At 34.0% G+C, this 72,089-nt stretch overlaps 2 protein-coding genes across 4 annotated transcripts in view; both read left to right on the top strand.

Moving 5' to 3' along the window:
* The first annotated feature begins 2,452 nt into the window (after window positions 1–2,452).
* LOC149924944 (uncharacterized) lies at window positions 2,453–44,154 on the top strand. Its single transcript, XM_090161677.1, has 2 exons — window positions 2,453–7,966; window positions 43,786–44,154. Exons 1-2 carry the CDS (start codon window positions 2,453–2,455, stop codon window positions 44,152–44,154), a joined length of 5,883 nt encoding a protein of 1,960 aa, XP_090017803.1.
* Window positions 44,155–64,324: 20,170 nt separating this feature from the next.
* LOC149924945 (cardioacceleratory peptide receptor-like) overlaps window positions 64,325–72,089 on the top strand; it is a 244,890-nt gene continuing 237,125 nt past the window's right edge. For all 3 annotated transcript variants that reach the window (XM_090160278.1, XM_090160279.1, XM_090160280.1), the window contains exon 1: window positions 64,325–64,650. In XM_090160278.1, coding sequence (XP_090016404.1) covers window positions 64,474–64,650 — 177 coding nt within the window. In that variant the 5' untranslated portion in view covers window positions 64,325–64,473. The remainder of the gene's footprint in view (window positions 64,651–72,089) is intronic.

Genomic DNA, 72,089 nt, shown 5'->3' on the forward strand with positions numbered 1-72,089 from the left:
AGTAAGCCTTCCGATTTAAGCCCCGCCTGCCGTGTCAAAATATCGGGAACAGTGAGTCCCCTTAGATTCTTGGTCAATGGGAGGAGGCAGCAACCGTGTAAACTAACGTTTTTTATATTATAATATATTATTATATAAATTCATTTATAAATTAAAAATTAAGAAATAAATTCATTTATAAATTAAAAATTAAGAAATAAATTCATTTATAAATTAAAAATTAACAAATAAATTCATTTATAAATTAAAAATTAAGAAATAAATTCATTTATAAATTAAAAATTAAGAAATAAATTCATTTATAAATTAAAAATTAAGAAATAAATTCATTTATAAATTAAAAATTAAGAAATAAATTCATTTATAAATTAAAAATTAAGAAATAAATTCATTTATAAATTAAAAATTAAGAAATAAATTCATTTATAAATTAAAAATTAAGAAACAAATTCATTTATAAATTAAAAATTAAGAAATAAATTCATTTATAAATTAAAAATTAAGAAATAAATTCATTTATAAATTAAAAATTAAGAAATAAATTCATTTATAAATTAAAAATTAAGAAATAAATTCATTTATAAATTAAAAATTAAGAAATAAATTCATTTATAAATTAAAAATTAAGAAATAAATTCATTTATAAATTAAAAATTAAGAAATAAATTCATTTATAAATTAAAAATTAAGAAATAAATTCATTTATAAATTAAAAATTAAGAAAAAAAACTTATTTATAAGTTAAAAATTAAGAAAAAAAACTTATTTATAAGTTAAAAATTAAGAAAAAAAAACTTATTTATAAGTTAAAAATTAAGAAAAATTTATAATTAAGAAATAAATATTGATATTAAATTAAAAATTAAGAAATATTGATATTAAAATAACACTAATAAAATAAATATTGATATTAAAATAACACTAATAAAATAAATATTGATATTAAAATAACACTAATAAAATAAATATTGATATTAAAATAACACTAATAAAATAAATATTGATATTAAAATAACACTAATAAAATAAATATTGATATTAAAATAACACTAATAAAATAAATATTAATATTAAAATAACACTAATAAAATAAATATTGATATTAAAATAACACTAATAAAATAAATATTGATATTAAAATAACACTACTAAAATAAATGAAATTAAATGCTTTTATTTAACGTGCACAACAACAGTTACGTATCGAACCAACAAGGCTGTACACACAGTGGGTTAAAAATTATAAATAAAACAATGGATTATTTGTGGAGTTAAAAATATTTAGAAATGTATACAAATTTTTAAAATTTCCGTGTATTTACAAGACAATATATCTATATATCGAACCAATGAATTGAAGAAAAATAACAAATTTAACAACATAATATATTAAGAGTTTAAAATATTTAGTAATATTTAATAATAAAATTATTATTCAACAATTTTAAAATTTTAGGAATATTTACAAGATAATATATCAATAGTGTCGGAAAAAAGGTGACACGTTTTATGCATACGCGAAATTGGAGATATTACGGGGTTGTTAGAGAAGGTCATTTTCTGCCTTGTACTATGACTAGGTACGTGAAACATAAGTGATCTAGTTAAGTCAATACATTGAGAGTTTAATATGGTTTTTTTAGGAACAAGAGCTCATGTTTGCGTGAAAAGAATAATAAGCTATCCATGCTCAAATAGTTTAATAAATATTTATAAATATATGGCTTTTTAGGAAGAAACTAACAAGGAGACTACCCGAGGTGTATGTTAAATCTTCGCTAAGATTGCGTAATTTTTGTATTTAGTTTGTTTATTTCATTGTGAATTCATTTTTAAGTTTATAAGGTATTTCTATTTTTTCTAAGTGCATTTTCCCACAATTTTGTTAACGACCCCTTTTTTTATTCTTCGCTTCTCGAAGAATAGTTGAAAAGCCCCAATATTGTCCCCAGTTTCTTTCCGTGGTGAAATCGTGGAAAGTTTTTCTCCGTGCGTCAGCGGACCAACATTTTCCACTCCCAGGGTACAAAAACCCGAGGACCGCTCCGAAGCTGGGGTCAGTCGTCACCTTTGTTCATTCCGAGAGAAACCCTTTTCGAGACCTTCCGCGATTTTTTAAACCAAGTTTTAACTAATTCTATTTTTTTGTAAACCCCTCTTTATATTTTCAATTAAATTCAGTTTATTTTCAATTCTTAACAAGTCGTTATTATTTAATGTCGATTAAGTTATTCGCGTTACGCTGTAAGTTTTCATTCAGTGATTCCGTGATTCCGCGAACACCGGGCTTATTTTTCAGTCGGTAGGCCCACCTTCCGTGACCCCCAAACGCTCTCCCAAGCTATTCGTGCACATTTTTGGTGCCGAAACCCGGGAACTTTCCGCGAAACGTGATTTAAGTTTAATCGGTGTTAACTCTGAACTGTGATCGTGATAATTGAAGATCGTCATCATGACCAGCACCACCATCTTGACGGGATTAAGAAAGAAGAGAGGAATCATCCGTACAGCGATAACCAAGAAAGTCAACGAAATTACAGCGGAGCTAGAGGAAACCGCCGTAAATTACGAGATAATTAAGGTGAATATTATTTCATTAAAAGTCAAAGAAAAAGAAGTCCTAGCGCTTGACGCCCAAATTGATCCGATGGTCCTCGAATTGGACGAAAATAATTACGAGAAAGAGATAGAAGAAATCGAAAAATACAAGGAGGACATTCTTGAAATCAAGACGCTAGTTGACCTACGACTCGAAGCGATGGAGGCAGCGAAAACACGAGCTAGCCCGCCGCCGAGGGGAAACAACCACGAGCAAGCGGAATCCTCCTCGGGGTCCTCCGCGAGAACGGAAATCGTCAGCGTAGGCATCACGGGCGGGAGCGGAACCGGTTCGGACGACCAGGGCGGTTTACCGAGCGGCAGCAACGGGACGGGAAACCCCCTTCTCGACCTTGGACTAGGAGTGGATCCTCCCTACCGGACACCCCCTTCAGCGATACCGAGAGAGAGGAGTGAGCCGAGACTTAACGTCAGGTTACCCAAACTTGAAGTAAAGAAATACAACGGCGAACCTGCAGAATGGCTCAACTTTTGGGGAATATTTGAATCGAATTTTCATCGAACAACTTTAAGCGATAGCGAGAAATTTAGCTATTTGAAGTCATTTCTGGAAGGCAAGGCTGCCAGAGCGATCGCCGGTCTCACATCTTTAAGCTACGACGCCGCTATCAGCATCTTAAAGAAGCGATTTGGAGAACCGGAAGTCATCATAGCGGAACATTTGGACAACCTACTCTACATGGATAAGGTCAGCAACGCGAGTGATTTGAATGCCCTTACCAAGCTATACGATACCTGCGAGATCGAGATCAGAAGTCTAGAGTCACTCGGAGTTGGCAGCGACACCTATCGTACCCTTCTCTGCCCAATTCTAATCAAGCGAATTCCGGAAGAAATAGCCCTTGCTTTTACGAGAACATTAAAGCCGAATCAGCGATGGAGCCCCCGCGACCTTCTATCATTTCTGGAAATCGAGATATCAAGTCGCGAACGCGCTTTTGCCGTATCAAAAACGAGACCGGAACGAAAGCAACCGCAACAATCTTTATCGCAGAAATCGAGCTATGGGAGACCCGATTACCGCTCATCAAACGATGAACCCCGTCGCCGCACAAGCGCCGCAGCCTTCACTACGGCCACAGACAAATACTGTGTCTTCTGCGAGATCACGTCACACAGTACCCTCGATTGTAAGAAGTTCACCGTTGCCGAGAGGAGGGAGGTAATAGCAAAGAGACGCCGCTGCTTCACCTGCCTACGGGAGTTTCACAAATCACGAGATTGCAGAGCGAAAAATCAACAATGCAAGTATTGCAAGAGAAAACATCATTCAACTCTATGCGACGCCGAATCCAGACCGAGAGAATCTACGAGAGTACCAAACAGAGAGCAGCCGGAAAGCGAAGCGGAGAAAGTTCTAGTAGCATCAGCAGTTGTCGACGGGAGAGACAAAACCACCGTCCTACTCCAGACAGCGCAAGCCTATCTTGGAAGCGATCGAGACATGAAATACCGATGTCTACTGGATCCAGCCGCTCACTGTTCATTCATCAAAGAAGACGTTTCCAAAAAACTGAACCTCGAAGTCATCGCGGAAGAAGCCATCGAAGTATACGGCTTCGAAGGAGAGGAGCCAGTCAGAAAAGTCCGCAAAAAGGTCCTCGTGGAAATATTCAGCGTCAAAGATCCGAACAGCAAAGCCGTCATCGAAGCTTACGAGACGCCGGAAATATGTGGGGCCGTCTTCGCAGTACCCGGATCAGCGGTCGCACGAGAAATGCGGAGAAGAGGACTCGAGATGGCGGACAAACCGATGACTACCACCCGCGATCCCACTCATTCATCGTTGGATCTCTTAATCGGCATGAAGCAGTACTGGAAAATCGCACTCGGAAAAACCGTACGCCTAGGAGAAGCCTTCGTCGCAATGTCCTCGAAACTAGGATGGATAGTCAGCGGCGAAACATCAGTCACTTCCGGTCAATTCAGAGCCAACGCAGTACCAGTCATGCTATCAGCGAGCAGGGAAGATCCCCTTTCAGAGCAACTACAACTCTTTTGGGACTTGGACGCTATCGGCATCGACAGCCGAGAAATGGAGATTCCAGTCAAAAACCACGTACTTGAAGGGTTCGAGGAAACCGTCAAATTCAGCGATGGACGTTACGAGGTAGGCTGGCCTTGGAAATCCAACAAAGCGCTTCTGGGAGATAACTTTTCTGTAGCAGCGAAGAGAACAGACGACCTCATGATGAAGATGCAGCGAGATCCAATCCTTTTCGGTGACTATAACCAGGTCATGAAAGATCAGCATGACCAAAACATCATCGAAGTCGTCCCTCCCGAGAATTTGAAGACCGCAACGGGACCAGTCTATTATCTACCACACAGGGCAGTAATCAGAGAATCAAGCGCCACAACTCGCCTTCGAATCGTCTACGACGCATCATCACGAGCCGTTGGAAAACCGTCTCTAAACGATTGTTTAGAATCGGGCCCAAACCTCAATCCGGAGCTGCTAGACGTCCTAATCCGCTTCCGAGAAAACGCCATCGCCTTTACGGGAGACGTGGAAAAAGCATTCTTGCAAATTTCCATCGCCGAGACAGACCGAGACGCCGTACGTTTCCTATGGATCAACGTCGACAATCCGGATCCGACGGGTCAACTCATCACCTATCGCATGACGAGAGTTGGCTTTGGAGTCACCTCTTCACCCTTTCTTCTGGCCGCGACAGTCAGACATCACGCGAAGTCCTTCGAAGATGAAAAACCGGACGCCTGTCGCTTAATCCGAGACGCCCTCTACGTGGACGACCTGCTATCAGGAGCGAGGAACGCAGCAATCGCCAACAGTCTCACTAGCGACGTAACCAATATCCTGGATAAAACCAATATGCAGATGCGAAAATGGAAAACCAATTCCCCCGAGCTGAGACGATTATGGAGACAACGAGGAAATATTTCCGAGCCTGAAGCTGAAGAGACGCTAATTGGATCATCACCGCAAAAGGTACTGGGTCTATCATGGAACACCGCCACCGACGAGATAACGTTTGACGTAGCGCCGCTTCTGAAGTTCCTACAAAAGCGAGAAGAAACCAAGCGATGGGTTCTTAAAGCGGTAGCCAGGATCTACGACCCTTTGGGCTTTCTTGCCCCCTTCATCGTGAGAGCGAAGATCCTGTTTCAGCAACTATGGAAACTGAAGTCAGCAAAAAACAACGCCTTGGGTTGGGACGAGAAGTTACCCGAAGATTTGGCCAATCAATTCAACACCTGGTGCGAAGAATTACCAGATCTACGTCACGCGAGAATACCAAGATTCTACTTCGGAGAAGTCAAGACTGGCAGCCCTTCGTTTGTCCAGTTACACTGTTTCGTCGACAGCAGCGAGAAAGCGTACGCAGCAGTGGTCTACCTACGCTATGAAGATGACGGAGGAAACGTAGCTACAAGCCTAGTCGCCTCGAAAAGCAGAGTCGCACCAACAACAAAGACGAAAGAGAGGCAAAAAGCCACGCCTTCGGAAGAGAATCAGTCTACTGAGAAATCCCTGACACTTCCGAAGCTCGAACTGATGGGCGCCCTCCTTGGAGCCCGCCTAGTGAACCATCTCCTGAAAACCTTCAGCGAAAAACCGTCGTCAGTCTACATGTGGTCAGACTCAACTATCACCCTGCAATGGATCAAAAAGCCGCCGACAAGCGGAGGATGGAGAACCTTCGTAGCGAACCGTGTCAACGAGATTCACACACTAACGACTCCTGAGATGTGGCGCCACTGCAAAGGAGTCGATAATCCAGCAGACCTGCCCACCAGAGGGAAGAAGATGACCGAGCTAGTCAACAGCGAATTCTGGTTTCACGGTCCAGCCTGGCTACGTGGCGATTTGACTCAACACATCGAAATTCCGATTCCTGACCAATTCCTGGCAGAAGCAGCTGCCGAAGAGAAGAAAAGTACAACAGGAAACGCAGTCCTGAGCATCATCGAGTCCCCGCCAACCAGCCTCATCGACTTGGAGAGATTCAGCTCCTTCAAGAAGGTCACCCGTATCATAGCGTACGTTTTACGTCTCATCGACATCAGCGTCAAGAAACGCCCCGAGAATAGAAGCAAGCCGCTGACCGTGGAGGAACTCGTGAAAGCGGAGAATCATCTCATCAAAACCGCTCAGAGGGAAAGCTTCGCCGAGGAGATCTCAAGTCTGTCGAAAGGAGACGAAATTCGCCAATCCAAGCTTCACACGCTAAACCCCTTCCTCGATCCGGAAGGCCTTCTGCGAGTTGGCGGACGCTTGGGACAGACGGAATTTACCTATCAAGAGAGGCATCCCGTAATTCTGCCACCCACGCATCGACTTTCCGAGCTAATTGTGAAAGACCATCACGAGAGACTCATGCACGCAGGCGTAAATAATACTCTAACGGAAGTAAGAAGCTACTATTGGATTCTTCGCGGCCGTCAACTTGTGAAAAAAGTGGTTAACAGCTGCACCGTATGCAGAATTTTCAGTGCAAAACCTTCCTGCGCACCCATGGCATCTTTGCCAAGTAGTCGAGTCAACGCGACGCGCCCTTTCCAAAATATTGGAGTTGATTTCGCAGGTCCAATCGACACACGTGATGCGAAGAAAAGCTATATCGCGCTTTTTACCTGCGCGGTCAGTCGTGCCGTTCACCTTGAGTTAGTGACAGATATGTCAGCTGATAAATTTCTTCTCGCGTTTCGACGTTTCATTTCGCGCCGCGGAATACCTCAGCAGATTATGTCAGACAACGCCAAGTCTTTCTATCGCGCGGACGCCGATTTAAAGAAATTGTGGACCTCAATCAAAAGCCCCGAAATTCGACAGCACTTCAACAACCTGAAAATCAAGTGGACATTCATTCCCGACCGAGCACCATGGGTAGGAGGATACTGGGAGCGCATGGTCAAAACTGTGAAGAGTTCCCTACGCAAAGTCTTTGGACAAGCTTTTCTAACGTACGAGGAACTGGAGACTACTCTCATCGAGGCAGAAGCCGTCGTCAATTCACGACCGATTTCATTCATCTACAACGAGCCGAATGAGCCATCCCCTCTAACGCCAGCGCATTTCCTGATCGGGGATAGATTGACAACCCTGCCTTCACAAACGACTACATCTGCAGCCGACAAGCCGCTGATGAGAAAGGAGTTGGTGCAACGTCTGAAGTACCGAAAAACTCTGATGGACAAATTCTGGAACCGTTGGAAGAAAGATTATCTTCTGGAATTGCGTTCAGCGCACCATCGTACCAACGCTACCACGACGAAACCCTTACAAGTGGATGACGTCGTCCTAATAGAAGAGCCCCGAGCTAAGCGACAAGATTGGAGGATGGCCGTGGTTCACGAAGTTCATCCTGGACGCGATGGTCATGTGAGATCGTGCCTTATACGTTTGTCAAACGGGACTATTTTAAGAAGACCAGTAAAATTACTCTATCTTCTCGAGAGTCAATTTTCTTGAACGAAGTCCAAGGGCGGGAGTATGTTAAATCTTCGCTAAGATTGCGTAATTTTTGTATTTAGTTTGTTTATTTCATTGTGAATTCATTTTTAAGTTTATAAGGTATTTCTATTTTTTCTAAGTGCATTTTCCCACAATTTTGTTAACGACCCCTTTTTTTATTCTTCGCTTCTCGAAGAATAGTTGAAAAGCCCCAATATTGTCCCCAGTTTCTTTCCGTGGTGAAATCGTGGAAAGTTTTTCTCCGTGCGTCAGCGGACCAACATTTTCCACTCCCAGGGTACAAAAACCCGAGGACCGCTCCGAAGCTGGGGTCAGTCGTCACCTTTGTTCATTCCGAGAGAAACCCTTTTCGAGACCTTCCGCGATTTTTTAAACCAAGTTTTAACTAATTCTATTTTTTTGTAAACCCCTCTTTATATTTTCAATTAAATTCAGTTTATTTTCAATTCTTAACAAGTCGTTATTATTTAATGTCGATTAAGTTATTCGCGTTACGCTGTAAGTTTTCATTCAGTGATTCCGTGATTCCGCGAACACCGGGCTTATTTTTCAGTCGGTAGGCCCACCTTCCGTGACCCCCAAACGCTCTCCCAAGCTATTCGTGCACAGTGTAACACACCGATTTTGATCAAACTCGGGGTTTTTTGTAGACCTTCATGTAACTTGAAAAACCCTGAAGGGAAATGTCTCCATAGGCAACCGTTTTGTCATGGCAACCAAAAATGTTTTTGACAACACAAAATGGAAATTTTCCCATTGAAAATAACATGGGAATCTGATCAATTTTAAGGGTCCCCCTATAAAATTTTTTTTTTTTGAAAATGCTAAAAATAGAAAATATAAAGATAAAAATAATGAAAAAGTTCGAAATTGATTAAAATTTTTACATGGGGTACCCTTAAAATTGGTCAGATTCCCATGTTATATTCAGTAGGAAAATTTCCATTTTGTGTTGTTAAAAACATTTATGGTTGCCATGGCAAAACGGTTGCCTATGGAGACATTTCCCTTCAGGGTTTTTCAAGTTACATGAAGGTCTACCAAACATCCGAGTTTGATCAAAATCGGTGTGTTACACCTCGGGTAGTCTCCTTTGTAAGTGTGGGCAAGCTCCACGAACTTGCGTTGGACGTTTTCGACATCCTAGGCCTTTAAGTAGGTAATCCGCACATCCACCCCAGGAGAGCGTACCATAAGTTAGTTTTGCGCGAACTAAGGTCATGTAGAGTGTTTTAAAGCATCTGATCGACCTAAGGTCTCGGGATAACCGTAGTATTCCGTATAATAAACGTCTGGAGCGTCCAACGTCATTTGAAGTCTGATCTCGGAGGTACAGTCCTTTGTCTAATAAAACACCCAGGTCCTTGAGAGTAGAAGTCCGTGGTATGACTTTGTTATTTAGTTTATACGAGAAAATTGTCGTATTGACTTTTCTTGTAAACGTTATTACCAAGCTTTTGGATTCGTTAACTAGAAGGTTATTCGACACGCACCAGTTAGCGATTCGATAGAGGTCATCCTGTAGCTGTTGGCAGTCGCTGATGGTCGTGATCACACGGTAAATTTTTGTATCGTCCGCAAACTGCTTAAGGTTGGATTTTTGAATAAATATTGATATTAAAATAACACTAATAAAATAAATATTGATATTAAAATAACACTAATAAAATAAATATTGATATTAAAATAACACTAATAAAATAAATATTGATATTAAAATAACACTAATAAAATAAATATTGGTATTAAAATAACACTAATAAAATAAATATTGATATTAAAATAACACTAATAAAATAAATATTGATAGTAAAATAACACTAATAAAATAAATATTGATATTATTATTAAAATAAATCAAATTAATATAAATTAATATTTAATTAATATTAATAATAAATAAATATTAATATTAAATTAGTTTTAAATTAATATTAATAATAAATAAATATTAATATTAAATTAGTTTTAAATAAATATTAATAATAAATAAATATTAATATTAAATTAGTTTTAAATTAATATTAAAGTAGTTTTAAATTAATATTAAATTAGTTTTAAATTAATATTAAATTAGTTTTAAATTAATATTAAATTAGTTTTAAATTAATATTAAATTAGTTTTAAATTAATATTAAATTAGTTTTAAATTAATATTAAATTAGTTTTAAATTAATATTAAATTAGTTTTAAATTAATATTAAATTAGTTTTAAATTAATATTAAATTAGTTTTAAATTAATATTAAATTAGTTTTAAATTAATATTAAATTAGTTTTAAATTAATATTAAAATTAGTTTTAAATTAATATTAAAATTAGTTTTAAATTAATATTAAATTAGTTTTAAATTAATATTAAATTAGTTTTAAATTAATATTAAATTAGTTTTAAATTAATATTAAATTAGTTTTAAATTAATATTAAATTAGTTTTAAATTAATATTAAATTAGTTTTAAATTAATATTAAATTAGTTTTAAATTAATATTAAATTAGTTTTAAATTAATATTAAATTAGTTTTAAATTAATATTAAATTAGTTTTAAATTAATATTAAATTAGTTTTAAATTAATATTAAATTAGTTTTAAATTAATATTAAATTAGTTTTAAATTAATATTAAATTAGTTTTAAATTAATATTAAAATTAGTTTTAAATTAATATTAAAATTAGTTTTAAATTAATATTAAATTAGTTTTAAATTAATATTAAATTAGTTTTAAATTAATATTAAATTAGTTTTAAATTAATATTAAATTAGTTTTAAATTAATATTAAAATATTGTGTTTTGTTGTCAATTGATCGGTTTTAAAAATAATAATAATTAGCTAGGCTAATACCCAAGGCCCCACCTTAGGCCTAAGTCATCATGCGACTTTTAAAGCCAATGTAGAGGGTGACTTGAGCCATGGACAGTAAATTAAGAGGACAGGTTTTCGATAGCCTTCCACAGCGCATTTTATTTCTCCCCGCGTATCAATCAGCTCGAGAGACTCCGAGGGAGTCTTGCAAGGTCGTTTGTACCACGTGATCTTAAAATTTCAAAATGGCAATCTAACGCGGTTGATATTGTTACGCAATTTTTTGCGCTTTATAGTAGATTTCAGAGGATCAGTAAAAAGCCAGGTTTTCAGCCCCCGTAAACCAATCACACTAAGGGAGTCGTCCAAGGTTATTTGAAAAAAAAAGTATCGCTAAGAGTGGACGATACTGTTCGAAAAAAGAAAAAAGATAAACACGAAGTACATTTTTACGCCAAAAGGTATTTTTTTCACGTTTTTATAGATTAAATATGATATACTAAATATCAGTTGATAGTTTTTATTGAATTAAAAAACCAAAATTAAAAATTACTAAAATATAAAGCGCAAAAAATTGCGTAACAATATCAACCGCGTTAGATTGCCATTTTGAAATTTTAAGATCACGTGGTACAAACGACCTTGCAAGACTCCCTCGGAGTCTCTCGAGCTGATTGATACGCGGGGAGAAATAAAATGCACTGTGGAAGGCTATCGAAAACCTGTCCTCTTAATTTACTGTCCATGGTTAAAAGTCACTTTTGATTGTTAATTTTCCCCGCGTATTGCAGCAATCCTAGTTCTTTCCTTGATCTAAATATGTAAATATTTTTTGAATCAGAACATAATTTAATTTTTTCCAAAAAAGGCGCTTTAGCCTTTTCTAAGAAAAATTAATGTATTATTTAAATCTGCACATGATTTAATTTTCGCAAGAAAATTTTGGCTAGTCTAGTCTAAGAAATCTTTAAATATTATTTGATTCTGCAAATTACTTATTTTTTTGCACAAAAATGTGGCCTAGTCTGGGCTAAGTAAGCTTGAGGTCCTATATACCCTAAATCAATGTTACCTGAGACGGTATTTAACATTTATAAATATCCAAGTAGATTCATTCACTATTAATGTTTTGTAGTATTTTTACTGATATTAGATATTTTATATCGATAAAAAGTTAAAAACATTAAAAACCCTTAAAAAGTAATTTATGTTTCATTTACGCAAAAGTTACTGGAAATTTTTCCGCATTTTATTTTTCAGGAAAATTAACAACACTATTAATAAACATCCGAGTAACTTCATTATCTGATCACTAGACGGCCTTAGTCCTCTTCCGGTTTTTAAGGCGCAATTTTCAAATAAGAGCAACTTAATATCTCGTAACTTACGGACTTTGCACTCAAGCTCGCGAGGAAAATCATCGTGTTAATTTACGTAGAAAAATTTGCAGTTTTCTATCCAATCGTTAGTCCTTTATTGTAAAATCATTTTAAACAGGGTTGCCATAAACTTTTTAATGTAGAAGCGGATGTTATTACTTTAAATTCTATTTTTAATAGGGATGCACCGATATGCGTACAGCCGATATATTGGCGGTAATATCGGACGATGTATCGGCCGATATGAACAAAGTTATCTATCATAACAGTAGTGTATATGATAAAATCATTGTAAAAGACGGTTCAGTACACTGTCAAACCATTTTATTCTAATTTTTCATGAAAAAAAGTTTGTAAGAGCATATCCGAAAATGTTTCTTTTCATTTTACGTGATACATATTTTCTATCACAAATCAAATATCGTTGTTTTTAATTTGTTTACACTCGTAACCCCCTGTCTAAAAAAAAAAGGTACGATCTAGCTTCTGAAGTCTGGTGTACGTGGCGCGGCTAATCGAATAAAATATTATCATTAGTTAATCGATAATTTTCTTATTTTTAAATGATTTCTGAAAATATTTTTCTAATACCGGTATCGGCCAATATCGGCTTAAGCATCCCTAACTTTTAATTAAGAAAAATTTTTTACGAAATAAATTTCGCATAAGTCTAATCTAATAATATTTATCACAGATCTATCCCTTTATTTAGCGGGCTATATTTTCGGCGGAGGCCGAAAATTCACCGCCTTTGGTAATAGTAACTTCTAGTATAGGCTATCAATGGAATAACTATTTGTTGTCAAGACTACCAATGGAATAATGAGGCGATGCCTGCTTGGATGACCTGTAGCTCGGTCGGGCCACTCTTCTTAAATCCCCTTTATCCTACTGGACCTACTCCCACCCGAAATAAATTGGCTATTTTTCCAACTATTCGTAGCGTGTTCGTGAATTTGGACTGTTGTCGTTGCCGCGGTGTCGAATTTAGGTCGGCCGTAGCATTAACCCACGCGTAGTGGTCACGTGATTAATTTGAATCGCGTGTTGTTTTGCTTCGTAATCTGTGACGTTTCAAGGCGGGGCTTAGCTACGTCATATGACTACCAAGCCAGTACGAGCAAGCATTTTGCATTGGGGTGGCGGAGTGGTTAGCACTTACGCCTCGCACTCGCAGCAAGAGGAGCCGGTTCAGTCCTAGCTTGTGGCACTGGGTGAAAATTCGTAACAACTCCTTCCGCGTTGAGTTTGCAAGTTCTTTCCCCACTGGTTTAAGGGGTTTTCCCCTGAGCTTTTCGGTTTCCCCTTCCATAAAAACTTATTGAGGTTAATGGTAATAGTTAGTGTAGGGAGCTGTTGGAATGAAAGGCTTGCCACCACCCTCCTACGCATTGTAACCCGGCCACCTGAATTAATGACTTTAAAAGTAGCTTGATGACTTAGGCATAAGGTGGTGCCTTGGGTATTAGCCTAGCTGATTATTATTATTTCAAAAAAAATAAAGCTTCCCAATTTAGCTTTTGGGGCGTTCACTTCCATTTGATTGCGCGAGATTCACTCCGAAAACTGTCTCTGACGTCATAGATTTCACCCCGATTTATGAAGCGCAAATGGAACATTCCAAGAACATATTCCCGCGCTTTGCAGTTTTTCGTCTACTAGTAATTTGAATTTTCGCGTCTTGGTCTGCCATTTTGCCAAAAATCTGAAAGGAACGCGCAAAAATTTGCTTCGATCTCGATCCGTTGATCTGTCGAAATCGGCAGATCGTTTTTGGGCGATTTCGAAGCACCCTATAGAGCATGAAATGGAACACGCGAAACTTGATCGGAGCAGAACAGAGCGATCTAGAGCGCTCTAAAGCAGTTAAATGGAAAACGCTATTAAAACGGTTTATAAATGATTGAGAGTAGGGAAGAAACGCGTCTTATAAATTTGTCTGCCCTTTTAAAATAACACTTTGACGAATTATTCGTCGGAGTATTTACGTTACACTTGGAAAATTTGTTTTGCACTCTTAACGCGACACTAGGGCTCAGCGTTCGGATAGGAAATTTTCCGTTCATTTCTTTTATATCCATATCCGAAAATTATCCGAATAAAAACTTATTTCTTGCATATTAAATCGTATAATAGTCGTGAATAATATCCCTAAATTAACAGTTAATATATTTTTTTATGATTAATTGAAATTTTGGTGGTTAATTTATCCGTTTCCTCGAGCTCTACGCGACACCAAATTCTCCCGCGGAAGCGAATAATTTCAACCTAATGATTGATAAGACGGCGCATATTGGAAATTGGTTACCCATCCATTATTTTTGTTCGGCAAAATATCCTTTCATCTTTATGGTTTCCGAAAAATAATGCATCGAAACTAATAAGTAATGGTTGGATCCTTGTCAAGGTTGTATACCCCGCTAATATCACTTTCTGCGGAGTAGAAGAAAATGCAGACAGAATGAAATATTTCCCGTTAGGCTTAGTATCGCTACTTGTCAATGAGTGGGATATGGATCAGTTTACTCGATACATACTCCCCAGAACAGCTATCCTCTCGAAAACGCGTCTTCTCAAATCTCAACCGTAACCCTCGTCTACTGGCGCCACCTCGCGAAACAATGTTGAAAACGCGGAATTACGTCACTTGGGGTACAACTTACGTCACCGACATTTTAAATATTTTTTAGAACAACGATTGGCGCAAAAATCAAACCGGATATTGTACGCAACTCCGGTTCATCCCCTTGTTTACCCCCCAGTGGAGGGTTACGCTGACGAAATGACCATTTTAGTACGGGCAAAGGTAATGGATATCTGTCCTGGATAATATTTTATTTCTCTATGCTCGATATGAGTCTTAGCAAAGTGACAAAGACAGAATAACATCTCGGAGAATTACCTTCATATAGGAAAGCTTTATTTAGTAATGGATACGTTTTTCTGTCTAGATGTGTTGTTATGGTAATCTTTTTCTTTAACTGTACAGCCACTGACGTATTTTGAGCTTAGACTGGCTAGACGTCATCCAATCTTGCTCAAAAATTATAATTTAGTGTTGTTAATTTTCCGGAAAAATAAAATGTGGAAAAATTTCCAGAAAATGTTCCGCAAATCGGAAAAATAAAAAATTTTAAACATAAATTACTTTTTAAGGGTTTTTAATGTTTTTAACTTTTTATCGATATAAAATGTCTAATATTTGTAAACATACTACAAAAAAAACAATAGTTTTACATTCTTAATCAGTTTAAACTACTCTAGAAGTTTAGTTTTACTTTTAGATTCGAAAATATTAGACGAAAATGCCGCCAAATTTAAATTTGCAAACAATATATTAGACTAATCATGGAATAAAAACTTTTTTTCCGGAAAAATACGGAAAATTTTCCGGAAACTTTCCGACTTACAACACTATTATAATTTATCTTAATATTGGGGAATCTTAAAATTCATTTTGCGCGTGAAAATACTCCGCCATCTTAGGGTATAAAAGCAGGTAAATAAGCCCGCTATACCTCTCAATGTAAAGGTATTGTCCAGGCAGTCACGCGCAAAAACGAAATTTTGAAATCGGTCAATTCAGATGAACTCTCTTCGCGTTGCTATACTCGAAGTCACTGCAGTGTTACCAAAGGCGGCGATTTTTCGGCCTCCGCCGGAAATGTAGTCCGCTAAATAAAGTGAAGTATGTGAAATATGAAAAGATTAGAGTTATTTGAAATTTATTGTCAACCTTTTGGTGCCAGCTGTGCCGGGTGCTGTGTGCTCGTCGTTCCCCTTTAGGAGCTCTCTCCAAAGGGTTTGACTCTTTACCTACGTAGGTAGGATGTCGGCTGGAGCTGCTACAGCATCCACTCTTAATCCCACTGCTGTGTGCGAAGTGGGAATTGGTCCACCCATTGCTGCACCTTCTGCTGGGTTGAGTGGCTTGCGTCAAAGGTGCGACCTTCAGTAGTAGGGTTCTTCTACCCATGCTGGATTTGTCACCTGTCCGGGCTAGGTGGACGCTGGCGTAGGGCACTATGATGATGGGCCTCCGGTGGTATGGTCTCTGTTACTAGGTACACCGGGCTATAAATTCTGACACACTGTCAGCCACTAATACGAAGTAAGAGCTTGAAAGGGCTTGTAAAAAAATTCGTATTTTTGTAAAAATATTTTCACACTCAAAAATTAAAGTACCTCAACCAGCGTCATTCGTAATAACATCCGCTTCTACATTAAAAATATCATGGCAACCCTGTTTTCAAAGATTGTACAACCAAGTACTACGTGATTGACGGTTTCAAATGTTCCCCTGCACGAGCTATGTGACCTGAAAATTTCAAATCCGTAATAAAATAAAATAAAATGTTGACTTATTAGCACTGGACTTGGGCCTAAGGTGGTGCCTTGGGTATTAGCCTAGCTTATTATTATTATTATTATTATTATTATCTTTTTTGTTTACACCCTGTATACAACCATTTTTAAAATGCGTGCCCAAGAGCCAAAATAATGACTACGAAACTTCCAAGATTATAAAAAAATAGCGCCATCTGCTTCAATACTCGTAAACTAAATGTGGGAGAAAATAGCAGACTACGTTTAGATTCAAATGGTTCTAAATATCCGATATTTTAAAAGTAATATATCCCTATGAGTTAGGGTTAGGATTTGGGTTAGGGTATAGGGTTAGGTTAAGAAGAACCCCCTATGGACTGCATTGCATAGGGTTAGCTTAGGTTGGGTTAGTTTAGGTTTGGGTTAGGTTAGGTTGGGTTAGGTTAGGTTGGGTTAGGTTAGGCGTATATTTTTGTGAGCTTATATACGCAGGAACGTCCTGCGCAGCTCACAAAAGATATTCGCCTCCATGAATAATAAGAGAGTAAAATTGAAAATGTTAGGAGAGGTACAGGAATAAAAATAATGATTGATAGACCCTTTTCGGTTAAAAATATGGCCATAGACATCGGTCCCAGAAATAGGGTATTTGTCATTTGGAAGACTGAATGTATGGTTGACTACATTACTAAATCAATAAAGATATAAAATTAGATTAAAAGTAATATTTGCACCTTTAAGGCTTTAACTGGTAAGAGCTCCAAACAGTTTTTTCAGTTCGGAGAACTGTTTTTGTTATAATTATTATTATTATTATTACACATAGACTACCAGTAGGTGGATACCCTTTGCTTGTTCAGGGAGTAGGGTTAGAATAGAAACCCTATATTACTTCGGATTGACTCCGAGTCTGTGGTGGCGAATAGTTCGAGTCAGGGTAAAAACGTTTTTCCCAAAGTGTCTGCCTGTGGCGATTTTATCAGTTTACTCTTTTTCAGGAGGAGTAAAAAGTGTTGCTCCAATTCATTGACCTTGACGAATAGTTGACAGAGTAGAGTATTATCTCCACCAAAACAAGCGAATAGCTTAATTTAAAAAATAACTCTTTTTGTAAAAATCAAAAATGCCCCAAAAATTATGGATCCATCAAAAATGGTAATGTGCTTGTGGAGAAGGGTTGGATATTGAAATATCAAACTATCGATTGTGTAAGTTCAATTTTAAGTAGTGGCAGTATGTTACGCTATATCCGGAATTTGAGTCAAGTCATAAACCAAATGCTTAAGCGGATGACAAATATCTGTTCATTTTTGGTGCCCAAGGCTCCAATTGGCACCATCGACCGTATGTCGAAGCATTTCAATAAAATCACTTACGTCGGCATTACAGACCGCCACGATTTTGAATTTGACCAATACTATCGATACTTTGATATTTCGATATCTGCCTCTTCCGCACACGCGCATTGTCATTTTTGACGAATCATGATTGTTTTTGTAATTTTTGAATTTTACAGAATAGCCTCCCTGAACCATGATGTTGCCCGATTGCGGGAAATTTCCCATATTGTGGGAATTTTTGGGGTCCAATTTGGCTCTGTGGGAAAAGGTCATTTTTTCCAAATCGTTGATTTTGTTTGAATTTTCATGTCTGCGGGAATTTATCCTATATTTTTTTAAATTTGACTTTCAATAGAAGGCCCAAAATTATCTAGATCAGTGTATTTTCGTGAATCTTGGGTTTTATAAATAATATAAAAGAGGTCCCTCCTAATACTACAATCAACCAATGCATAAGCCCAATAACCAAACTGTTTAAAAATTGTAATTTCAATAAAATTGTATTTAAAAATTAATTTCACAAATTTTTTGAAAATTACGGCATGTTTTCCGTTGAGTTTTCGTTGGGGGCGGGGCTAAATAGGGGTGTGGGAAATCGTGGGAATTTTAATATCCAGCAATGGGAATTTCGAGTTTCGAACATTGACAACACTCGAATAGTATTCACCTAACGAATGAAATAATCAGGCGCCGTTTTCAAGACAAAACAAGGCGGCCAAGGTCATAATAATATTTCCACATCAAGCATGTAGATATTTGGGCATATTGAAATTAAACATACCATTGTAAAAATGAAACGGAATTTAAAAGCAAATCGGATCCAAAATTATAAAAGTGCGTAATTTTTTTAAATGGGACGGGGGGTGGCTGTTGCGCCCCCTGTTTACCTGACAGAACTGAAACGTGCACGCAGTGTAGAGGTATGGCAGTGCTATAAATTAAAAATTAATCGGAATTTATAAGTCAATCGGATCCAAAATTATAAGATTGAGTATTTTATTTAAAGTGTTTAGAAGGGGCTAACAAATCGCCGCGAACTCCTTTTAACTTGGTTTGGCGGGTAGAGCTAGGAGGATGGAAATACGCAGTATTATATTCCTAGGATAGAGGAAACCCTATTAAGTATATCTTAAAAAAATGGTATTGATATGTTTACTAATTAAAAAGATATGGAAATTGTTGCGAATGTGGACGTCAACAATAACACTTCACAACTATCTGACGAAAACAATAGTTCTACTCTATATATATATATATATATATATATATATATATATCTATATAGATGTGGAACTAACAAGAGATAAAATGTTTGGGGCCATTTACGGGAAAGTGTCGCCATCTATCGGTCGTCAGAGGTGAAGAAATTGTGCAAACGGGGGATGATTATAGGTAGAAAGTATTGAAGGAAATTTGGTCCTCAAAAGATTTTCCCGACATTTAATATGGGCAGCTAGGGAAAACTACAAATGTTGGAAAACACCTAAATAAATTGTCAAACCTAGGTCAAACTAGATACTTACAAGCTAGTCACACAGCGCCGCGAATGCAATTGGCGCCGAGTGCCAGTGTGCCACTTCCTGTTAACGCCAAATAATTTTTGCTCAAGGCCAAGGCCTATTGAGAATAGAAACGCTTTCATGATGAAAATCAGAAAATCTGACTCTTAATTCGGAGAAATAAGGACCAATTATTGAATCAGAACGTAAAATTGCCGATTTTAAAAATTCACTTTTACTACCTTTTTTACAGGTATATATCGCCATATAACTTGATAGTCATTCTGCCAACAAAGACAGGTAAACAGTGTGGCTAATGTTCGAAAGTCGAAATTCCCATTGCTGGTTAGTAAATTTACTACATGTAGTAGATTGTCTTCAGTACCCGAAGTTCGTATATAGGGCCTTTACCTAAAATAGGAGTCGCTAAAATAAACCTACGAACCAGGTATAACGCCTGGCGTTTCTAACGGATTTTCGTGCCGCACTAGAGGTATCGTATTTTCCTCTCCAAAGATACTACACTTTGAACTTAGCAGCTAAACTATGAAGAAGATTAAAAGAAAATTAAAAATTATTTTTTTATTATTTTTATTTATTTTCTTTATTGATCATAGCCACATAATGAAGAACTTTGCATTTAAAAAATATATTTACCAAATCCTCAATTTTGTTACTACACTTAGCCAAAGTTGACTGTTGATATTTTTTCGCCGATGGTATGTGGTCTCGGAAGTCAATTACTGATGGGTTTCGTGAAGCATAGACGCCCAATTAAAGATAAATAAAGGTGGTTGTTGAATCCCAATTATGGTTCTGTGTGCGGTCACGTTTATGGAATACCAAGTAGATCTAGTGGAAATACCGACCCAGAATAATTCCTATTAAATTCACCAGCAACCTTCTTTTTTTTGGTCAATAGCTCGAGATGTTTCGATTTCTGACCAATGGCCATTGTAATCCATCTCGGACGCGAGCGCAATGTTCGGGGTGCAGCTACGACCGAAATAACTTTCTAAAATCTGAAATTCGAGTTTATGAAAAAGAACTGAAGTAGTTAGTAATAAACATTTAAGGAGCGTTCAGACTATACTACTTTTAAAAGCCAACTAGTTGTGCAACCAAATTTGTCTAACTAATTGCCAGTGAATTAAGCAGTGTGAACAGCTTAGAAGACCAACACTCAACTTTTTTCGGGTAGGTGAGCGATTTTTGAGGGGACAATTTTTTCGAGATATCCAACGATTGGAAATTCAACCAATGGGGTTATGATATTCCGAAATAAAACCTTTGACCCGTCGTCTGCTTACTATCTAATATTGCTATTATCGAAATAGCAGACAAATAATTTTGACAGGCTAAAGCTAATTCTAAATTGGATACTGGAAATTGTATAGCAGACGATAATAAAAATAAGAATAATACCATTGGACAGGCTGAGAAATAAGGAATTTTTTTTAGAGCCTAGGTAGTTTAATTAAAAAACTGGCCACTGGCCACTTACCATTTTTAACCTTCAAAATCAGGCTTTCATAATTTATGGTCAAATTATCTATTCTTGACAATATGTGCTAGGGCATGTAGGCTTACATATGGGTATTTCAAAATTTTGGAGTGTTAAATAAAGAACTACAAATCTGCTTAAACAACATGTAGAAACATCTTTATTGAGCAATGTTAAATTTAAAAAATCCCTACTATCACAAATGTAACACATTGTAAGGCCAAGCACGCAGCATAGAAGCAAAGACCAAACAATTTTAGGGATTAATATAATATTTTTTTAATGAACTAAAATCTTGAAGGGAAAAACTTTGAATTTATTAAACCAGGGCCACTAACACCCCCAAGCATTTAATTTTTCAACTGGCCCAGCTAATTTTTAAACTGGCGATTCGCCTTAGATAGTGCCTTATTTCTCACACTGCCATCGGAGGAACCCAAATCGTGAGCCCTCTTGTGAGCAATTGTCGTACTATTCCGACCCACAACAATCCAGTTTAGGCGTAATGGAGTGAACCGCGTAGGGCGACCAATCAGTGGCGTAGCCAGCCCGAAACATAAGGTCGTAGGTACAAATCTTTTAATTTTTTTACTTGTTTTTCATATGGTGTGCCCCCCCCCCAACCAAAATCATGGCTACGCCACTGCGACCAATTAATTGTTACAATGGATAGGAACAACTAATTAGGCACTTAGAAAATTGCATAGTCTGAATGGTACTTCAGTTTTATCATTTTTACTATCAAAACATTTGTATATTTTTGGAATAAACATTTTCAAGGTCGAAATCAATATTTTCAAGGTAAATATCTAATCTACACAAGTTTGTTATTTTTTTTATCAAACATTAGTATACACTTTTGGAATAAACATTTTCAAGGTTAAGAATTGCGCATTTTAACCCGGCGTGGATTTATAAATCAACCAGGATTTTAGGTATACTCAGTTGCAGGTTAAGAAAGGTAAAATATCAAGTACATTTGACATGAATTTCCGGTAAATCGGTGGCGGGAATTTAGAATTTGGCTTTTTAACGGTTGAAATTCTTACCCGCGCGCGTTATATAATTTTTGAAAATACCGTCTATTAAGTTATAATTTAAAGTAATAATTAATTAATTAACATAAATAAGATTTAAGAACAGTTCTAATAATTATTTTTTAGTACTACAAGTACGTGAGGCATACCTAAAAAAATTATGTTTGACGAGTCCAGGGTAACTATAGAACGGGTAATGCCGAGATTACCACGTTGACATACATAAACGTGCGTTTCGATGATTTGCTTAGGAGCATTATACTAAAAATACGCTAAGCTTATAAGTAACTAGCTTTAATACCCGGCTTCGCCCGGTGTCTTAGTTTTAATGAATTAGATCTGATTTGTACAAAAGAAAGGTAAACGCTGTAGCAAAAACGCAACACGCGTAGCAAAAAGTCCTGAACTACTTAAAAATCGCAACTAAACCTCCCCTTCTACGAAGTTCCTTTCTTTCACACTAACTCCCCTTCTACGAAGTCCCTTTCTTTCACACTAACTCCCCTTCCACGAAGTCCCTTTCTTTCACACTAACTCCCCTTCCACGAAGTCCCTTTCTTTCACACTAACTCCCCTTCTACGAAGTCCCTTTCTTTCACACTAACTCCCCTTCCACGAAGTCCCTTTCTTTCACACTAACTCCCCTTCTACGAAGTCCCTTTCTTTCACACTAACTCCCCTTCTACGAAGTCCCTTTCTTTCACACTAACTCCCCTTCTACGAAGTCCCTTTCTTTCACACTAACTCCCCTTCCACGAAGTCCCTTTCTTTCACACTAACTCCCCTTCTACGAAGTCCCTTTCTTTCACACTAACTCCCCTTCTACGAAGTCCCTTTCTTTCACACTAACTCCCCTTCCACGAAGTCCCTTTCTTTCACACTAACTCCCCTTCTACGAAGTCCCTTTCTTTCACACTAACTCCCCTTCCACGAAGTCCCTTTCTTTCACACTAACTCCCCTTCCACGAAGTCCCTTTCTTTCACACTAACTCCCCTTCTACGAAGTCCCTTTCTTTCACACTAACTCCCCTTCCACGAAGTCCCTTTCTTTCACACTAACTCCCCTTCTACGAAGTCCCTTTCTTTCACACTAACTCCCCTTCCACGAAGTCCCTTTCTTTCACACTAACTCCCCTTCCACGAAGTCCCTTTCTTTCACACTAACTCCCCTTCTACGAAGTTCCTTTCTTTCACACTAACTCCCCTTCTACGAAGTCCCTTTCTTTCACACTAACTCCCCTTCCACGAAGTCCCTTTCTTTCACACTAACTCCCCTTCTACGAAGTCCCTTTCTTTCACACTAACTCCCCTTCCACGAAGTCCCTTTCTTTCACACTAACTCCCCTTCCACGAAGTCCCTTTCTTTCACACTAACTCCCCTTCTACGAAGTCCCTTTCTTTCACACTAACTCCCCTTCCACGAAGTCCCTTTCTTTCACACTAACTCCCCTTCTACGAAGTCCCTTTCTTTCACACTAACTCCCCTTCTACGAAGTCCCTTTCTTTCACACTAACTCCCCTTCTACGAAGTCCCTTTCTTTCACACTAACTCCCCTTCCACGAAGTCCCTTTCTTTCACACTAACTCCCCTTCTACGAAGTCCCTTTCTTTCACACTAACTCCCCTTCTACGAAGTCCCTTTCTTTCACACTAACTCCCCTTCTACGAAGTCCCTTTCTTTCACACTAACTCCCCTTCCACGAAGTCCCTTTCTTTCACACTAACTCCCCTTCTACGAAGTCCCTTTCTTTCACACTAACTCCCCTTCTACGAAGTCCCTTTCTTTCACACTAACTCCCCTTCTACGAAGTCCCTTTCTTTCACACTAACTCCCCTTCCACGAAGTCCCTTTCTTTCACACTAACTCCCCTTCCACGAAGTCCCTTTCTTTCACACTAACTCCCCTTCCACGAAGTCCCTTTCTTTCACACTAACTCCCCTTCCACGAAGTCCCTTTCTTTCACACTAACTCCCCTTCTACGAAGTCCCTTTCTTTCACACTAACTCCCCTTCCACGAAGTCCCTTTCTTTCACACTAACTCCCCTTCTACGAAGTCCCTTTCTTTCACACTAACTCCCCTTCTACGAAGTCCCTTTCTTTCACACTAACTCCCCTTCTACGAAGTCCCTTTCTTTCACACTAACTCCCCTTCCACGAAGTCCCTTTCTTTCACACTAACTCCCCTTCTACGAAGTCCCTTTCTTTCACACTAACTCCCCTTCTACGAAGTCCCTTTCTTTCACACTAACTCCCCTTCTACGAAGTCCCTTTCTTTCACACTAACTCCCCTTCCACGAAGTCCCTTTCTTTCACACTAACTCCCCTTCTACGAAGTCCCTTTCTTTCACACTAACTCCCCTTCCACGAAGTCCCTTTCTTTCACACTAACTCCCCTTCCACGAAGTCCCTTTCTTTCACACTAACTCCCCTTCTACGAAGTCCCTTTCTTTCACACTAACTCCCCTTCTACGAAGTCCCTTTCTTTCACACTAACTCCCCTTCTACGAAGTCCCTTTCTTTCACACTAACTCCCCTTCCACGAAGTCCCTTTCTTTCACACTAACTCCCCTTCTACGAAGTCCCTTTCTTTCACACTAACTCCCCTTCTACGAAGTCCCTTTCTTTCACACTAACTCCCCTTCTACGAAGTCCCTTTCTTTCACACTAACTCCCCTTCTACGAAGTCCCTTTCTTTCACACTAACTCCCCTTCTACGAAGTCCCTTTCTTTCACACTAACTCCCCTTCTACGAAGTCCCTTTCTTTCACACTAACTCCCCTTCTACGAAGTCCCTTTCTTTCACACTAACTCCCCTTCTACGTTAAAAAAGTTTAAAGGTCGGGACGGGCGCAAAATAAAATTGAATTAGATTAATAACCATGTCAGGTATTTGGAATTAGGCGCGTTTAGTTGGAAATCAGGCCCTTAAAATTTCAAAGCTCTAGAGCTAACCGTTCTCGAGTTTTTAGGAACATGACATACAAATAAATAAATAAATAAAAGGACAAACTTTAAGACTTATAGTTATAGATAATCATCATTCAGTATTTATTGATCCCTTTGAAATTTACGCAATTGAAATTTCGAAAATATATTAATATAACACGCGTTGAAAACTTTTGGAATTCAACAGAAAATAGGCCAAATTCGAAATTCCCGCCGCCGATTTACCGGAAATTCGTGCTAGTATCTTTCCGCCAAGTGTACTAGATATTTTTCATTTCTTAACAAGCAACTGAGCGTGGACCGTATACAAACGGTCCATGAACTGAATTTTTTGTATAGTAACTCTCGATGGCAGAATCGAAAAATCATATTGTGGTATTTTTAACAGCCCTTTTTCCGGAAATTTGTAACTCTGGGGCCCGTTCAAACTGAAAATTTCTTAACATTATCTAAAACGTTTTCGGAATCTATTTAAGATTCGAAACGAAAAGTTCTAGCCCTTTTTATTTATTTTTGAGTTGATTTCTATTTAGAACATATTGCCTTTAAGGTCCCTACAAACGTCGTTGTCACCTAAAACAATTATCGACCTGATTATGAAGTTCACACGTATGCCCCGACCGAACTTGGCGCTGTTTTGAAAAAATGACAAATAATTTAATAATTTGATTTTAAGAACTCGCTTTGTTTCTCGATGGAAATTTAAGATAAAAACGCCTTTCCACAGGTAGTTATCTACGTAACCTAGAATACACTACTGGCTAGTCCTCAGTAGCCGAAGTATATTGTTTCGTTTATGTAGACGAAGTTTAAAGCCTTTATAAGGGACATCTTGTTAACCATCTTCGATTAAGATGATAGGCTAGTCTAGGCTGTCTTTTGGTTCTGGCCCGGGGTGCGGCCAGGGAATGGGGGCGAGGGTAAAGTTATTCCATTGATGCTGATATATTGACCCGATACAGTAGTCTCATCCCCTGGTGGCGAATAATTTCCATCTTTTATTATCTTTACTTATGACGGCATAATTCTCTCGTTTTTCTCCAGCCCCTGTTTTGACGCTGCTCCTGAAAGCTGGATAATATTCGCCGTGACGTTATCTTTGGCAGCATACACTTCGCGTCTAAGTCCTATTCGCACGAGACAACATTTTTCTTAAAATACGATTGCGTTCACACGCTCCACGAAAAAGTGGGACTAAACGTAACAACGGTTCCTAATTTAAGTTGGTTAAAAAGCTTATCGCAAAACAAAATACTTTTTCAAGCGAAATTCCTTATAACTTTATTTAACCAAAGCTAACGTAACCTAACCTTACCTAACTTTATTTAACCTAACCTAACTTTACCTTAATTTAAATATCCTAACTTTACTTAACCTAACCTAACTTTACCTTACTTTACTTATCCTAACTTTACTTAACCTTACTTTACCTATTCTAACTTTACTTAACCTAACCTAACTTTACCTTACCTGACCTAAACTAACCTAACTTTACCTAACCTAACCTAACCTAACCTACCTAATTTTAATTTCAACGTATTTTTACCTTACCTAACTTTACATTACATAACCTAACTTTACCTTACCTAACTTTACATTACATAACCTAACTTTACCTTACCTAACTTTACATTACATAACCTAACTTTACCTTACCTAACCTAACTTTACATTACATAACCTAACTTTACCTTACCTAACCTAACTTTACCTTACCTAACCTAACTTTACCTAACCTAACCTAACCTAACTTTACCTATTCTAATCTAACTTTACCTTACCTAACCTAACCAAACCTAAGCTTAACAGTACCTTAACCTATCTTAAATTATCCAACGCACCGCAAAAAACTACTCTTAACAAGCAGTTGGCGAATTTCTTAGACCTGGCAAAAGAGCAAGATGACGTAATCCGCAGCATTGGGAACCGTTGCTACGTTTAGTCGCTTCTGAAATTTCTCAGCTTAGCCGGCGAAGAAAATTACTTAATAATTTAAATAACTCTACTGATACAAAATAATTAAGTCAAGTTACGTGAATAAAGTTGGGCAAGGTTAAAATTTCGTTTAATCTTTGTTCAATCAACAGAATGTGAACGAAAATTATTTATATATTTGAAGCTAAGCCTCGGCTCATAACTTGACCAACAAAAGCGTTTGTGTGCGCAATCAAGATAATAAAATAGTTATTTTTAGAAAGTAACGTGGCCTTCTTGTTTTAATGTGGCGCTTACGTCACAGTCTCTTACTTTGACAACCCTGCGAGCGCGCGCTACAGTCGTCAGAGGAAAATACGTTTTTCTAGCGCTCGTGCAAATCGCTCGTGCTAAGAATATGCTAATAAAGCTGTGGCTTGTGACGTAACATTTTAACAAGTTGAGCAAGGCCTGAGAGATGGTCTCAATCTAATCCACACGAATACACGATAACCATTCTTAAATATACGAAATCGCAAAGCCTAGTTATCGTTTAATGGGATAGAGGGCGTTAGTTGTTCAGAATAAACGCTTTTAGAGTTTCCTACGATATGTTTACAAAAAAATCAAACGCTTCTTCTCAATATAATGTAATGAATTACACAATTTATTTTACAATTTGTGTTGAAAAGTAGCATAAGTAACATAATACCAATAAGTACGACAATTATTGTGTTGAAAAGTAGCATAAGTAACATAATACCAATAAGTACGACAATTATTGTGTTGAAAAGTAGCATAAGTAACATAATACCAATAAGTACGACAATTATGAAAATTATAACTATAAGTTTAATTCAGCGCAGAGCCCTCTAGTGTTTAAATATGTCTAAGGAGAATTATAATACTATTAAGGGTGATATTATACTACTCAGTTCGATTACAAGTCCAAGTTGAAAAAAGTTCGATCAGAAAATTAGCATTAAATTTAATAGAAATTAGTGTTATCTGATTTTTTTGTTACTTATGACACTAGTTTTTTAGGTTAAAAAAATGAAAGTTTTGTGGGGCAGATCGGATAGGAAATTAGGGAATATAGTACTTATGATATTAGCATATGAAAATGACACAGAAACTATTTATTTATCCTTGAACTGTGTTTAGACAATTTTTGAAACGGTATACACCTGCTCATAAAAATCAATCAGCCCGTTATATGATTGGTTTCCTAAAACTCTTCCGACATGCAGTGGCGTAACGACAACGTTTGGGCTCCCCACAGGATATCAAAAGGGCCCTTTATATAAAAAAAAACTTTTTTATTGGTTATCAAGCATTAGTACAATTTTCGTGGCGAAAAATTAATTCTTAAGAGGAACGGGCCCCCTATTTTGTGAAAATGTCATGGGCCCCCCGCGGTCGCGGGCTCGGCGGGTCCCTAGTTACGACACTGCCGACATGATTAAAACACGCGCTCCCAACAGTAAAACTAATTAGATTCTTGGAGAGACCTAATTTTAAAATTATATCAATTCAGGATAAAAAGTTTATTTACCTTAAAATTCTTAAAATGAAAACGAAATTCCATAAATTATTAACTCGTCACGTAAGGCTTAAGAGGCTTAGACTCCCCTCCAACTCTGGTTTTCTTAATTTAGTTTTTTTGCCCGCCAAAAAAGTAAACTATACATAAATAACGAACTTTTAATTAAGTTACCTATCGAAATAAAAATCATTATTTGACATATTGACAAGATTCGAGAGCGACAAAAAACTGACACCCTTAACGACCTTATTTGCGCCTTCGAAATTTATTAAAACAGTTTCGAAGGGGTCGGACATTCAGAAAAAAATATCTCGGAGATTTGTAAATTCACTGTATTTTTACAATTTTTCCTTCAATGTGAGTATGGTATTTTTTAAATTTACGGTTTCGTATTTTTTGGGTGATTTTGTCAATTTTTTCTCTTTTATTTTATAATTTTTTTGTAAATTTTTCTTTTGAATTATGTAGATTCATTGATATTTCCTTGAATTTGAGAATTTTTCAAAAATTACACCTTTTGTATTTTAAAAAAAATCAGTTTATGTTTAAAAAATCGACGGATTTGTATTTTTTTGTGGATTGGTTAATTAATTTTTTACTTGGATTTTGTAGATTTGTTAATTTTATTTTGGATTTTTTATATTTAATAAAATCGTAAATTTTTATTTTTATTTTGTATAATTCATAATTATCGTAAATTTTTATTTTTATTTTGTATATTTAATAATTATCGTAAATTTTTATTTTTATTTTGTATATTTAATAATTATCGTAAATTTTTATTTTTATTTTGTATATTTAATAATTATCGTAAATTTGTATTTTTATTTTGTATATTTAATAATTATCGTAAATTTTTATTTTTATTTTGTATATTTAATAATTATCGTAAATTTTTATTTTTATTTTGTATATTTAATAATTATCGTAAATTTTTATTTTTATTTTGTATATTTAATAATTATCGTAAATTTTTATTTTTATTTTGTATATTTAATAATTATCGTAAATTTTTATTTTTATTTTGTATATTTAATAATTATTGTAAATTTTTATTTTTATTTTGTATATTTAATAATTATCGTAAATTTTTATTTTTATTTTGTATATTTAATAATTATCGTAAATTTTTATTTTTATTTTCTATATATTTAAAAATTATCGTAAATTTTGATTTTAATTTTGTATATTTAATAATTATCGTAAATTTTTATTTTTATTTTGTATATTTAATAATTATCGTAAATTTTGATTTCAATTTGGTATATTTAATAATTATCGTTAATTGTTTTGTATATTTAATAATTATCGTAATTTTTTTTGTATATTTGATAATTATCGTTAATTTTTTGTATATTTGATAATTATCGTTAATATTTTTGTATATTTAATAGTTATCGTAAATTGTGATTTTGATTTAGTGGATTTGTTAATTTTATTTATAATTTGGTATATTTAATAATTATCTTTGGGATTTTGTGGATTTGTAAATTTTCATCTTAGATTTTGTATTTATTTCACTTAGATTTTGTATATTTTTCTCTCAGATTTTGTGATATGTAAATAAAAAAAGTACAAATTGCCGTATTTTTCGAAGGATTTTGTATGTTTCTGGGGAATTTTCGGTGAGTGTGAGCGATATTTCTGAATGTGCGACCCCCTCGATAGTTTCCTATCTTTCAATCTATATTTAATTAACATCGAAGCGTTAATTTTTTTTATCTGTTCACATAAAAATTTCACCCTTGAACATAACCTCTTAATGAAAAGTCGTAAATTTTTCAAACGTCGCTCGAAAAAAGCGTAAAAATAATGTATTCAGATAGCATCGGCGATAAAAAAAAACAGTTTCCGAAAACGAAATTGAGTTGGTAAAAATATAAAAGGGGACAGGTGGTAATTATTATTTCACCGTGTTCTTTATTTTGGCCACATTTTTATATAAACCCTTTATTCGTCGCGATATATTGGAATGTGGGTCGGAATTTGGCACCGTGGGGGAGGGGGGGGGGATGTGGCGGTGTGTTTAAAATTTAACGGAACCAAGGGTGTGATTATTGGCACCCGAATCGCGACAGCGGAGGGGAGGGCAGCTATAATTAATTACCCTTTAATTACCTTTTAGAACGTAACACCGATTTACTTTTAATTACAATATAGAATGGTTTTCCTCTTTTCCGAGGAAAATTTTAACTTTAATATTTTATTTTGTAATACTCGACGACAAAAAGTATTTAAGCTAATTATTTGTATTATGTATTTTAATATTCCTTATTAAGATTTCTTGAAAATGATCAATTGGGTGTTGTTTAAAAACTAATCGTTGAATATTTAAATCGCGATTGAATAATCCAAAGTTAATAATTTCAATCTGGATTAAATCCTATTAATCAGAATTGAATCGTTTCCAAAATAATTTCATCATTTCAATCAGAATTGAATCGTTTCCAAAATAATTTCATCATTTCAATCAGAATTGAATCGTTTCCAAAATAATTTCATCATTTCAATCAGAATTGAATCGTTTCCAAAATAATTTAATCATTTCAATCAGAATTGAATCGTTTCCAAAATAATTTAATCATTTCAATCAGAATTGAATCGTTTCCAAAATAATTTCATCATTTCAATCAGAATTGAATCGTTTCAATCAGAATTGAAGCATTTCAATCAGAATATCATGATAAATTATTCATTTAAAAGGTAATTTAATCATTTAAATCATAAATTATTCATCCAGAAGTAAATGAACCGAAGTTATCGAAATAGCGCTCAGAATCGGAGGGCGTTTTCCTTATGAAAATGATGAGAAAATCGAGTCAAATAAAAGCTTTTTTCCACCCCCCGTCTTTTGACGCGATAAATTGCACTTGGGAATTATGGGTATAACTATTTCTATGTATAAAAAATGGTTTCATAAAAACGAAAACGTTTTTATTTCGGTCGCGTGCGGCGAAAATTTAAAATTCGTGACCAAAATGTAACTTCATAAGGAAAACGCCTCCAACATGAGGAGTATAGCAGTCTGATAACTTCGGTTCATTTACTTTTGATTCACCTAAAAGGTATTTTAATCATTTAAAATATAATATAGTCATTTAAAACAAAATGTAATCGTTTAAAACATAATTTAATCATTTAAATCATATTTTAATAAGATCAAAAGTTAATTATTTTTATATCCATATATAATAGTTTTTAAATCAATATATAATAACTTTTATATCAATATAGATTATTTTTTAAATCAATATATAATAATTTAAAATCCATATATAATATTTTTTAAATTAATATAGAATAATTTTTAAATTAATATAGAATAATTTTTAAATTAATATAGAATAATTTTTAAAATCATATATAATATTATTTAAATCAATATGTAATGATTTTTAAATTAATATTTAATAATTTTTAAATCTCGATTAAATAATTTTATCACTATCGTAATCATTTAAGTCATTATTTAATAAAATCAATCAGGGTTTAATATTTCAAATAACTTCAACCACGCTTAAAATTTTAATCAATATTTCATCGATTTAATAGTGCTTTAACCAAGTTTTAATCCGATTTATCTAATTTTTAATCTTTTAAGTGTGTTCTATTAATAATAAAATACACGTCTGGGTGGTTCCTTACTTTGGAATTAAAGGGAAAATTAGAGTACAATAGAAACGTTTTCAGCCAATTTCATCGATTTAATAGTGCTTTAACCAAGTTTTAATCCGATTTATCTAATTTTTAATCTTTTAAGTGTGTTCTATTAATAATAAAATACACGTCTGGGTGGTTCCTTACTTTGGAATTAAAGGGAAAATTAGAGTACAATAGAAACGTTTTCAGCCAATTTGAAATATATCTCGAAATAAAGTTTATACGGTCTAAAGTTATAGAGCATCAAAATTGCTCAGATTTCCATCGGTATGTTAACGGTATTTTTATAAGTCGTGTATCGAAATTGATAACCCCTTCTTAAATGACGCTTTTCCGAGGAACTGAACAATAGGCGAGTATTCTTGGAAAGATATATTAAAGACATTAATCAAGATTTGACCCGTGGAATTGGCGACGCCTTCATCAGAAGTGCTTCGTCGATTTTGCTCCCAGAACCGTCATTTTTCCAAAGATGCCAACTTTTTGGGATATTATTAGCTGCCAGAAAATCGAGATGTAAAATTCCTAGAATGTTTCCATACTATCAACGACTGTTTGATAACTTGTATTAGGCAGTTGAGTATCCTTTTGAAAAATTAGTTGTCTTGTACATAAATTATGAGGGGCGTGGGAACCAGGGGCCAATCATATGCCCCTCCCAAATATTTTACTGATGATGTAATAGTTGATTTTATAAAATAAAAGGTGGTCTTGCCCAACTTGTTAAAATGTTGCTCTTACGTCACAAGACACAGTTTTATTAGTATATTTTGCGCACGAGCGATTTTCGCGCGCTAAAAAAACCTACAATCCTCGCGACTGTAGCGCGTGCTAGTAGGCTTGTGAGAGTAAGAGACTGTGACGTAAGAGCCACATCAAAACAAGAAGGCCACGTTAGATTATAAAAAGAATTACTATTGACGCTTCAATAAAATCTAGGAAGTATTACTACACAGCACGTAGACATGCAAGCTTCTCTTTAAATGATCCTTGTGATTTTGGAAAAGTCAAAAACGACGCGAATATAAATAATAAGTTAAAGTGACGCGTAATGATGTATTTTTAAAAACCTTTGTAGGTGCCAAAGTTAAGTGACGCGACGTGACGCGCGCATGTGGAACCTAAGCATGAGCCATGCTTTCCACTAGTGCTCGTAATGATTCATTTTTAAAAACCTTTGTAGGTGCCAAAGTTAAGTGACGCGGCGTGACGCGCGCATGTGGAACCTAAGCATGAGCCATGCTTTCCACTAGTGTTCGTAGTAGAAGGAAAGTGAGGGCGAGACGCCACTCCCGGGTTCGGGTTTGGGTTCGGGATCGAAATCCGGGATTTAAGGGATGAAATGGGGGTAAAATCATCGAAAAGTCAATGTATTTAGGGTATTTCTCGCGACGATTTGTTTTCCCGTATATCAACATATTGTGTCCAGGCCAGCTTGTTCATTTATCTCTGCTTATCGCGAAAGACACTTGAACGTATATCTTATCGCGTTTTATCGTACGGAATAAGTTGAAATGATGTAAAAATTGATAACCTAGGCGGCGCGTGCGCAGATTCCCCGGGAGGCGCGGTTAATTTGAATTTAAGAGTGTTTTGACGTCATGGAATATTTGTTGTTAAAGTAGAATGGAAATATTTTTAAACTTCATTTTAATAGCATTAACGCGTAAGTAGTACTTAAATATGCTTAACACTTGAACCTATCTCACGAGTATTTCAAACGAATATTTTAAGTATGAGAAACGTATTGTTCTCAAATGATACTTGAATATACTATAAAAGAGGTTGTATAGCGTTGTAGGAGGTCATTCCACGGTTAACTGCGGTAGCTATATTCAAGATGCCTAAAGCCCAACATTTAAATTCAAATTATAACGAATTGAAAGTTTGAAGAAAATATTAATTTAGTTTGTAAATGAAATCCTTTTATAGTACTCTGAAGGGCTCTTAATACGTTTTGAACTTCCAAAATAAATTAATGTACTAAGTTACGTTTAAAAGAACCTTTTGTAACAATTCCAATATATAAAACCGTGATAAATAGTAAAACCCACTTATTTTTCAATTAATACATTTCAGATACACAAATTAATTAAATAAAAGTATTTAAATAAGAATTGCTTCACTAAATTATGCATTTGTACTTTAAATAATACCTGATTTTGAAATTATATTAGAATAATTATATTGTTAAACTTCTTTCATTTTTAAAAATGTAGTGGAAAATGAAAGATATTTTAATTAAAACATTTCTTAATTTCTTTATTACCTAAAAATATTTACAATATTTACAAATTTTTATATTGTTTAACTTCTTTCATTTTTAAAAATGTAATTGCTTGACTTAAATAAAGCGTGAAAATTATTAGTTTCAAATGATATTTACAAATCTTATCAACTCTAAAGTCCATTTTTCAGGTATTAGTAAGTATTTCATACAAACTAACTTCTAAAATATGGATTTAGTTCGTAAATAAAATTCTTTTAAATTACTTTGAAGGACTCTTTATACGTTTTGAACTTGAATAATATTAAAAACAATAATCTAAGATACCCTTTAAAGTTAAATTCCTTTAGTTTATCAGTAAAACCACTTACTTTAAGTATTTTTTAATCCGTTCGGTCTAATAGTAGATTACGCACCTATAATCCATGATGTTTTCATTTAAATTCAAATTATAACGAATTGAAAGTTTGAAGAAAATATTAATTTAGTTTGTAAATGAAATCCTTTTATAGTACTCTGAAGGGCTCTTAATACGTTTTGAACTTCCAAAATAAATAAATGTACTAAGTTACGTTTAAAAGAACCTTTTGTAACAATTCCAATATATAAAACCGTGATAAATAGTAAAACCCACTTATTTTTCAATTAATACATTTCAGATACACAAATTAATTAAATAAAAGTATTTAAATAAGAATTGCTTCACTAAATTATGCATTTGTACTTTAAATAATACCTGATTTTGAAATTATATTAGAATAATTATATTGTTAAACTTCTTTCATTTTTAAAAATGTAGTGGAAAATGAAAGATATTTTAATTAAAACATTTCTTAATTTCTTTATTACCTAAAAATATTTACAATATTTACAAATTTTTATATTGTTTAACTTCTTTCATTTTTAAAAATGTAATTGCTTGACTTAAATAAAGCGTGAAAATTATTAGTTTCAAATGATATTTACAAATCTTATCAACTCTAAAGTCCATTTTTCAGGTATTAGTAAGTATTTCATACAAACTAACTTCTAAAATATGGATTTAGTTCGTAAATAAAATTCTTTTAAATTACTTTGAAGGACTCTTTATACGTTTTGAACTTGAATAATATTAAAAACAATAATCTAAGATACCCTTTAAAGTTAAATTCCTTTAGTTTATCAGTAAAACCACTTACTTTAAGTATTTTTTAATCCGTTCGGTCTAATAGTAGATTACGCACCTATAATCCATGATGTTTTCATTTAAATTCAAATTATAACGAATTGAAAGTTTGAAGAAAATATTAATTTAGTTTGTAAATGAAATCCTTTTATAGTACTCTGAAGGGCTCTTAATACGTTTTGAACTTCCAAAATAAATTAATGTACTAAGTTACGTTTAAAAGAACCTTTTGTAACAATTCCAATATATAAAACCGTGATAAATAGTAAAACCCACTTATTTTTCAATTAATACATTTCAGATACACAAATTAATTAAATAAAAGTATTTAAATAAGAATTGCTTCACTAAATTATGCATTTGTACTTTAAATAATACCTGATTTTGAAATTATATTAGAATAATTATATTGTTAAACTTCTTTCATTTTTAAAAATGTAGTGGAAAATGAAAGATATTTTAATTAAAACATTTCTTAATTTCTTTATTACCTAAAAATATTTACAATATTTACAAATTTTTATATTGTTTAACTTCTTTCATTTTTAAAAATGTAATTGCTTGACTTAAATAAAGCGTGAAAATTATTAGTTTCAAATGATATTTACAAATCTTATCAACTCTAAAGTCCATTTTTCAGGTATTAGTAAGTATTTCATACAAACTAACTTCTAAAATATGGATTTAGTTCGTAAATAAAATTCTTTTAAATTACTTTGAAGGACTCTTTATACGTTTTGAACTTGAATAATATTAAAAACAATAATCTAAGATACCCTTTAAAGTTAAATTCCTTTAGTTTATCAGTAAAACCACTTACTTTAAGTATTTTTTAATCCGTTCGGTCTAATAGTAGATTACGCACCTATAATCCATGATGTTTTCATTTAAATTCAAATTATAACGAATTGAAAGTTTGAAGAAAATATTAATTTAGTTTGTAAATGAAATCCTTTTATAGTACTCTGAAGGGCTCTTAATACGTTTTGAACTTCCAAAATAAATAAATGTACTAAGTTACGTTTAAAAGAACCTTTTGTAACAATTCCAATATATAAAACCGTGATAAATAGTAAAACCCACTTATTTTTCAATTAATACATTTCAGATACACAAATTAATTAAATAAAAGTATTTAAATAAGAATTGCTTCACTAAATTATGCATTTGTACTTTAAATAATACCTGATTTTGAAATTATATTAGAATAATTATATTGTTAAACTTCTTTCATTTTTAAAAATGTAGTGGAAAATGAAAGATATTTTAATTAAAACATTTCTTAATTTCTTTATTACCTAAAAATATTTACAATATTTACAAATTTTTATATTGTTTAACTTCTTTCATTTTTAAAAATGTAATTGCTTGACTTAAATAAAGCGTGAAAATTATTAGTTTCAAATGATATTTACAAATCTTATCAACTCTAAAGTCCATTTTTCAGGTATTAGTAAGTTATTCATACAAACTAACTTCTAAAATATGGATTTAGTTCGTAAATAAAATTCTTTTAAATTACTTTGAAGGACTCTTTATACGTTTTGAACTTGAACAATATTAAAAACAATAATCTAAGATACCCTTTAAAGTTAAATTCCTTTAGTTTATCAGTAAAACCACTTACTTTAAGTATTTTTTAATCCGTTCGGTCTAATAGTAGATTACGCACCTATAATCCATGATGTTTTCATTTAAATTCAAATTATAACGAATTGAAAGTTTGAAGAAAATATTAATTTAGTTTGTAAATGAAATCCTTTTATAGTACTCTGAAGGGCTCTTAATACGTTTTGAACTTCCAAAATAAATTAATGTACTAAGTTACGTTTAAAAGAACCTTTTGTAACAATTCCAATATATAAAACCGTGATAAATAGTAAAACCCACTTATTTTTCAATTAATACATTTCAGATACACAAATTAATTAAATAAAAGTATTTAAATAAGAATTGCTTCACTAAATTATGCATTTGTACTTTAAATAATACCTGATTTTGAAATTATATTAGAATAATTATATTGTTAAACTTCTTTCATTTTTAAAACTACCTTTTTACATTTTATAGTATTTCTTTATCTATATTTGTGTATCGGAAATGTATTTTAACGTATCGAACGTAGAGTAAATTTTTTTTATATTTTCTTTATATATTTGCGTATCAGAGTTGTGTGTTGTCGTATTAAAAGAAGAAAAAGGAACTTTTCATAGTGTTATTCTACCTATTTACATATCGGAAATGTATTTATATTTTACCGTATTTAAAATATAGGTAATTGTTTTTATTGGCTTGACTTAAATAAAGCGTGAAAGTTATTAGTTTCAAAATGATATTTACAAATCTTATCCACACAAATTTAATTTAATTTTAATTTTAGTGTTTTATAGTATCTTTCTGCCTATATTTGTGTATAAGAATTATATTTTACCGTATTTAAATAGTAATAAAAGCGAATTGAAAGTTTGAAGAAAATATGAATTAAGTTCGTAAATAAAATCCTTTTATAGTACTTTGAAGGACTCTTAATACGTTTTCAACTTGAATAAAATTAAAAACAATAATCTAAGATACCCTTTAAAGTTAAATTCCTTTAGAGTTTATCAATAAAACCACTTTAAGTATTTTTCAATCCTTATACCTATATTGACATATTGGAATTGTTACAAAAGGTTCTTTTAAACGTAACTTAGTACACTAATTAAGTATTTTTAATTTACCGTTATTAAAATATAGGTAAGTGGTTTTTATCTTATTTTATACCTACGGAAGGGATAAATAAATTATAGCAATAAATTTTTGGAGTTTGGAGATGAGTGGAAAAAAAAATAAGGCTCTTCGTTTTTCCAACTGCTTTTCTGATGTACCCAAAAATGGACCAAAATAGACCAAAAGTACCCTTAAAACGACCAAAGTCACCATTTTCGGCCCTATGTACCCCATTTCGGACCAAAAGTACCCCAAACTGGACCTATTAGCTTTATTGTAATGTTAAACTCCCATAGAGATTCCCCTAAAAGAAAAAAACTTGCGGTCCAATTTTGGGTACATGAATTATTTCGGAGAGGGAATCCATGTTTTAAATTCAAATTAACCGCGCGCCCGGGCAATCCGCGCCTCCCAGGTAATCCGCGCACGCGCGCGCTATCTTCCTGCCTAGGTTATTAATCATACAACTTACATAATTTCCACTTATTTCGTACGATAAAACGCGATCGAGATATTCGTTTTAAGAAATACTCGTGAGATTGGTTCAAGTGTCAAGCATACTACAATGATATTAAAATGAAGTTTAAAAATATTTCCATTCTACTTTAACAACGAATATTCCATGACGTCAAAACACTCTTAAATTCAAATTAACCGCGTCCCCCGGGGTAATCTGCGCACGCGTCGCCTAGGTTATCAATTTTTACATCATTTCAACTTATTCCGTACGATAAAACTTGATAAGATATACGTTGAAGTATCTTTCGAGATAAGCGTAGATAAATGAACAAGTTGGCCTGGACATAATATGTTGATATATGAGAAAACATATCGTCGCGAGAAATACCCTAAATACATTGACTTTTTGACGATTTTACCCCCATTTCATCCCTTAAATCCCGGATTTCGATCCCGAACCCAAACCCGAACCCGGGAGTGGCGTCTCGCCCTCACTTTCCTTCTACTGTTCGTAATGAGTCATTTTTAAAAACCTTTGTAGGTGCCAAAGTTAAGTGACGCGGCGTGACGCGCGCATGTGGAACCTAAGCATGAGCCATGCTTTCAACTAGTGCTCGTAATGATTCATTTTTAAAAACCTTTGTAGGTGCCAAAGTTAAGTGACGCGGCGTGACCAGCGCTAGTGGAACCTAAGCATGAGCCATGCTTTCCACTAGTGCTCGTAATGATTCATTTTTAAAAACCTTTGTAGGTGCCAAAGTTAAGTGACGCGGCGTGACGCGCGCATGTGGAACCTAAGCATGAGCCATGCTTTCCACTAGTGCTCGTAATGATTCATTTTTAAAAACCTTTGTAGGTGCCAAAGTTAAGTGACGCGGCGTGACGCGCGCATGTGGAACCTAAGCATGAGCCATGCTTTCCACTAGTGTTCGTAATGATTCATTTTTAAAAACCTTTGTAGGTGCCAAAGTTAAGTGACGAGGCGTGACGCGCGCATGTGGAACCTAAGCATGAGCCATGCTTTCCACTAGTGCTCGTAATGATTCATTTTTAAAAACCTTTGTAGGTGCCAAAGTTAAGTGACGCGGCGTGACGCGCGCATGTGGAACCTAAGCATGAGCCATGCTTTCAACTAGTGCTCGTAATGATTCATTTTTAAAAACCTTTGTAGGTGCCAAAGTTAAGTGACGCGGCGTGACCAGCGCTAGTGGAACCTAAGCATGAGCCATGCTTTCCACTAGTGCTCGTAATGATTCATTTTTAAAAACCTTTGTAGGTGCCAAAGTTAAGTGACGCGGCGTGACGCGCGCATGTGGAACCTAAGCATGAGCCATGCTTTCCACTAGTGCTCGTAATTATTCATTTTTAAAAACCTTTGTAGGTGCCAAAGTTAAGTGACGCGGCGTGACGCGCGCTAGTGGAACCTAAGCATGAGCCATGCTTTCCACTAGTGTTCGTAATGATTCATTTTTAAAAACCTTTGTAGGTGCCAAAGTTAAGTGACGCGGCGTGACGCGCGCTAGTGGAACCTAAGCATGAGCCATGCTTTCCACTAGTGCTCGTAATGATTCATTTTTAAAAACCTTTGTAGGTGACAAAGTTAAGTGACGCGGCGTGACGCGCGCTAGTGGAACCTAAGCTTGAGCCATGCTTTCCACTAGTGCTCGTAATGATTCATTTTTAAAAACCTTTGTAGGTGCCAAAGTTAAGTGACGCGGCGTGACGCGCGCTAGTGGAACCTAAGCATGAGCCATGCTTTCCACTAGTGCTCGTAATGATTCATTTTTAAAAACCTTTGTAGGTGCCAAAGTTAAGTGACGCGGCGTGACGCGCGCTAGTGGAGCCTAAGCATTAGGAATAACCGATTTCGTTTTTGCGTCAACGCTCGCCATTGCGCTGTTTTTATTTTGTAAAGTTAAAGAGCCACACCGGCGTTTGAAAAATTCAGCCCGAATTTAGCACGTCGTAGCAAACACGAGCAATCCTATTCTGGAAACACGTCATATTCAAACGCCGGTGTGGCCCTTTAAAACGAAAAAAATGCGTTTCTCCAGTTGACTTACACTTGTTAGTTTGACTTGGGTAAGAATTTTAGTGTTTTTTAGCTAGCCAAGATAATCTTGTATTTAGTATCTAATTATTCCTAAGAATATTGGTCAGAAGAGATTTTAGACACCACCCTTGTATAGTTTGTAGCGAAAGTTCGTCTGCTTTCGACACTAGCAAAGCTAGAGGGGAGCGGAGGGTGCGGGCGGCAGCGAGAGGAGCCGGGTTCGATACCAGCTTGTGGCATTGTATGATAACTCGGAACAATTACTCCTCCCGCGTTGAGTTTTCCAGTTCTCTCCATACTGGTTTAAGGGGGTTTCCCCTGAGCTCTTCGGTTTCCTCTTCCGTAGAAACTTGTTGAGGATAACGGTAATAGTTAGTGTAGGGAGCTGTGGTCATGAAGGGCTTGCCACCACACTCCTACGCATTGTAACCCGGCCACCTGAATTAATGAATTTCAAAGTCACTTAATGACTTAGGTCTAAGGTGGTGCTTTGGGTATTACCTAGCCGATTATTATTATTAAATACAATTTCAATAAAATTTAAGAAATAAATAAAAAAATTAAGTTTATTTTGATTACCGATATTACTCTACGATATGCCATTTTTGTTATAGCTGGGTGCAAAAGTAAATATGCTTCGTATTAACAAACTAGCATGTTACAGTGTTGCCCGTCGTGTTTTGTTGAAAATGGAGATTTTCACGTATTGGTGCGAATCAAAATCTTTATATTTACAAATAATTCTAATATAAAAATAGTAAATAATACATAATGAACTAGAGTAATACCCATCTTAGACCCAAGTCAGCTAGCGTATTTTATCGCGTAGGAGGGTGGTGGCATGTCAACGAAGGACAGTAGATACAGGGACGAGAAAGCAGGATCAAAAATTTCGATTTTAAACGTCTTCATATTCACGGGGAGTTAGATGTAAACAAACCGCGGCCATTGTTAAGACGTGGTTCACCATGGACAGTATTATTGTAGTTAGTTTTTACCATTTTGATGTTAAATTGAAAATAAAACTACGAGCGTAAATAAAAAAATGCCCATTTGTTTTGAACACTTAAGCCTCGTCAAGAACCGCTAAAACTAGGTGACCACCATTTTTTTTGTTTACAACAGCTAACTACACCGAAGAACTCGAGGGAAAAACCCCTTTTTAATAATAATAATAATCAGCTAGGCTAATACCCAAGGCACCACCTAAGTCATCAAAAACTACGTCTCTTCTGGCTGCTAGGCGAAAATGATAACCACCCCGTCACCACATTCCATAATTACAAACCATCCCGTCACAACATTCCATAATTCCAAACTTGTTGATTAAAATATTTTTTTTTTATATTAGTTAAAGGCTGCTCATTTTGTGAGGCTAGTGTATAAATGACTACCATTATTATAATGAGTTTATAATAGTAAATTTTAAGTTTCGATTCATCCGTTAAACACTATTTCGCCAAAGGCTTACTTCATATTTACTTCAATTACCTTAAGCTTCGGCTGATCTATATAAAAGGCTGTCGGTGGCTAGGGCACCGTTACCTGGCAGTTCTAAAGACTAGCGAACACTATTCAGTCCTTCTTAGACATTATCTATACGGTCATAGGCGAAACAGATTTTTATTAAAAAAAAGTTGGCATAATAGCAAGTGCCATACTTATATATTATTTTTACTTATGATAAAAGAGCTTCCCTCTAAATGTTTGTTTCTTCGTAAGCCATTTTTGAATTGGTTTATTCTTATACAGAACTGTCGTGATGGAGAGTAGTAATTTTAAACGGTGTATTTCGCAACATCTTGTTCCACCAGGGGCGTTAGTGTAGACCCGTTTTTTTAAAGGAACTTCTTAAAGAGTTGAGATTGTAAACAAAAAAGAAAAAAGAACAAGCTTGCAGCGAATGTTATCCACCTGGCTAAGATCGGTGTAAATGCGAACTGACTAGAAGTTAATTTCTTTGAACTTCGCGTAACCAATACATGGACATTTTGTACGTTTTTAAATTAAAATCCATCTTGTTAGCGTATCGAGATATCGCTGGTAATTATAGAGGACTCTTTATAGCTGATATAGAATACCATAAGTAACTTATTAAACGATAAGTATGACAAGTCCTCACCGAAAGCTTTTACTTGTCTTTGGAGCTTACAGGTAACGGTGCAGGAAAAATTTGTGCCTCTGGCATTTTTTACGGAGCAGCCAAGATTTATTACTATGAAATAATGATTAGTTTTTATATCAAATAAGGCAAAATAATAATGAACATTCAATGGACTATTTTAAACAACAAATTTACTTTTGAAAACAGTGGACTATTTTAAGCAACAATTTTTTTTTGAAAACAGTACGATCGTTTCTGAAGGTACCAGTTTTCTAATTTCGGACCTATAAGTGTTTTAGGTAGTAATTTTTCTTGCTCCAATTTCTCAAACTCAAAACGGTTGCCTATTTTAGTCATACTTACTTTTGAACGTTACTTATGACTATACGCGATACAGTTTCTCTCATTTACAATTTTTGTACATTACGTTTAAGAAAAACAGTCATTAAAAAGCTTTTTTTTGTGTAATACAAATTTCGTCCCCCTCAAAGGGAAATTTCAATAGCGTTCAATACATTCCTTAATTTACTATATTTGTTATTTATATCGTTAATGATCTTCTCGGGCCAGTATTTAATTCTCCGTCAATTTAGAGTTGTTTAATTACTGCCGCCATCATTAATAGAAATCTGGAGATTTTGATTTGATAGAAACCCGAATTATCCTTTTCCCTAATGGCATATGCTAATGAAATGGGACACACGTAACAGAAAAAAAGGCATTCAACACTAAACGACATTTTTTTATCTGTATTCATTTGAGCTAAATATTCCTAATTTTTAACGAATTATTTTGGAATAATACTTTTATTTGTATCTGAGCAAGAATGTATTTATTTCTATCAAGAAGGTATTTAGGTTAACAGAGAACATGTAGCAGCAACTCGGCTGTCTCGTGGCTAAACCTAGTAAATGGAAATTTGGAAAATCCTTGTAAATGCCAATTTAGAAGAAACTAATAAATGTCAATTTGGAAAAACCTTGTAAATGCCAATTTGGAAGAACCTAGTTAATGTAATTTTGTAAAAACCTTGTAAATGCCAATTTGGAAAAGCTTGTAAATATCAATTTGGAAAACCTTGTAAATGACAATTTGGAAAACCTTGTAAATGCCAATTTGGAAAAGCTTGTAAATGTCAATTTGGAAAAGCTTGTAAATGTCAATTTGGAAAAGCTTGTAAATGCCAATTTGGAAAAGCTTGTAAATGTCAATTTGGAAAAGCTTGTAAATGCCAATTTGGAAAAGCTTTTAAATATCAATTTGGAAAACCTTGTAAATGCCAATTTGGGAAAGCTTGTAAATGTCAATTTGGAAAAGCTTGTAAATGTCAATTTGGAAAACCTTGTAAATATAAATTTGGAAAATCTTGTAAATGCCAATTTGGAAGAACCTTGTAAATACCAATTTGGAAGAACCTTGTAAATACCAATTTGGAAAATCTTTGTAATTGTCAATTTGGAAAAACCTTGTAAATGCCAATTTAGAAGAACCTAATAAATTTCAATTTGGAAAAACCTTGTAAATGCCAATTTAGAACAACCTAATAAATTTCAATTTGGAAAAACCTTGTAAATGCCAATTAGGAAGAGCCTAATAAATGCCAATTTGGAAAAGCTTGTAAATTTGAATTGGTAAAAACCTTGTAAATGCCAATCTGTAAGTAACTTGTAAATGCCAATTTGTAAGTACCTTGTAGTACAAAAGTCTCCGCGTGCTAACTCGCCAGGCCATGTCTCGTCCGATCAACGACTAGCCAAGCTTCGTCTTTTACCGCTTTCCGTTTGTAGGGCCGTTTGCGAATTGGTTACGCTGCTGAAATTGACCAGGTCAACGACATTCAATCTCAGCGACTTTATGACCTTTAGTACTCGGCAGTCTTGCCCGACGTACTATCTAAAGTTTGCCAGATGCTTGGCTTTGGATAATTCCTTTTTCTTTCGGTGTGCTGGGACCTGGAACTCGTTACCCACCGACATAAGAGAGTAGGCCACTCAGCTTTCTATTCCTCAATTATAAAAATTTCTTCTCGGCTTTTGGGTCTCTCAAAATTCTTAATTTTTTTTGTAGATAAAATTTTTGTAGCGTTTTCTAATAATAATTGTACTTTTATATGTTTGTATTGTCTTGGTAACCACCACGTATAGGCTTTGCCTCAGTGGTTGCCAGCAAAGTTGATTTGCAAAATAAATATTATTATTATTATTATTATTATTATTTGTAAGTACCTTGTAAATGCCAATTTGTAAGTACCTTGTGAATGCCAATTTGTAAGTACCTTGTAAATGCCAATTTGTAAGTACCTTGTAAATGCCAATTTGTAAGTACCTTGTAAATGCCAATTTGTTAGTACCTTGTAAATGCCAATATGTAAGTACCTTGTAAATGCCAATATGTAAGTACCTTGTAAATGCCAATTCGGAAAATATGGAGCTAGTATTAAATTAAAGAATAAATGTGAATTGTACACGTGCTGTAAGAATTACAGCCCCCTAACATAATTCTTCGTTACCATAAAAACTAATGTAAATAAAAATAAAAATTATTTATCTTAAATTTAAAAAGTGGGCGTTTACTAGGTTTTTTTCATGGAACAGTCAAACTATAGACTCTGTTTCATGAACCAAAGAACACGCTGTATTTAAATTAGTTTCGTTTCGAAAAGAGATATTAATTTCAGTGATTTCTTTGAGAACTTGAGATGCCCTTTGGGCAGACTTAGCAGCTGCTCGACCTCAGGCATTATCTTTATAAGAAAATTCAGTTTAGTTAAACCCCTTTAGGGATATAATATATTTTTTGGGTAAATCTGTCGAAGGGAAATGTAATCTAATCAAGCTCACCTCCTTTCACGTATAGTTATTATTTTCTCCCATTTATCAACTTTATTATACATTATATATTTTAATAAAGATTGAATGGATTTTTTTTCAATGTAGTTTATTTCCTCGAGTCTGGTCCGCCGAATAATGTTAGGCCTGTCACGCGTAAATACGAATATACTACCTATAGTCTTGATTTTATCATTCGTTGTAGCGTAAGTAACTTAATAGTTATAAGTATGAAACAGAAAGATTTATGTAAATGATACTTTTATACAAAGGGATTACCTAATAATAATACGTTATAATAGTCAATTTTACGTTTCAATTCATCATTTCATTATAGTTTTTTGATAGATTTATTTTTTCTAATGAAAGCTATTCAATTTTCATTAAACCTTGGTTCAATTTTCGCTAAGCCTTGGTTGATCCGTAACAAGGGATGTAAGTCATCGTTCCAAAGACTAGTGACAAATCGAGGACATTGCACAGTTGACAGTTTATGATTTATATAGACGTTGGCCAAATAAAATATTACTAAAAATAATTATCGTTGGAAGAATAGGAGGGATCATACTTATCACTGTTTCGTTACTTTTGGTTGCAGTTAGGTTTGTGGGCCTTCGCTGGAGCGATGCCCCCAGCGCCGGATTAGTTCAATTAAGAAGGTTAAATAAATTCGACTACTATGTGATTAGCCGGACCGTCAGCACGATATTTGAAAAGTATATATTAAGTAATTGATGGGGATTTCATTCATAACGATTAGCTACTTTTAAAAAAATTAAATGATTATTTGATATAGCTTATTAACTAAACCTGTATTCATTTCTCGTTTTCGCAAATTCAACCAGCGCATTTCGTTGGAAAAAGGATAAACAGGACAAATAATATTTTAATTTAATTATTTTTGATATTTGAAAATATTTAATTATAAACTCTCAAATTAAGTATTTTATTAATTATACTACCAATTCTAATTACTGTTAGATGCACCACGAGATATGAAATTAAAATATTGCGGGAAGAAATACCAAACTTTTCTTCTGGTTAAAATTGATTGCTTGACAAAATAAAGGAACGCGTAAACAACATGATATTTCAAAACGTTCGGGTGCTACTTCCTAAACTAATATTAAGAAATAATCTACTCACTGCTGAACATAATTTGAAATAAATAATGTAATGAAACTAAGTGAAATTCTATAAAATGAAATGATTTTCAATAAAATGAAATGAAATGAAATTCAATAAAATGAAATGAAATGAAATTCAATAAAATGAAATGAAATGAAATTCAATAAAATGAAATGAAATGAAATTCAATAAAATAAAATGAAGTGAAATGAAATTCAATAAAATGAAATGAAATGAAATTCAATAAAATGAAATGATATTCAATAAAATGAAATGAAATGAAATTCAATAAAATGAAATGAAATGAAGTTCAATAAAATGAAATGAAATTCAATAAAATGAAATGAAATTCAATAAAATGAAATGAAATGATATTCAATAAAATGAAATGAAATGAAATTCAATAAAATGAAATGAAATGAAATTCAATAAAATGAAATGAAATGAAATTCAATAAAATGAAATGAAATGAAATTCAATAAAATGAAATGAAATGAAATTCAATAAAATGAAATGAAATGAAATTCAATAAAATGAAATGAAATGAAATTCAATAAAATGAAATGAAATGAAATTCAATAAAATGAAATGAAATTCAATAAAATGAAATGAAATGAAATTCAATAAAATGAAATGAAATTCAATAAAATGAAATGAAATTCAATAAAATGAAATGAAATTCAATAAAATGAAATGAAATTCAATAGTATGAAATTAAATTCAATAAAATGAAATGAAATTCAATAGTATGAAATTAAATTCAATAAAATGAAATGAAATTCAATAGTATGAAATTAAAATCAATAAAATGAAATGAAATTCAATAGTATGAAATTAAATTCAATAAAATGAAATGAAATTCAAAAAATGAAATGAAATTCAATAGTATGAAATTAAATTCAATAAAATGAAATGAAATTCAATAGTATGAAATGAAAATCAATAAAATGAAATGAAATTCAATAGTATGAAATTAAATTCAATAAAATGAAATGAAATTCAATAAAATGAAATTAAATTCAATAAAATGAAATTCAATAAAATGAATTCCATCAAATGAAGTGAAATTCAATTAAATGAATTCCATCAAATGATATGAAATTCAATTAAATGAATTCCATCAAATGAAGTGAAATTCAATGAAATGAACTTCCATCAAATAAAGTGAAATTCAATGAAATGAACTTCAATAAAATGAAATGAAATTCAATAGTATGAAATTAAATTCAATAAAATGAAATTAAATTCAATAAAATGAAATGAAAATCAATAAAATGAAATGAAATTCAATAGTATGAAATTAAATTCAATGAAATGAACTTCCATCAAATAAAGTGAAATTCAATGAAATGAACTTCCATCAAATGAAGTGAAATTCAATGAAATGAACTTCCATCAAATAAAGTGAAATTCAATGAAATGAACTTCCATCAAATGAAGTGAAATTCAATGAAATGAACTTCCATAAAATGAAGTGAAATTCAATGAAATGAACTTACATCAAATGAAGTGAAATTCAATGAAATGAACTTCCATCAAATGAAGTGAAATTCAATGAAATGAACTTCCATGAAATGAAATAAAACTTAAAAATAATTGTTAAAACCGTCTTCTGTAAAAGAGGTAACATAATTTCATGTTAATAGCCTCTAGAAATATGAATACAGCGAAATATAATAGTATGAAAACGATTGCCCCTTTTGGGAGATTTGGGGTTAGCATTAATCCCTGCATTAACCATATTAAAATACATTGTGTATTTATACATTTTTTAATAATAAATTTACCTTTATTCTATCTGTGCTATAATTGATATCTTTCTAAGGTTGAAATTTTTCTATCATGAAAACTCGAAAAAAATTTGATGTTTTTGTACGAACTTAATTAGTTATATCAATGGTAAAGTTTAACTTCATTTAAACCATTTCAATAACTCTAATTTCTTTCTTAAGCTCTTTATTTGCACAAAAATGAACTCGTTATTTTATCCGAAAAACTAGAAGAATTCTTATGACATATTTAAGCCCCTGAGGAAATTTGGGTATTTTAGGTAGAAAAAATAGTTTTTGAATTTTAATGTGAATTCCTTAAGTCGATATATATTTTTGTAGGCGTTATTTTATTTTAAGTACGTGGCATTTTAAAGAAAAATATACCTATTATATACTCCAATAGTAACGACCACTTTATCGTGTATCGTGAACTTAGATAAAAGTATTTTTAATACCGAATTTTTATCCCCAAAACTTTATTTGATTCCATAAAGACTCTTGGATCGTGTTTGGCGACTTTCCGACATTAACTCTGGAGATAATTTTCTAAAATTGGAAATACTCCATTTTCAAATATCCTCACCCTTAATGATCTGTTTTAGGCACTCGTAATGACTGAGGGGGGTTAGGCACCGATGGTTTTTTTGTGTCGCCAATGCGATGGTCGCTAAGCTCCGGAGTGCGAGCGAGATAATTGGAGGGTTAGTGTTTTGTCCAGACGAATGGATCTTTGGGCTGTTAGCGAAGATAAAAATGTGCCGTTCTATGGGAACTTAATCCGCTGTAATGAAGGGATTAGTATGACCACGGAAGAGGTCTCGGCCGCACTCGATAGCCGGCCATTGTCATTCGCTCCCTCCTTCAAACACTCGCGTCACTCCACGCTCTTATCTCGGAAGAAAACATCGTGTGCTGGGTGGCCCTTGCACTGAGCAATTTAGACACCTGTCTAAAATTATTGCCACCACCCCCGATACATTTCATAAATCAGAAAATCAAAAGAAAGTACTGATTTTCTGGAATTAAAAGTAAAAAGTATCAAATTTCTGATATTTCGAAATTAAATTAAGAAATAATTAGTTTTTAGAAATTAAATTAAGAAGATAATTAGTTTTTAGAAATTAAATTAATAATATTATTCATTTTCAGAAATTAAATTAAGAAAGTTAATTATTTTCAGAAATTAATTTAATAAAATTATTACTTTTCAGAAATTAAATTAAGATAAATATCCATTTTCCGAAAAGAAATTAAGAAAATTTTTCATTTTCCGAAATTAAATTAAGAAAGTTATTTATTTTCAGAAATTAATTTAAGAAAATTATTACTTTTCAGAAATTAAATAAAGGTAAATATCCATTTTCCGAAACTAAATTAAGAAAATTATTCATTTTCAGAAATTAAATTAAGAAAGTTACAGAAATTAAATTTAGAAAATTACAGAAAATAAATTTGGAAAATTACAGAAATTAAATTTGGAAAATTACAGAAAGTAAATTTAGAAAATTATAGAAAATAAATTTAGAAAATTAGAGAAAATAATTTTAGAAAATTATTGATTTTAAATTTAGAAAATTATTGATTTTAAATTTAGAAAATTATTGATTTTAAATTAAGAAAATTATTGATTTTAAATTTGCCGATTTCACCCGACGATATCGGCCATAAATTCCTCAATCGAAAAAATGTTTTCCCAGCAATACATTATTTAGTTTAAAGGATTCGCCGGTGCTTTCTCTCAGATCATTTACGGCTGCCGCTAATTGCCCCAACAACGTTTTAATTTAATAAGCGACGACCCAGCGTTGGCCGAATTCTTCCTTTCTTAGGAGGAAAGTTAGCCGTATACCCAAATATGGGTCACTCTAGGTCAAAGGTCACGCCTCGTACGTAACTAACAACAATCGGAGATATAAATCTTATATCGGAGTCATGTCTGGATTGACCGGCATGACGTCTCGGGAAACAGATCACGTATTTCGGGTCACCTTCGGACGATGTGGGCCCCCTCCCCTATCCGTCAACTCCCCCCCCCCCCCCCCCAGGGTCGATACAAATGATGGACCTGACGCCCCCCCCTTCATTCCCACAATTAAAGCAATTACGGGGCCCCACTCCCTTCACTTTAAATCAATACAAATTGTGCCGTAAGTGACGTACTAAATATAAGTATGACAATTAAGGTTTGGTTCGATACAGGGTCTAAAATAAAAGTTGGTTGAGAGTATCAGTGTGGAAAAAAAAAAGGTTCGATCAGAAAACAATAGGAAGTGCCGTACCATAAGTAACGTAATAACTCATAAGTATGTCTCTGCGTAATATCTAATTAGCGAATAAGTGAAAAGGGACAATAAAGCTAAACCCTACAAATTAGAAGAAATTTAAAAACTTACTAATAGCTCGTACCGATAGGTCTTCGAGCGAACAAAAAGACGCGAAACTCGGACCAAATAGATCTTCGAGTGAAAAACTAAATAAAATTAAATATGAGTAATATATCCATAGTGAAAAATTCAACGAGACCTTGTTACAATTAATGCACTGTTAATTCATCTATTCCTCGCGCTATTGAAAAGGAGACTAATTACGCGTATTGTGGGAAGTGACGTAATTAACTTCATATCTCTTGTTAAGTTAAGTTAAAAGGAACCATGCCCCTATGGACTGCATTGCAAAGGATGATGAAATTTGCGAATAAGTGGATTAGTCCATCAGGAAAAGGGATAAAAAAGCTAAACCCTAAACAAATTTGAAGACATTTCTAAGTTTTTAAATTTCTTCAAATTTGTTTAGGGTATAGCTTTTTTATCCCTTTTCCTAATGGGCTAATCCACTTATTCGCAAATTTCATCATACCTCTTGAAAAACGTTTCATAAAGAAAATAACATTATAGCTTACTTACAGGTGATAATGTGCATAGGGGTTTAAACCCGAGATCTTCGGTTTCCCCTTACATAAAAACTTGTAGAGATTAACGGTAATAGTCAGTGTAGAGAGCTGTTGGCTCGCGTGGCATGAAGGGCTTGCCACCACCCTCTAACGCATTATAGCCTTGTCACCTGTTTAAAGACAATAAAAGTCGCTTGGGTATTATAAGCTTAGCTGATTATTTAGAGAAAAATTAAATATAAACCATACCATTAGGGTGTAATATTGTTACATAAGTGTGACACTTCCAATTCTTCACATGCAAGAGAGAGAGAGCTATTCGCAAGACAAACTGCATTACGGGCTTCGTCGCCGTTGACAGCGCCTCGCTAGGGGGAGATTTTCTTCTTGTGATGACGTCACTCCGTTACTAACTCTCAGTAAAATATTCTCCAAAGTGACAAACTTATAGAATAACATTATAGACTTATGGCCATACTTATGATTATTACGTTACTTATGATGTTAATTAAAATGGACATCGCGACTCGGAATGTTTCGGATACTATGATACCGTCAAAAATCATTTTATGTCAAGTTGAAATTCCTCCTCGGTTGATTCTTAGCATATTTTCGCTTTTACACCATTAATTTTCCAATGAAAATGATAGATCGTGGCGGACGCCCCTTTTTACCGCGCCATCTGTCAACGGTCGCTGAGTTTCCTCCCCTCCCCCCAACTGGCTTCTGACCACGTTGCCTAGTTACGCCTTCCTCCCCCTCCCAGCTCATCCATCATCTAATTTTTGTCATCGTAGCGACTCGGCCAAAGTAGGCTAAGAGGGCTTTTCATTAGTCTGCCCTATCTTCGACTTCAACCTTCCCCCCACCCTCTCGTTGGCCTGAATGTCTCGGAAGTTGCGGCCAAAATATGCCGGATTTAACGAGGATTATCCCGGATTAGCGCGGGGATTTGTTCCGTTATTCCTGATTAGCCACGACTAAAGTGGGTTCTTGGGATTTTAATAATATATCGAAAGTCTTGTTTTGCCAGAACCTTTTTTATTCTCTGTTTACCTGGAATATCCAAGTTTCCTCTTCTAAAGATCATCATTTTGAAGGTCAAGATTACCATTGGAGAGGTAGAAATGGCCCTGTTTATTGCCGAGGGGCAGGTCACTTCCATTTCGGGTGCGTCTTAATCATAGTAAAATGATTAAATCAGGGTAATCGTGATTAAATAAGGGTAATCAAGATTAGGAAATCTAATCACGATTTAAACGAGATTTAATCATTCTAATCATGATCTAATCTTTTTAATTAGATTTAATCATTTTAATCAGATTTAATTAATTTAATCACGATTTAATCAATAAAATCGGTCGAATAGATAATTAATCATTAAAATCAAAACTAAAGTACGATTTAATCATACTAATTACGATATAATTTTTTAATCAGGATTTAATCATTTTAAACAGATTTAATCATTTTAATCAGATTTAATCATTTTAGTCAGATTTAATCATTTTAATCAGATTTAATCATTTTAATCATTTAATCATGACTAAATCAGATTTAAACATTCTTATCATGATTAAACGTGATTTAAGCAACTTAATCGCGATTAAAATGAATTTAATCAAAATAATCCCGATTAAATCGGATTTAATCTTTTGAGGGGTGCGTCGTTAATCAAGGAATTGACCTGCCCCTCGTTTCTTGCAGCCATTTTTGTAATAAGATTTATCGTTCCAAACAATTTAGTTAGTCAGATCAGGTTTAGCTTTTAAATCCCCCCACCTATCAATCTGATCTCGAATTCTATCCTATCCATTCTCTCAAATAACTGAAAAATGCCAAAATTCTTATAATCCTGGCGCTATTGAAATGGTTACCATGGAAACGAAATCTGGTGATCGCGAAGCACGAGCTAAACCATAGATTGTCAAAGTTAGAAACGCGAGAGGAATTCTTCACTACAGTAAAGCTGATGACGCGTTTTTCGTCACGGAGCCGATAGTGACGTAATAAACGTCATATCCTGTGAACAAGGCTCATATCCCGTGAAGAAAATGCTTTTATGGCTCATATCCCGTGAAGAAAATGCTTTTATGGTTCATATCCCGTGAGGAAAATGCTTTTATGGTTCATATCCCGTGAAGAAAATGCTTATATGGCTCATATCCCGTGAAGAAAATACTTTTATGGCTCATATCCCGTGAACAAAATGCTTTTATGGCTTATATCCCGTGAAGAAAATGCTTTTATGGTTCATATCCCGTGAAGAAAATGCTTGTATGGCTCATATCCCGTGAAGAAAATGCTTTTATGGCTCATATCCCATGAAGAAAATACTTTTATGGCTGATATCCCGTGAAGAAAATGCTTTTATGGTTCATATCCCGTGAAGAAAATGCTTTTATGGTTCATATCCCGTGAAGAAAATGCTTTTATGGTTTTATCCCGTTGAAGAAAATGCTTTTATGGCTCATATCCCGCGAAGAAAATGCTTTTATGGTTCATATCCCGTGAAGAAAATGCTTTTATGGTTCATATCCCGTGAAGAAAATGCTTTTATGGTTTTATCCCGTTGAAGAAAATGCTTTTATGGATCATATCCCGCGAAGAAAATGCTTTTATGGTTCATATCCCGTGAAGAAAATGTTTTTATGGCATACTTATGAGTAATTATGTTATGTTTTATTATGTTATGATAATAGTGGTTGTTTTAAATGTTTTTAAACTAATGGAAGAATGACAACGTGGAGTCATTATGGTCTAGTTTTACCACGACACCGTGCCACCTACTTGTGTTTCAATGAGGTTGGAATACTTAGGTTTTATGAAACAAATTAGGTACCGATTTCATTGATTCTTAAAGGAAGGAACACACATTTTCATTTTCCTTAAATAGAAACACGCTTGTTCGGTCTTGCTAAAATATTCTTCTCTTTTGGTGTTTGAGCAGCCCCTGAATACAGTAAACATATCCGCGGCAGTTCAAGTTCAGCCAATTCCCGGAAGGCAGGCATTAAGAGATTATCGCTAATTATATTAATCACGCTTTTAATCCTAGATGACGGTGTCCGTGTAATTCGTCCCCAGCTTACCTGAATTGATTGGGCTGAGCGATCTCTGGACCCACGGCGATGACTACAACGCTATTAGCCCGACCTCCACTTTGATCCCTATTATTACTGAATATACGCTCACGCGCTTAAAGCCCGCTGTTTACATTGTCAACATGTTATCCGCGGTATTATCCCTTAACAGGAGTACAAAGCTCCACCAGGAATCTATATACGTATACACTAGGAATGTGACACGGTGACTTTGTTGATTCTCGTAGAAGCGGGTGTGGTTTACGGTTGAGGTTTTCGCTCGCGATGGTAGACAAATAGGGAATAGCGCCGATTTGATTTGGGTCGGTGTCGGTGTTTCGCGAAAAGTACCCGGCGATGGCGCGCCGCGTCGATGTTTAAAAAATATCGGAGGTGTTGCATTTTTTCGGCGGCGGCGGCGGTGCGAAGGGGCAAAACTTTATCACCCTTTTGAAAGGAAAAAAAAAATAAAGTTACATAGTAAATATCAAAATATATCGGACGCGGCGTCGGCGGCGCGCTGAAAAGTAAATTTCTCGGCGGTGGCGGCTCCGCGCCAAAGATAATATCGGCGGCGGCGCGCTGAAAAGTAAATTTCTCGGCGCTGGCGGCTCCGCGCCAAAGATAATATCGGCGGCGGCGCGCTGAAAAGTAAATTTCTCGGCGCTGGCGGCTCAGCGCCAAAGATAATATCGGCGGCGGCGCGCTGAAAAGTAAATTTCTCGGCGCTGGCGGCTCAGCGCCAAAGATAATATCGGCGGCGGCGCGCTGAAAAGTAAATTGCTCGGCGCTGGCGGCTCCGCGCCAAAGATAATATCGGCGGCGGCGCGCTGAAAAGTAAATTTCTCGGCGCTGGCGGCTCCGCGCCAAAGATAATATCGGCGGCGGCGCGCTGAAAAGTAAATTTCTCGGCGCTGGCGGCTCCGCGCCAAAGATAATATCGGCGGCGGCGCGCTGAAAAGTAAATTTCTCGGCGCTGGCGGCTCCGCGCCAAAGATAATATCGGCGGCGGCGCGCTGAAAAGTAAATTTCTCGGCGCTGGCGGCTCCGCGCCAAAGATAATATCGGCGGCGGCGCGCTGAAAAGTAAATTTCTCGGCGCTGGCGGCTCCGCGCCAAAGATAATATCGGCGGCGGCGCGCTGAAAAGTAAATTTCTCGGCGGTGGCGGCTCCGCGCCAAAGATAATATCGGCGGCGGCGTTGGGCTCTGATTTTGAAAAAAAACGTAATGTCTCATATTCGACGGAAGATCTTAAGATCTAGTGTTTTAAAGTACTTAAATATCTTATTACCATGGACGTTCATGATTTTAACATTTACAGTTAATGATATCCTATTAAGTAGACCTTTGTACAGTCCCGAACTGCATAATATTACAGCAACGAAACCAATCCATAAGTAATAAAATAACTTTAAGTAAGACACTTGGTTAACGGCTAAATGTATTCACTATACAAGGACTCTTTTCGACTGTTCTTGTAGCTGGCTTAGTCTTTTGACGTGATTTTGCAAGTATTCTGTCATGTCGAATAGTTTGGATAAAAGTCTTCATTCATTATAAATAAGTAGATAGCTACTCAATTATTGTGTCAAGAAAAATTGTAAAAAGTCCCCGAAGATGGCGTAACTGCTTCAATTTCCATTATAATTATCACTCAGGTTTAGGCATAAGTAATACTTTTGGTTTCTATAGGCTTCGAGCTTAGGAAGTATAGCGCCATCTGCCTTAATATCCGTCAACTAAATATGTGAAGAAATAGCAGACCACTTTTGTTTTTCGATTGAAATTTTAGCTGATGTGCAGTGAGATTTTTGAACTCATATGTTCTATAAAAAGACTTTTCAATTCCTCTTAAAAATATAAAGTATGTAGGTTACCTAGAACGTAGGATTTACCTCAAAACTAAACGCTAAATTTTTTCAATTAAATCGCTCTATCAAGCGTAAGAACAGTTTATTTTATCTTTAAATAAAATTTCATAATTATCCACGGAAAAGTTTAATTTCACAATTAATTTAGTTAGTTCAATCCAACTTTAGTTAAAATTTTATTTAACTATTTAATACATTTAATTCATTCAATTATTGTGTCAAGGAAAAACTATTTTACCGCTAGTCATTTTGTATAAGCGAGTTTCAATAATATCTGACACACGGGCAGTTCGACGAAACAAGATGTCATGGACATTTCAGTACACACAATCACCCCGATATTTTAAATATTAAATTTAAATTTGAACAAATTTTTGCCCTCTTTTTAATTCTGCTAGAAAACTATAATAGATAGATCGATGAAACCAGTTGCAACTATTATTTATTTTCCAATATCTTTCGTTATTTATCGGTTTCGTCCACCAAAAATTAATAGTTTTGGCAGCTACCGTCAAAGCTCATTTTTGACAACTTTTTAAATAACGTAACTTCGACAGTGATCCAACAACATGTTTAATTAAAGGCTGGTTTAAAATTGTGGTAACCATTATTATAAACAATTTCTAACGCATATAGCTTTTTAAAAGCTTTATCGTATAAAAAAGGATATTCCTAAAACCCCTTGCCAAGTTGTTCTTGGGATTTGTTTTTTTTAAACCGGCCTTTAATTAAATATATTTTCAATGTTATTGAATCGCTGTCGAAGTTGCGTTATTAATAATCGCTTGATGCATTTTAGATGTTTCCCAATTTCGACGAAAGTTTGTAAACGCGATAACTTCTCAACCGTTGGTTGTAGAGGGAACATTTTTCCACTTTCTAAATATGAATCGACCATTGTGAATTCAAAAACGCGCGAGTCAGTGCCGTAGAACCAATATTTAACAAGTTGTCAAAAATGAGTTTTGACGGTAGCTGCCAAAACTATTAATTTTTGGTGGACGAAACCGATAAATAACGAAAGATATTGGAAAATAAATAAAAGTTGCAATTGGTTTCATCGATCTATCTATTATAGTTTTCTAGCAGAATTAAAAAGAGGGCAAAAATTTCACCTGTCGAAGACTTTTTAAACAGAGTGCACATAAAATCAATTTTTCGAGTTACCTGGTTTTGGAAATAAGGCAGCGAAAAGTGAATACGCTAATTTAAATTAATTTTTAGACGAACCGAATTTTTTGAGTTACCTGGTTTTGGAAATTAGGTAGCTATATTTTTTTGAGTTAGATGGTGCCTGTATCAATTGGTACGAAATTCAAATATGACAATAGTACGTACGCGGGTTGTGGGGTCCCGCGAATTGGCCAGAAATCTCACTTAAAATTAAAATTTCTTAATGAAACCGAAAGCATAGTTCTGAAAATAATGATCAGTACTAACTAAAAATATAATTATCAACCAAGTCGGTCTTAAAATTTAAAAAAGTTATGCAGTTTTAAAGTTGATAATCGAAAACCACTTAAATGGAAAAACGATTATCATTTTGGGCTCAGATTTAAAAAAAGTATATTGGGATACCGAGGCCGGTCGAACTAGATATCGTGGAAATTTATAACCCTAACTGGTAAAGATTTATGTACGACACGGCGGCATCGGCTACACTGTACATGAAACCAATACACACAAATCTCTTGAATTGTAGGTAAAAACAGACGAGGATGGTACTTTGACCTCGTACCTCAGCGTGACCTTTAACTTTTATCCATGGATAAAATAAGTTCGGCGATATTTAAATAATATTTATTTAAATAACCAATATTTGAATAATAATTGTAAAATGTTTAAATAATCGAAAGTGGATAAGCCTATTATTTAAACAAAACAAACAATTAACAATTATTTAAATAAATACCATTTCAATTCAAATAAATGCTTGGTTGCGTAAAAAACATAATTAAATAAGTTAAAATTAAATTCTTTTTACCAACTTTTGTTAAATAAATCGGAAATTTTGTGGATAATGAATAAACAATTCCGAGCACTAATAGTGACGTCAAAAAAACCGTCAGCCAAATCGAGACGAAAATCTGCCGCGATAAGCATTCCAAGTAGAGGTATGGATTCCTGTAACGTAATATATATTTTTCTCGTGACGCCTAATGTGGCGCCATCTCACGCCGAGACACATCGGAAAAGGACACCTCAATTCCTCTTAATTTTTCTATTTCAATGGACCTTTCCTGCAAATTAACTCTGAGAGGAAAATGACTTTTTGAAGACTCCTTTTGGAAAAAAAATTCGCCCGCTTAAAAAAAATCGTTTATTTAATAAGAAGTTAAGGAGTCTTTTGGATCTTAACATTTTACTTTCCAAATTAAGTGACGCTAAAAATAGAAAACTTGGATTTTGCCATCTTAAACTCGTCGGTGTAAAACTGTATCCTTAAAAATAAAATATGCAGTTGCTTTTAAACCCCTCTGGCCGAGCTTTTCCCCTAATTGACGGCTGCTTTACAAAACCCGGCAAAAATAATACATTTTTAAAATCTCCCTTTAAAAAGGTTTGACTGTTATTTGCGCAATAAAAGTCTGTCTATTTAATACGTTAGCTAGTAGTTTGGTGGAAGATAAGGGACTGGTACAGTGTACGTTAATTCTATAAATTCTTTGATATATTTACGTCATATTTTGTTAATCCTTTAAAATTGAATTTACCCTTTTGAACTCGATACAGAGATCTCTAGTGGTCGTTTCTCTAATTAATTTATTTCACATTGTTATTAAAATTAGAAAGTTGAAATCAATTTGAAAAAATTTCGTTATATCATTTGAATTTTTTTTTAAATAAGTCGATTTTAAAGACTTAGCTTATTAGAGAAAATATATTATTGAAATGTCAAATAATTAATAAAAATTGTGTAACCATTTTATTATATAAGAGTAATATTATTAGTAGTAAGTCAATTTTTAAGATAACTTTTGGTAGCCGTCATTACCTAAAATTAACTTATTCGAAAAAATATTATTATTGAGATTTTGAATTTTGAAAATTTATAATTATAATAATAATAATCAGCTAAGCTAATACCCAAGGCACCACCTTAGGCCCAAGTCATAATGCATTTTTTTATTATTTTGTATATATTTAGGATAATTAAGATCAGCTTTTAAAAAGACTTTAATTTTTTTACTTTTCCCTAATTCAAAATTTAAAAAAAATATTAAATAATTTTGAAAAAAATTAATTAGATAGTGCAATGTAATATTTTTAGATATACGTCGATTTAGAAGATTACATTTAAAATTCCTTTTAAAAGAGTACTTTTCACGTATTCCAAAAATTACAAATTTTAAATAATTTTGAAAAAAGTTAATTATATAGTGCCAAATAATATTTTTAGAAATACGTAGATTTCGAAGATTACTTTTAAAATTACTTTTAAAAAGTACTTTTCACTTATTCAAAAAAATTGTTATTGAAATTTCAAATAATTTCATTAGAGCAATATAATATTTTTAGAAATAAGTCGATTTTAAAAATTATTCGAAAAAAATGCCACTAGAGGTCGTTTTCGAATCCAGAAACGTCGATTGAACCTTTTTGTATTTGATGTAATCTTGGCATATCGCTTTTGAATGACGTATTTAGAATAACGTTTTAAAGTACGTTACCTTTTTATTCTTTGATTTCCAGATCAATACACAGACACATAATTACGAGTTCATGCAATTTGTCACAGGGTTCTTTTTACAACACGCCCACAGTCTCTCCGTCACTCTTTGTCTTGTCACTTGTACAATACGCCCACTTTTCACCACTCTTTGTCTTGTCACTTTTATATTAAACTATATAGTATTAACATTTCAAAAGTAAATAAATTCACGAATACTGATAGCAGATATTTGATCCAACAGCTGTATTTTTTAACTCTTGCAATGCAGTCCATAGGTGGATCTTATTAGCTTAATTTTTTTCTATAGCTTTTAGATTATAGATAAATATTTCTATAGAAAAGTTCTTGAAATTGAAGTTTTTTAAATATAGAAAAATGTTGCAAATTTCTATAGATAAAATAGAAATGGAACTAATATTTAGTTATGATCCGTTTACAATTTTATAGGAATGTTTAAAATTTGGGTGTTGATGAATTGTAAATCCCATAGAGGGCCACCATAACTTCCATAAGTAACGTAATCCCAAATAAGTATTAATTTAATAAGTAATTTTTAACGGAATTGGGCGTAGACATTTAGATTTTGGAAAAGTATCACCCTCTATCGTTGCGAAATATTTTAATAGTATCAGTTTAACCGGGGAAAAAAACAAAGGTAAACTTTTTTAAATAATATTTACTCTACTACAAGCAAAGCGACTCCGTCTGCCCCGTTGGAAATCTCAATCAATGGGCGCTAACGCACTTGATCAAAATTACTGTAGACAGCGACATCTATTGATCCATCCAGGTACCGCGCTAGAGCCTCAACTCGCTTTGAACTATCTTCCATCATTAAAAAAGATAAATTAAAGAATTTATAATTTTGTCTCTTTCAAATAAAGACCACTATCCAGGGGTTTTACGGCAAACGCAGATTAATTAGTTTATAACTTTGAAATGAAGTTTTAACGAAAATTCTCCTTCTTATTTTAGCGGGATGGCTTTGAAACAAAAGTGGTCGATATAATGGCACACTCTTCTCGACTTTGTTTCGTACCCAATATGTAGCAATAGGCTTCCTTCGGTTGAGACATTTTCGTCATTCTTTTAGAATGCATAGTCGCCTCGGGGGTTAGAAGAATCTCCAGTCAGTAGTTTAATGAGGATATCTCCCCAAAGACACGAATCCGCTCGTTCCCGGAATCAAATAGGGGACACTGTTCTGTCTCATACACGGAGAGTTGGGAAATCATGACTTATTTTCGTTCGTTTTGGTGTCACTGCAGCAGGTTTGTAAGCGTACAAAGCACCTCGCTTTGAAGCAGTTGAATGGAGTTATTAAAGGGCTTCTTGACTTGTCTCGGGTGTGTCGCGCTCGTAAGTGAATTCGGAGAGAATTAATATTGAAATAGTCCAATCAGGTTGAGTCGTACAATTACTTTTGACTCGCAGCACCACATTACACTGTATTGACCAATCTAATTTACCTAATAAAAGTGCTGTGGCGTTAAGGGAAACCACGGCCAACTTTGATCACGCGCTGTTCGCGCTACAGCGGCCAACACATTCGTCGCAATTCTGCGAGCAAGGATTTTCCCCCTATAAACTGTACTATAACGTGTAGGAGTTCAGCGCCACGCTCGGTTTTTATATTGACTTCAATGTAAAACCTATTCTAAAAATAAAAATCCGCTAGGGGCGCTCACGTCATACACATCTTTTACTCATAGGTTAACACAGAAACGTCAACGAATGAGATGGCCGCTGTAGCGCGAGAGATGCCAGAGAGATCAAAGTTGGCCGTGGAGAAACCCTAGGAACGTTTAGTTTCTGCCACTAGATGGAGTAAGGACTTGCTCAACGTTTCGCCTTACTGTTAGAGTAAAGCTCAAATAAATTTTTCTACTCAAAGACACGCTTCAAAATATCGTCTTTTAATAAACTAATAAAAAAATAACAGTTGTCACCATAGAAATCTCATAGGTAACTAGAATGCTGCCGTGTAACTGGCAAATGGCCCAAACGCCGTGGCAGACGAAGCCAGATCTCAGCCAATCAGAGCTCAAAGAGCGGTTCTGCCAAGAATTTAATGTCACCGGAGAGAATGACGTCACCTATCTCCCGCTATAGTAACGGAACCAAGGAGGATTATTATCCTCCTTGGCGGAACCACTCTACGGCCTCTCATTGGCTGAAGGTTCAAGGCGAACTGGCGTCAAGCTCGGCCGTAGGCGGCAGCATTCTAGTTACCTATGAGATTTCTATGGTTGTCACATGTTTAGAAGAGTTGAAACTATAATAAAGAATATGAAAAATATTCTATATGGCGTTATAATTGTGATTTGAAACGCCAATTTTAAATAAAGTTTTTAACATAATTAAGTACCTAAATTGGAAATTTTGATCCGAACAATTGTCAATTCGTTCATCAAGTTTAAGATTTATTAAAACAATAACTAGGGTTAATAAAATATTGTTTTGAGCAAATTTAAAAATACGTATCAGAAGTAAATTAACCGAAGTTATCGAAATAGCGCTCAGAATCGGAGGACGTTTTCCTTATGAAAATGATGAGAAAATCAAGTCAAATAAAAGCTAATTTCCATCCCCGTCTTTTGATGCGATAAATTGCACAAGTTTGGGAATTGAGGGTATAGCTATTTCTATGTTTATATAAAATAGATTCATAAAGACCAAAACTTTTTTTTCGGCCTAGGAGCGCGCAAAATTTCAAATTCGAGGTAAAAATGTAATTTCATAATATAAGGAAAACGCCTCCAACATGGGGAGTATAGCAGTCTGATAACTTCGGTTCATTTACTAGTGATGTTATCTCAAAAAATAATTATTCAACCCAAAACCAAACGGCAGCTGGAAAATGATCCAAAAATAACGTTAGTCGCGGTGTTCTCCTTAAAGTAGCGCAGAATCGTTAGAGTTCGGAGTGTGGTGCAACATTATCAGGTGTTTCGGAAAGCCCAAATTTTCAGCACGTTTCTAAGAACCTTTAAGTGAAAACCACCCTTTAAATCTGATGGTAAACTGTCTTTGTCAGTTAGGACATTTTGATGAAACCGTCCTTATAGGCTTGGATCTAAATATCGAGAACATTTCTGAAGAAATAAAGACGAAGCCGCTCGGGGCGCGAGAGGTCACTCAGTCCAAAAATAAATTGCTTCTCTACCCTTTAATTACCTCAGCGTATGTACATACATCAACTCGACTTCTTATCGTAAGTAGTCGCCTCGGGCCGTAAGACGGCCTTCTCGGACTACGATTATAAATAAAAAACCCGGAGAATATTTCTAGGCGTAATGGCAACAATGGAGAAATCGGAAGTTGCACTTCTATTCAACCACTTTTTGGACGTTCTCAGGGAGAGAGCACCCAACGCTTATCTACCGCCATCCTGGGGCGGGTGGCGCGGGGGGATAACATCTTCCTCTCGAGCCTCCCGGACTCTAAGAGGCAGAGCGCGCTGCCATCCTTTCCACCCCTCCTTTATTCTCCGCTGACAAGGCATTTCCTCACCCGGTCATCCGCTACTCCGGTCTAGAACGTATCGGCTCGGTGCGCTCTACGCTGTAATACGGTACGGCCTAGTGCGCGGGTGAGGAGCTGATACGCGCGGGCTAACAGGTCCGCGAGGAGAGCAGCGCTCTCTGCGGAGAAAAGGGGAAAACAGTTTCGGTATGTTTGAAATATCGGCGACTCTCCGCGCTCATTGCCGAGCGACGCATCCATCGCGAGGCCCACGCGCCAACAGTGTCCCTGCCGTTTTCTCCCGAACATCGCCGACTTCAATCCAAGTTTTGATTTAACAATATCTCGTGATAGCTAAATCGGCGCGTAGATTGAAAAAATATCAATCAGGAAGAAGTACAAAACCTCCCTGAGACGTGCCGCCCGACCGACCACCGACTTTTAAATATTTTATCACGGCGACGTTTTTAATAAATGAAGTACTAGAAACAGCGATATTTTTTATTTAATATTTCCCCCCAAATTTTTGTAGCCGGGCCGATTTCGGTCGCCCCCGGTACTCTGCAATTTTTTTTATTAATTTTGGATATCCTGTTTTTAATAAGCCCCCCCCCCCTCGCGTAAAGAAATCATAAACTTTCTATTTAGTTCCCCCCCAGAATAACGTTCATTCCGTCATAAGAGAAAGTTGTTAAATCGTAAGAAAAAATTTTATCTAGAAAGTTTCGTCTGTCGGATGGTAACAGGTTTATTCTCGAAAATTGATCCTCCGATTTTTTTTGGAAAGAAAACTCTATACTCGTTCAATTAACGATTTTATTCGGCAAATTATATTGCCCGTAATTTTCAATATGTATCGGACTCATGGCCCGGTACGTCTGGGACGTGATTAAAGTTTAAAAGTTCGCCACCAAATTTTTCTCATATTCTCGCTAGAAATCGCGTATTTCAGCGGTTGGTGTCTCCACGGTTGGAGAAAAACTATGCTTCGTTACAGTGCGTGAATTGATATTAAAATAAATTAAAAAAGATGGGTACGAATTCTCCCAAGGTGACCGCCGAAACAGATAACTTCGGTTTGGCCACGGAAAGCAGTGAATTGCGCATTTTAATGGCGTCTCTGCTGCAAGGCATTAACGAAACAGTCAACAATTTCTTGGCCAATAAAACGACGAAAAACAACTTTGAATATTTCCACTTCTACAAGGTATGTACCGCTTTATATCACGCGTTAAGTTCCTAGTAGAGAAAGTAGAAAGATTAAGCTCGCTCTATAAAAACGCGTAGAAAGAACGTCTATATTCTATACAAAGCTCTTTCTACCCGTACGCCTACAACCGTACGTATTCGACTAATTTCTAGACATTTGTTTTTTTATGTCATATGTCTACTTTTATATATGTCATGACGACTGTTTCACAATGAAATAATCTTAATGAAGTTGTTTTTGTAGCGAAATCTGACTGTTCTAGGCGTTCTAATGTATTATCAATCTTCGTATATGGCACGCGCGACTACCATACGTTAGCGACTAAAGCGTGAAGTCAGTGGGGTGATAATACTTGAATGTAAATAATTATTTATATCTCCCGTTGACACAAAAAACCACTTTACAATGAATCAAATTTGCATATTTAAATATAGAAAATTTCACATTTCATTTCCCTGAGAGATAGCTACGGTAATGCAATTGATGATTTAGAAACGCGATGGTTTAGACATTTGGATATTTGGTCTATGGGATTTTAAATCTTCAAGTGATTTGGAAGAAAATCAAATCTTAAAGTGATTTTGGAGAAAATGAAATCTTAAAGTGATTTTTGGAAAATTTTAAAGTGATTTTGAAGAAAATTTTAAAGTGATTTCGGAGAAAATTTTAAAGTGATTTCGGAGAAAATTTTAAAGTGAATTTGGAGAAAATTTGGTTCGCAAAATTAGGAAAATCGTAAAGTTAATTAGTAAAGTCTTAAAGGTATTTGATAAATCTGAAACTGTTTTTTGGGTTGATATCGGGATTTTTTATTCCGATTAAAGTATTGCATATTTGTTCTTTAAAGTGTCCCGGATTTCATTTCAAGATTTTAATTTTGCCCCATAACGTGATATTTCAATATTTCTAAAATTTCAATTTAATTTTTCTGTAAATTGTTCTGGATTTTAACTCTTCGATGAAATGACGTTTTAGTAACGTCCATAGAGTGTGTATTTCAGCGTGGTTTTTATAGGCCAGTCTAACGAAGAGTTTTTCGTTTTTCATAGACGTAACGTTAGTTTTCCCTATTGGTTAATTAATGAAAATTCCATTTACGATGGTCCTTGGATTGTACATTTGTCACGCTGGTTATCGGAAACCAATAGATCAGAATAGACCCATTTGTGGATATTAATATTTCGACCCACTTCTTGCGTGCGAAATGAAAGAGAGCGTATCCGGTAATCCCGCATTGTTAAACCAAACAATCGACATTCAAATTATCGTCCCGTATACTGACAACTGTCCTCGAGACATCCAGGTTTCCTCTACTCTGATATTCAATTTAATTCCAATTCCGTATTTATACGCTCTACCGTAGATTACGTTTAATAAACCACACTTTCATATACTGATTAGGCTTTATTGTTTTACGATGCCTTCTTCAAGTGTACACTTACAAGGAGAGTACCCGAGGTGTTTATTGCCGATTTTTTTCAAAGTCCGGCGTAATGTAGACCTATATGAGATATGAAATTTCCCAAAAGGAGACGTTGCCCTAACCATTCGATTTGCCATGGCAACCGAAAATGTTGTTGAACACTTAAAACAGAAATAAGATTTTTTTCCTTATTTTACCAAAAATTTGTTACAAATTTACCCTAAAAATGTTTAAATTTACCCAAACTTGATGAAATTTACCTAATAGTGGTGCAAATTACACATTTCGTGATTTTCAAAATTTTTCAAAATTTTCGTAGCTAGGACCCTGTGAAACCGAGAAAATCCCATGCTTTTTTAAATAGAGATTTTATTGTTTTAAGTGATCAAAAACATTTTCGGTTGCCATAGCAAATCGAATGGGTAGTGCAACGTCTCCTTTTGGGAAATTTCATATTTCATATAGGTCTACATTATGCCCGACTTTGAACAAAATCGGCAATAAACACCTCGGGTACTCTCCTTTGTTAGTTGATTATTTATTCCGTTAAGTGTCAGCGCTAACAAATTCTGCGTTTTTTTAACCTCTGCTAGATAAAGTGATAGCTCTCTTAGATTATAGTCGAGTTAGATATAATTTATCACAGTAATAAGGATTAACAACTCGAAATAATTTTTTAGTTTTTCGAATTTGGAATAATTAGTTTTTCAAATTTAGAATGATTAATTTTTAGAATTTGAACGAAATCGTTTTCTAATTCGTTTTTCGAAATGAAAATAATTCCTTTTTCGAATTTGATATAATTCGTTTTCAAATTTAGAATAATTCGTTTTTCGAATTTCATATAGTTCGTTTTTCGAATTTGAAATAATTCATTTCTAATTAAAACTAATTCATTTCTAATTAAAACTAATTCATTTCTAATTAAAAATAAATCATTTCTAATTAAAAATAATTCATTTCTAATTTCAAATAATTTGTTTATCTAATTTAGAGAAATTAGTTTTTGGAATTTCAATAATTAGTATTTGGAATTTCAATAATTAGTTTTTGGAATTTCATTAATTCATTTCTAATTTCAAATAATTTATTTCTAATTTGATATAATTCGCTTTTCGAATTTGATATAATTGGTTTTTATAATTTGAAATAATTCATTTCGAATTTCAAATAATTTGTTTTTAAAATTTGAAATAATTCATTTCGAATTTCAAATAATTCGTTTTTATAATTTGAAATAATTCATTTCGAATTTCAAATAATTCGTTTTTATAATTTGAAATAATTCATTTCGAATTTCAAATAATTCGTTTTTATAATTTGAAATCATTCATTTCGAATTTCAAATAATTCGTTTTTATAATTTGAAATAATTCATTTCGAATTTCAAATAATTCGTTTTTATAATTTGAAATCATTCATTTCGAATTTCAAATAATTCGTTTTTATAATTTGAAATAATTCATTTCGAATTTCAAATAATTCGTTTTTATAATTTGAAATCATTCATTTAGAATTTCAAATAATTCGTTTTTATAATTTGAAATAATTCATTTCGAATTTCAAATAATTCGTTTTTATAATTTGAAATCATTCATTTCGAATTTCAAATCGTTTTTATAATTTGAAATAATTCATTTCGAATTTCAAATAATTCGTTTTTATAATTTGAAATCATTCATTTAGAATTTCAAATAATTCGTTTTTATAATTTGAAATAATTCATTTCGAATTTCAAATAATTCGTTTTTATAATTTGAAATCATTCATTTCGAATTTCAAATAATTCGTTTTTATAATTTGAAATCATTCATTTAGAATTTCAAATAATTCGTTTTTATAATTTGAAATAATTCATTTCGAATTTCAAATAATTCGTTTTTATAATTTGAAATCATTCATTTCGAATTTCAAATAATTCGTTTTTATAATTTGAAATCATTCATTTAGAATTTCAAATAATTCGTTTTTATAATTTGAAATCATTCATTTAGAATTTCAAATAATTCGTTTTTATAATTTGAAATAATTCATTTCGAATTTCAAATAATTCGTTTTTATAATTTGAAATCATTCATTTCGAATTTCAAATAATTCGTTTTTATAATTTGAAATCATTCATTTCGAATTTCAAATAATTCGTTTTTATAATTTGAAATAATTCATTTCGAATTTCAAATAATTCGTTTTTATAATTTGAAATCATTCATTTCGAATTTAAGGTTAAATCAATCTAGACAGTCGCCATTCTTAAGAACAACCGCTTTTAACCATAAAAGAGCACTAAATGTAACAAATAGGTAACATTTGGACATAAAACTGTTCATTTTGCTTCACAAATTAAGGTGTTAATATTTCTTCACGAGCTTTAGTGCAAAGTCCGTTGTTGGTTTGTAGTCACGTGGGAACTCCGCGCTAAAAGCCAATCCGCCAAGCGTCACAACGAGGCGTTTTTCTCGAAGAGTCTGGTTCGCACATACTTGGTATTAGACTTCAGGCTCTTTCGCAACATTTTCTTTCTCTTTGAGTATAGAAAAAGTTTCCCGTGAAAGGTCAAATTAGGTTAATTAAATTCTTTCATAGTCGAGGCAGCCGCGTTAACCGTCTGCTTCAGCCTAATTACTTTAATTAAATTTGACACTTATCTAGACTGGGTGAAAGTAATTTCTTTCGGCTTCAATCGCTTAGCGTTCTCTCACTTTTTTATCTCTGAGAGGAATGTTCAAATAAAAAGAACTATGAACGCTAAAGATTCATTAAACTTGGATTATTGGTGCTCAGCTGATTTTTCTTCCTCCGCGTTTTTTAGCCCTTTTGAGATTGGAAGATTTAAGGAACGAAGATTAAAATAGAATATCTTCGTTATAACTCACAATGTCAGTGCCGATGTTAGACCAACGTCTACTGAACCCTGGTTTGACCTAAGCATGTTTTTTCGGCCTTTGTTTGAACGCGACCGCTCGAACGCGACAATGATAATATGGTCTTGAAATAACTTTAACCCAACGTTGGGGACTCATTTGCTTTAAAAACGCCAATGTTATAATGATATATGGAACTTATTTCTTTAACCACCCTTTTCGAAACGTTGTTAATTCTGTCCTCTTGTAAGCATCTTGGTCACCCTCTATATAACATAATGCATACCTTGGCCGCCCTTCACATAACATAAAATATATCTATATAACATAATTTATATCTTTGCTGCCGTTTATATAACATAATTTATATCTTGGCTGCCGTTTATATAACATAATATATATATTTTCTGCAGTCTATATAACGTTATTTATATCTTTGATGTCGTCTATATAACATAATGTATCTTTGCTGCCGTCTATATAACATAATATACATCTTTTCTGCCATCTATATAATATAATATAATATATATCTTGTACTCCCTCTATATAAGATAATACATACATTTTACAACCTCTATATAAGATAATACATAGATTGTCCAACCTCCATATAACATAACATAAATCTTGGCCATCTTCCTTATAATATATAACATTTCCGCCCTTTAAATAACATAACATATATTAATAGTTCACTCTCCATGTAACCTAGTATATATCTTTCTGACCATTCATATAATATAGTATATGATTCACACTCTCCATATAACATAATATATAGCTCATTATCTCTCTATATAACATGATATTTATATTAAACATAAATATCATATTATATCTATATCATATTATATTATTATATTTGAAATATTGTTCACTCCCTCTATGTAACATAATTGAAATATTGTCCACCCTCTATTTAACATAATTCAAATATTGTCCACCCTCTATGTAACATAATTGTAATATTGTCCACCCTCTATGTAATATAATTGAAATATTGTCCACCCTCTATGTAACATAATTCCAATATTGGCCACCTTCTTAATAACCAATAATACTGCCTTAACTCGTATATAAAAACTACAAAAAGAACTCGTTGTCGTCCTGATGAAAAAAATCCCGGATGTCATATCCATTATTCAATATTGAAATGAAATCGAGCTACCGCTGTTGCTTATCGGCGTTATTGAATCGTTCACCGATCTCTCGGCGAAACGAATCGATTACCGAATAATCAATCGGACACGCTATCGGGCGTGTTCGATGCCGTTTTTTCTGACAGTCGATAATAGATCAACTAGCGTCTGCGAGCTAGAGAGGATCAATTGTTTGAACGTGATTATCGCGGCCGTATCATCAAATCAATCTCCAAATTATTATTCAAACTCGTTTTTATTATTCTTATTACCCGCCTTTTTTAAATAAAAACATAAGTAACTTCATACGATTAAAATTCCATTTCACGTAAGTGTGGATGTTTCCCATCTTCCAAGTGTTAATCTTTTACTGAAAGCCATTTCTAAAATGATCACGTATTTTTGGTATGATGTCAAATTACGTCACTCCACACACTTATGGGACGTATTTATACACTTATGGGACGTATTTATACACTTATGGCACGTATTTATACACTTATGGAACGAATTTATATTTTTATGGAACGTATTTATACACTCATGGGATGTATTTATACACTTATGGAACGAATTTATATTTTTATGGAACATATTTATACACTTATGGCACGTATTTATACACTTATGGAACGAATTTATACGCTTATGGAACGTATTTATACTTTTATGGAACGTATTTATACTTTTATGAAACGTATTTATACACTTATGGAACGTATTTATACACTTATGGGACGTATTTATACACTTATGGGACGTATTTATACACTTATGGCACGTATTTATACACTTATGGGACGTATTTATACACTTATGGGACGTATTTATACGCTTATGGGACGTATTTATAGGCTTATGTTAACATAACTCACGCGTTTGTCAATAAACTGCATAGTTAATGACATCTAATTTACATTTTGGTTGTTGAGAAGCTTACATTCCAGATTAGTTAACGAACTAAAACACGTTTCGTTATTAAAGTAAAACATATAGTTATAATAGTAACTTTTTTTTACATTCAATATTATTATAATATAATTATAATATTATTATAATTATATATAATATTAATAGTAACGTTATTTTACATTCAATAAATCAATTTTATAAAAAGCGATACTTTTCAATTTTGGTTAACAAAAATTGTTCTGAATCTTTATCATCACGATTTTAATTATTTAATTTTTAAGCCATAAAAGATCCGCTACTTTGTTTTTGTAGATTTAATTATTTAAAATAATTTAAATTAACTACTAAAGATATCTGATTTATTAACTTATTTAAATGTACAAAAACTTGTAATTTAAATAAAATTGAACTGCGCTTACGAAATCACGTCAAAATTGATTGAATTGGTTTTGGGTTATAATTATTATTTATTAGAATAGAAAATGTCACACTTACGCGGCATTATTTTACTTATGTTAGGAACTATTTAATTTATTACACTATCTGAAATTATCACCGTGACACTCCGTATGGTTTCGTGCATTTTTTTTGGTCGTGGCTCAATTTCGGAGGGCTAGATTCTTATCTGCGTGAATCTAATTTTATCGTTCGTTTTCTCGGAAGTGATACTACATATTGAATTTTAAATATATTTTTTGCACGTTTAATTATAAATGTAACCGCGGGCTTCTCGTGTTTTCTTTCCCACCCTGAGAATGTCACCTGATGTCGTTATGCGTGCTACGACTTTCTCCAAGTAAATCATTTTACACTCCACAAAAACGCGCTTATCTGGAACGTCATAGCCGTAAAAAATATTGTCATTTTTAATAACTCTTTAAGACAATAGTAATAAATTAAATGGTCATAAAAATTGTCTAATAATTTACGACACTTCAAATTTTTGCCGACTTTTGAAATAGTTGTGTGGTTCCCTGGATATTAGTTCAGCTGATTATTATTATTATTATTATTATTATTATTATTATTATTATTATTATTATTATATTTATTGGGTTTATTAGCCGGCCGAGCGAAGAGAGCGAGCACTATTGGTAG

Source organism: Leiobunum rupestre, chromosome 10 (assembly GCF_980474605.1).
Source record: "Leiobunum rupestre chromosome 10, qqLeiRupe1.1.hap1, whole genome shotgun sequence".
Classification (NCBI taxonomy): domain Eukaryota; kingdom Metazoa; phylum Arthropoda; class Arachnida; order Opiliones; family Sclerosomatidae; genus Leiobunum; species Leiobunum rupestre.

What these genes read in the sequence shown, in the direction of transcription:
- LOC149924944 (XM_090161677.1), top strand. Translation starts at nt 2,453, where the DNA reads ATGACCAGCACCACCATCTTGACGGGATTAAGAAAGAAGAGAGGAATC. An exon ending in ATCCTGGACGCGATGGTCAT is followed by an intron (nt 7,967 to 43,785) that starts GTGAGATCGTGC and finishes AATTTGGAAAAG; the next exon opens with CTTGTAAATATCAATTTGGA.